The sequence below is a fragment of the Phytophthora cinnamomi genome (genome assembly GCF_018691715.1).
Source record: "Phytophthora cinnamomi strain GKB4 chromosome Unknown Contig21, whole genome shotgun sequence".
In the NCBI taxonomy this organism is placed as follows: Eukaryota; Oomycota; class Peronosporomycetes; order Peronosporales; family Peronosporaceae; genus Phytophthora; species Phytophthora cinnamomi.
In genome coordinates this window covers 3170815-3240815 of record NW_027150954.1, presented here as the reverse complement: position 1 = coordinate 3240815, position 70001 = coordinate 3170815, and the positions used below count along the sequence as shown (strand labels likewise).

General features: G+C 53.8%; 10 protein-coding genes across 10 annotated transcripts in view; 6 read left to right on the top strand and 4 right to left on the bottom strand.

Moving 5' to 3' along the window:
• Nucleotides 1-5659: 5659 nt before the first annotated feature.
• On the top strand, nucleotides 5660-19174 carry IUM83_03863 (reverse transcriptase; the record flags this gene model as incomplete). Its single annotated transcript, XM_067927896.1, has 3 exons — nucleotides 5660-5816; nucleotides 18750-18989; nucleotides 19140-19174. The coding sequence occupies 3 exons, from the start codon at nucleotides 5660-5662 to the stop codon at nucleotides 19172-19174; spliced, it is 432 nt and encodes a 143-aa protein (XP_067795266.1).
• A 21975-nt stretch (nucleotides 19175-41149) lies between these two features.
• Nucleotides 41150-41979, bottom strand: IUM83_03862 (uncharacterized protein; the record flags this gene model as incomplete). Its single annotated transcript, XM_067927895.1, has 2 exons — nucleotides 41150-41882; nucleotides 41957-41979. The coding sequence occupies 2 exons, from the start codon at nucleotides 41977-41979 to the stop codon at nucleotides 41150-41152; spliced, it is 756 nt and encodes a 251-aa protein (XP_067795278.1).
• Nucleotides 41980-43731: 1752 nt separating this feature from the next.
• Nucleotides 43732-44817, top strand: IUM83_03861 (Pre-mRNA-processing factor 19 2; the record flags this gene model as incomplete). Its single annotated transcript, XM_067927894.1, has 1 exon — nucleotides 43732-44817. One exon carries the CDS (start codon nucleotides 43732-43734, stop codon nucleotides 44815-44817), a length of 1086 nt encoding a protein of 361 aa, XP_067795406.1.
• A 74-nt stretch (nucleotides 44818-44891) lies between these two features.
• Nucleotides 44892-45308, top strand: IUM83_03860 (Pre-mRNA-processing factor 19 2; the record flags this gene model as incomplete). Its single annotated transcript, XM_067927893.1, has 1 exon — nucleotides 44892-45308. One exon carries the CDS (start codon nucleotides 44892-44894, stop codon nucleotides 45306-45308), a length of 417 nt encoding a protein of 138 aa, XP_067795265.1.
• Nucleotides 45309-45631: 323 nt separating this feature from the next.
• IUM83_03859 (Meiosis-specific nuclear structural protein 1) lies at nucleotides 45632-47083 on the bottom strand (the record flags this gene model as incomplete). Its single annotated transcript, XM_067927892.1, has 1 exon — nucleotides 45632-47083. One exon carries the CDS (start codon nucleotides 47081-47083, stop codon nucleotides 45632-45634), a length of 1452 nt encoding a protein of 483 aa, XP_067795181.1.
• Nucleotides 47084-47244: 161 nt separating this feature from the next.
• IUM83_03858 (uncharacterized protein) lies at nucleotides 47245-48545 on the bottom strand (the record flags this gene model as incomplete). Its single annotated transcript, XM_067927891.1, has 5 exons — nucleotides 47245-47516; nucleotides 47590-47671; nucleotides 47736-47972; nucleotides 48049-48335; nucleotides 48404-48545. 5 exons carry the CDS (start codon nucleotides 48543-48545, stop codon nucleotides 47245-47247), a joined length of 1020 nt encoding a protein of 339 aa, XP_067795180.1.
• A 7728-nt stretch (nucleotides 48546-56273) lies between these two features.
• On the bottom strand, nucleotides 56274-57692 carry IUM83_03857 (polygalacturonase; the record flags this gene model as incomplete). Its single annotated transcript, XM_067927890.1, has 1 exon — nucleotides 56274-57692. The coding sequence occupies one exon, from the start codon at nucleotides 57690-57692 to the stop codon at nucleotides 56274-56276; it is 1419 nt and encodes a 472-aa protein (XP_067795176.1).
• Nucleotides 57693-59621: 1929 nt separating this feature from the next.
• On the top strand, nucleotides 59622-61040 carry IUM83_03856 (polygalacturonase; the record flags this gene model as incomplete). Its single annotated transcript, XM_067927889.1, has 1 exon — nucleotides 59622-61040. One exon carries the CDS (start codon nucleotides 59622-59624, stop codon nucleotides 61038-61040), a length of 1419 nt encoding a protein of 472 aa, XP_067795175.1.
• Nucleotides 61041-63668: 2628 nt separating this feature from the next.
• Nucleotides 63669-65033, top strand: IUM83_03855 (endopolygalacturonase 2; the record flags this gene model as incomplete). The annotated part of the gene is made up of 1 exon (XM_067927888.1): nucleotides 63669-65033. One exon carries the CDS (start codon nucleotides 63669-63671, stop codon nucleotides 65031-65033), a length of 1365 nt encoding a protein of 454 aa, XP_067795174.1.
• A 4152-nt stretch (nucleotides 65034-69185) lies between these two features.
• Nucleotides 69186-70001, top strand: part of IUM83_03854 (endopolygalacturonase 2) — a gene marked incomplete at both ends in the record, with an annotated part of 1068 nt that continues 252 nt past the window's right edge. Inside the window, one exon of the mRNA XM_067927887.1 lies at nucleotides 69186-70001. This exon is cut by the window's right edge and continues 252 nt beyond it. Coding sequence (XP_067795173.1) covers nucleotides 69186-70001 — 816 coding nt within the window.

The following is a 70001-nucleotide window of genomic DNA, read 5'->3' as shown; positions in this document are numbered from 1 at the left end:
GGCTATCGCCGCTTCTCCAATGACTGTTGACAGTCGTTGGAGGGCTTCCCACTCTGAGTCAGACAGGTGGGGGCAGTCAGCGCGTGCAACATGCGTTGCAGGCGTATTGGAGCTCTCCACGGGCACCTCCGTGCTCGTGTGGTTCTCGGCTCCGCGTTCGTACACCTCGTACGATCGTCAAGCAGTCGGTTGTTGGACAAAGTGCTACCAGGTGTAGTGGGTCTAACTTGACTCACTACTTTAGCTTACACGTTGCGCTACGTGTATGAGGAAGCGCAAGTACTTAGTAAGAACTTAGGTTAATTATATTTGAATACACAAATATAATTTAAATCAGATAAGACTCCAAGTGACTTAGAATAGGTAAAATGAGAACTGTATTGTTTGTAAATTGATCTTCCTCCTAAATCTGCTAAAACTGTTTATCATCTATGAAAGGGATTGGCAGCGGCTGGCTGTCAGAGCCCCGCTAATATGCACGTCTCTAATTGGTAGAAAGATGCTGCTTTCTACCAATAGGATCTTTGGGTAGGTGTGGACCACTCATTGTGGTGGCCCACTTCAATGTATCCATTGGTGTAACTTACACCAAGGTGAGGAAGTATCTAAACTTTTAACAGATAACCTATCTGTTAAATTCACAAGTGGCTTGCAGCCACTTGTGCGTGTAACCCCGTTACAAGTATGGATGAATAACATCATCTCTCCGACCTCACTGATCTTTTGTATGGCGTTTTTATCGTGAATATTGACCAATGATTTGCATTGATTCTGTTTCCACCAATCCACTCGAGACATAGCTCGTATTTTTTACCAATAAAAGCTCAGTATCAGAGAGAGGTTGGAACCCCCTTAACTCCGACGTATCGGGTCGGAAGCAAGCCTCAGATATGTATATCTGTATAGAGAAGGCCGCCCAGCCACATATCATTTAGATATCACCTCCCTCTCCGACCCATTACGATGAGCCTCAACGATCTCAAGCCTGCCAACACCAAGCGCGCTCGACCGCTCTAAAGGCGGTCGAGCGCTTCCTCTCGAGCGAAGGGACCAGCCTCGAGCACGTTGGCGCCATGATCTTTGCCGAACCGAGCCGCGCAAGCGCCATCATCCTGACGATAATGGACAAGTTTGGCGTTTATCTTGCTTTCCACGCTGGCTCGAAGGGGCAGTATCTGTCACGGCCCTCCGTGGCACAGTACTACCGACAGGTGAAGTGCTGGCTGCTCGATGAATATCCCGTCCCAGGTGGTGCTGCTGCAAGGCAGCTGCTAAGTATGGGTCGCACTCTGGAGCAGCACTGTATTAAGCGCGAAAGCGGTGGTTTCGTGAAGAAGGCGGTGGTATGCACCAAGACCGACTTGCAAGAGATGGTGGGATACCTGTATTCAACAGCTAGCTGCGCAGATGACCACCAAGATGCAGCATTGCTATGCTTGCTCTGGTACCTGTTTGGCCGCGCTTCGGACTTGACCTTCGTCCGCAAACAGCAGCTCTCCATCGGTGCTGGAGGGGGTTTCTTCATCCGCTTCATTCGGATGAAGACGTCTGATGAGCAAGCGCTGTCGCTTTTCCCCGACGCTGCCTTCCGGTCGTGTCCGTTGCTGGCTCTTGCGCTTGCGCTGGCATCTCAGGAAGCTCCATCGACTGCGCTGTTGAGCCATCTTCCAGCGCTAACGGCCCACGTGCCAGTTGAGCTGACTGCCTCTGACCCCCTCCTGCAGATGCTCGAGGGCTGCGACGACCAAACTCCTTCAAGTGCACCAGCTCAGTCGAATTCATCCAGGTCACCATCACCTCTTGGGATCCACGCTCAAGTTAATCGTCTCCTCGATCTAGTTGCGGGTCCAGCTGGAGTGGAAGAACCGCTGAGCTCGCACTCCTTTCGCCGAGGAGGTGCTCAGCATGCAAACGCTTGCTCGGACTTGACAGCGCAGTGGATCTTCGACCGCGGAGCCTGGAACATGACTACGACAAACAAGGCATTTGCATACGTCTTCAATACACCGAAGGAGGACCACCAAGTTGCGAAGGTGCTCAGTGGTATGGCACCAAAGCAAACCTCTGTACTGCCGTCGCTGGAAGCCTTCGACTCGACTACGCAAGATCAGATCCATGAAGTCAGCCATAAAATATTCAGTGCAAGCCACTCACTGGGAAATCCGGCCTTCAACATCAGCGCTGCTGTGCGAGAAGTGCTGACTGCGACGCTGATCCTTCACTATCCGTCGCTGTTAAAGATTAACTCGCGTGGTAAAGTAGTCGCGAAGATTGAGCACTACGCCGAGGAATCCGGAGTGACGACGACCAACCTGCTCACTTGGTCACAACAGCTCGCAAGATCATCAAACCAAGCAAACGGAGTCACTGAAGACATGATCGAAGGAAGTAAAGGAGCGAAAGCTGCATTCGATCATCAAACGGCCTTGATTGAACGATTAATCGAGCTAAATCGACAATTGGAAGCACGCGTAAACTCGTTAGAATCTGCAAACAACAGTAGAAAAGACGATATAATCGCACGACGAGGTGAGCAAGAATCGAAGCGACTGCGAGAAGAAGAAGAAACAAACGTACCCCAGAAGCGCAGACGCCGTTCGAAGCTGCAACCGCTAACCGACACCTGGTTTGCGTGGTATGCAGGAGATCCGCGCGGCTGGAGATGCAACGACAAGCACAAAAAATCAGACGCCAAGCAGCTTGTGGCCTTCTTGAAGTTCTTTATCGAAGTTGGATACGTGCTCGACGAATCATCACCCAGCTACAAGGACGATGTTCGTCAGCTTGGAGAGTTAGCATCACGCAAGGTCATGACGTTCTTGCGGTTGAGAAACGTACCCTCATCAGGATCCTGCGCTGTGCTGAAAGCGCTTCGGCAGCTGCATTGCGAAGGAAGCCTGAACGTTCTCATCGGAGACTATCGGAAGCGCCTTGCCATCGGAAGAGTTGTAGATCCTGCACCAGTACACCATCAAAAACACTCAAACAAGTCCCATAGTCCAACAGAATAGTACAGTCATTGTTCCTCGTGTTAGTTGTTCTTGCTTCCGTTGACGTCGCTTGCGTGGAGGTCCATCCTTCATTCAATCATAGAAATTTTACCGATGGGTGGAATCGAACCACCTTCATCCCTTTCGGGAGCTCTTCCATTGAGCTACATCGGTGGGGGTTAGACAACAACATCGCAGGGTACTTTACACTGGAGTGCTCGACGGGGAATTAACGACCACAGTTCTTCGTGGAAGCGACAACCCTCTTAGGTGCACCGATGCGCTGCACAACCCCCTCAATTCACCCTCCCGGGTGGTCAATCGAGCATTGAGTGCGCAGGGCAAACGGCGCAGTCAAACTTACGCGTGCACCACTCATTTGTTAGGTTATTTACGCGCGTAATTACCTGCTGTCATCCTATTTACGAAAACTTTCCCAAATTAGTTGTTCGATATAAAGTTCTGTGATATGGTCGGATTCTGGTCGGAGTTGCATTCACGGTCGGAGACGTGATGATATGGAGTAATATCCACCCACTACTCGTTTTTGCAACTCTAAGCAGATCGAATAACACCGATTTTATCCAATGAACACCATGATTTCGATCAATTATAGCCAATGGCATTCCCCTTAAATGGGATACCACTTGGTTTCAGAATATTTGTCCTCGTGCTTCGGGATTCGTCAATATTTGCCTAAAACCACTACGATTGGTCTTAATAGAACGCAGGCGCTCTGACGGTTTGAATGGTGGGTAGACCTTCATAGAGCTCTCAAAATTGACAGCGTGATGGCCTCAAAGGAGCTGTTGCACCCGAATCGTCCACAGATGTCGCCCAGCCTTCCCCTCGTACCTCAAATCTCAGCTATGAATGTCAAACGAATCAGGAGAGAGCTTTCAGTGATGGAGCGTCGACAGGTAATTAGCTCTGTCCTCGTGCGTTCAAACGGAGGTAAACCGCGTCGAAAAGCGGTGCGTGAAGTGACCAGCAGCTTTGGCGTTCACAAGGGGACGATTGCGAGGCTGTGGAAGCGCGCCAAGGCGAATACAGAGCTTTTTGGGGTGTACGAGGCGCCGTCTTTGAAGCATCGATGTGGCAGGAAGACCCGTGACTTGGCTGCTGCCCTTGAACGCCTCCGGAACGTCAGCCCCCATGAACGAACAACGCTTCGCTCGGCGGCAACGGCTTCGGGCGTGCCGACTACGACACTGTTCCGTCGTCTCAAGGCGGGCAAGTTGCGCTCGTGCACAAACGTGACCCACCCAGTGCTCACAGCCGACAACATGCAGGCCAGAGTGACGTTCTGCCCGATCACGTTGCTCACATGGCAAAAGCGAGGCTTCGCCGGGAGGGAAGACTTCCTTTATGCATCCCCTGCTCTGACCATACAGTCTCGGTTATACGAACAGTAGCTAGCGTAAACACAACTGGCCATAGTTAAACCAAGTATATTTGGCGACAAGTTGAGGGGTGACAAGTATTCTGAAACGGAGTGGTACACTTTTCCTACCATTCCAACCATATTTGATTGGAATTTTGACAGAATATTTTGAATGTCATACAAATACCTATACAAATACATATTCCAAAAATATCCTTCAGTTTCCAACCCAGTTGGTCGTTACAGAGTTTGGTGTTAGAGCGACAACAGGAAGCAAACGGGCATGCTGATTGCATCCCTCGCTCCTGCTAACAGCAAGAAGGCCAGGGCGACGGCGATAAACTCGTTCACGACGTTCCTGGCCGCGGAGAGCATGACACTTGACGCCGCCCACCAACTTATTGACGAGGATAAGACAGGTAAGGTGTTGCGTGTTATACTCGACAAGTATGCATATTCGTTAGCCACTTCAGCCAATAAGGTAAAGACGACGAATACTTGTCTAGCATACTATGAAAACGTAAAGAATTGGCTAGTCGACAAATACCCATTGCAGGGAACGTTAGTTAAATCTCAGCTCCAAAAAATTCTATCTGGGCTGGGTAAGTATTGCAGCAACCGAGAGGAGGCTGGTGACGAGAAAAAAGCACCACCGTGCTCGAAACAAGACTTAGCAGCTATGGTGCATCTACTGTACTCGACAGCTTCTACGGAGAGTGAAAATCTCGACGCGGCACTCGTCGTCATGATGTGGTACCTATATGGCCGCAGCTCCGATGCAGAGACGATGGAGAAACGGCAATTATCCATTTTACCTGGCAAGTATAGTTTGGCTTTGATGTCACAGTGACTGAGACTAACAATGCATTCACGTATATTAGGTGGTGTTTTATGTATCCGATTTAAAAGGGTTAAGACAGCCTTGCTGCAAGGAATATCCTTGTTCAAGGATCCCACCAATTTCTTGACATGCCCGCTCAACGCTTTAGCTGCGGCACTGGTAATGCAGAAGTCGCCAAGTCAACGCATGTTTCCCCAATTCATCAAAAAGAAACATAGTTCAGATGATATTCGAAATGTACAGGAACTCACACTTATTGAACTTTTAGAAGTTGACGACGATATATCTTCTGTGGAGGACACTCAAGCACCTTCATCAAAACGTGTCCCTGGTGCACAAGCATACGTGAACAGATTGCTAGTTAGAGTTAAAGAGATAGCGGATTTGCGAAGGATTAGAATGACCCCTGATCTTACATCGCATTCGTTCCGGCGTGGAGGAGCTATGCACGCCAATGACGGCAGTCTAGCAGAGAACTGGATAATTGAGTGTGGCGGCTGGCAGCTGGACCGCGTGAACAAGGCGTTCGGCTACATGTTCGGCACGACTCAGGCGGACCAGAAGGTCTCCCGCGTCTTAAGCGGGTGGAAGCCGAAAGACGGTGCGCGGCTACCACCGCTAACAGCCTTAGACGCGCCAGTGCTTGCTCGCGCTCGAAAGTTACAGCAGTTGTTGTTCTCGAACACCCTGGCTTTGCAGACACAAAACTCAACCTCGATGCAGGTGTCGCGGATGTTCTTACCGCAACGCTCTTGATGCACTACCCCGACATGCTGCGACTCTGTGACAGCAGCCCATTCATCACAAAGATACGGGAAATATTAGCAGCACTGGGTATTGGCGAGTCGGAGTTGCTTGCTTGGAGTCTTACGATTAGCCGGGCCTTCCAAGTCCCTCCCGCTGCTGTACCTGTCATGGCTGACAGCCTTCGCCTGCGCTAATGGACCTCCTCAAACGCCAGTCCGAGCAGATAGATGTCTTGATTCTACAAAACAAACGGCTCGACGAGAGGATGTTAGCAGTAGAAGCGCAGCTACATATCCTTACCAATGGTACAACATCATCTGAAACGACGTGCGATGGGGTGACGGACGCAGTAACCGAGCAACAGTCTGCTCTTGAAGCCAAGGCCCCACGCTCGACAAAGAAAGGTGCTCAGTCGCTGTCAGCAATCTGGTTTGAATGGTTCACGGTAGAACCTCGCGTGTATGCTTCGCGATCTGTCAAAAAGACAGCATTGTACGAGTACCGACATATTACCAGGTACCTGATGTTTTTCTTACATTTGGTCTTCAAGCTTGACACTTCGTCACCTGCTTACAAAGCGAGGTGTTAGAGCTTGGGGACACAGCGCAGCAGAACACTCTTGCCTTCTTGAAGACACACGGCTCCTCAGCGGTCGCAGCAGGCACAGCACTGAAGGCGCTCCGGCAGATGCAGAAACTTGGAAAGCTGGACAGCCATATCGCACAGTTCCACGAGCGTGCTGAGCGTGGCGATGTAGTCGATCCTACGCCACCTGCAGCTCTACCAGCATTCATTCGACTGAAGCCCGCGCGAGGTTAACCTGAAACTACAGTACACAACATAACATACTGCCACAGACAAAGTTAAAGCACCCTTATAGCATAACACACTTCGCTCATCAAGGGACACCAGCTTAAAGTAAACCACAACACCACAGTCTGCAACGAAGCTCTTCGTATATTGAATTGCACTTGATAGCTACTATATTACAAATAACACTGCCACAACCATGAAGTTAGAAGAGGAAATTCACCAGTTAATTGAGCATAATATCTACCAGCATCTCGCGTCCACGCTAGGATCGGTGCAACCTGCGCCATCTTCAGCATAATCTTTGCATCTTCGTCGTATCGCGCGAAGTCGTGGCGCTACATGCTATAGCCATCTTGTCTTGCCCGACGCGTTGCCAGCACTTCCTCGCAATTGCCTCGTCGGACATCAACGCTCGTTGCGCGCTTGAAGACCAGCAGCTGCATCACGGTAGGCACGGCATGGTAAGCATCACCATGACGAGCGCCAGTATCCCGCAAATGTCCTTCTCCTCCGAGCGAGTGCCGCTCACATGGAAGCACTACCGATACAGTAGACGTCGGGCTTCACCGGCCAGGACACTTGGCGACGCAATGAGGCCGCGGACGACAAGCCGCTGTCGCACCGACTCCGTGACCTCCACCCTCGTCGCTGCTTCCTTGCTATCGCTGCCCTCCTTGCCTTTCACCGCCACGGGGTCGTTGCCCGTCACGGCTGCCGTTTTCGCCGCCGTTGTCGTCTGAAGGGGGATTTATTTGTGGTCCCACCAGCCGTCGCAACCCACTGTGTACCAGTGTTTTGGTACACAAAGTACCGGTTCGGGTTGGACGCTGGTCAGACCCGTTGGAATTTTGACGGTATGGTACAGAGGAGAACGTTAGGAGAGTTTATTGAAAATATCTGCTGCTAAAAATCAAGTAGCGAAGAGCCGACGCACTGCCGCTTGGTAGCCTCGTCTTCCCACTACAGTACTTAGGGTGGGTTTCTTATCTTCATCCGCAGGATCCTGGGACGGTCGAGAGTCGTGCGCGCGCGCATTTCCGATCAGGCGATTTCGACTAGACCGGGGTGGGCGACATCATCGCCCCGTATCTTGATATTCGTCGAGCAGGGTAAATTTTCAAAACGGACAAGCACGCGGAACAACGGAGGAGCGGCGGCGACACACACGCCTTTGAGCCCCAAGGTGCAGCGTAGTGCACGCCGAGCGGAGCTCCTTCGCTTTGAACGTGCTGAGGAACGCGCGTAGGTCTTCCTCACTCTTTTCCAGGTCGTCGCCTTGGAGCACAGCAAGGATCGGGTCTTCATGATCCTGCCCAAACACGGTTTCCCTGAATGTCTAAATTTCACTCTCCCTCTGCGAGGGCGAGGCGGTCGGTGGGCGTGTCATCCCTACGTCCGTCTGCAAAAAAGCCGTGGGCCGAGCTCGAGGCCTTGGGACTTCGTCCCACCCGTCCCAAAATACTCGACGCTGATTGGCGGAATTCTTTGTGGGACGACATAAGAAACCCGGCCTTACAGTAATTAGTCTGGCCCAGACTAAAATTGAACATCGATTTTTTTCACTCATAACAATTAGTATGTCTTCAAGAGGGACATACTAATTTTGAACATAGACTAATTTTGAATATCTATATAGTAAGTGAGGAAAAAAATAGCGATGTTGACCATGTACCATCAACACCCAGCACACAGAGCAACACACTTAGTAGCCCCCAAACATATAGTCAGTGAACTATCCACAAGTGCCCCAAAATAAAATACTGTAGGAACCCGCTTTCTTCTCGTTAGAACGCAATTTTACAGAGTGGCGACTCTGGACCCATGTATTTTGTTATCTTCTTTGTCCTACATAGTCCAACCTGCCCAAGTTCGTACTGGAACGGAGGCGGATAGACATGGGCCACCTCGTGGGAAGCCCTTTCAGAGGGATCATCTGAATCCCTCTGGCGTAAGTGGTAGTGGGAGACTTTGGCCACCTAGGCGCTGGTTGTCCCCGTCTGCTGCCGCGTCCAACAAAGACTGAATAGACACAATAATTGGGAAGAAAGAAAGAAATGGGTACTTGTCGCAAAAGCGTCGTCACGCTTTGGTATATGGTAGCACTTGATCAGAGGAAGTAGTAGCTGAAGCACTCTGGCAAGATGCCGTCGCCGTAGCAATCAGTATTTGGTTGTTCTTGAACGGATAAATTGAGATCTGATTGAGTTTTAGTCGTGCTTCGCTTTATAGTTCTCACTACTGCACTCCATGACTCTCTTCCTTATCATCTAACATGTGACTTGAACTGCAACTTCAGTTTGATCTTGAGCGGCGCACAGCCAAGTGTGGATCACAGCTGCCGTGTTCATCCGCTAGAAATGGTCGTGTTCAGCATGAGGTTCTCGTCCTCATAACTGTCTCGATTTGACTCGTAGCAGTTTCGATAATCTCGTGACAGTACTAATTTTGGACAGTAAATAGAAAGGGGTACCAATTTGGGAAGTAATAAAGACATAATTGTGTATCGCCTGCTCATTTAGCGACACATATCTACCCCACATCTAAAAGAGAAAGAAACGTCAGTCCTCGGCGCGGTTGCGCCTCAACATCTATGTCAAATAATCATCATGTGCGGGGTCATGAACCATACCACTTCACCAAGACGAGCCCAGTTCAGACAGACTAATTATGAATATTTGTGCCCAGACTAAATATTAACATCCGGATTTCTGTAACACATGAATTAGTCTGGTCCCGACTAATTTTGAAGACAGACTAATTTTGAGCCCAGACTAATTACTGTAGGCACTGTAGCGTGTAAGCCGGTCGAGGACTTGGGCGGCGGTGGTCGGCAACATTCTGCTGGAATGTTGAGAAATGAAGTTCAAGCAGGCTGGTCTTGGGCCTCCAGTGGCTCATCAGTAACTGGGTGGTACTTTGCGATTGTTATACACGTTTTAGATAAGGCTGTCTCATAACAGATAACTACAGGAAAATATGGATAAACCATCTCCCATTATATTTTTCTGAGCTTGGCCCATGTAAGTCAGCTGCATACAAAATGAACGAGTTCGATGTGAAAATACCGCGTCTTATACTAATTGTGGCAGTTAATCCATAGACGGGAGATGATCTCGCCCTGCAGAATTGTCTCGTAAACAGCATCGGTATCCATGATACACTCCCATAATTTTCGAATACCCCTGCTTTTTACCCTGTGGTCGAATCATAACTCAATATTTGTTTGCTTTCGGGGCCATCTCCATCTCCAACTGCGTAGCGAACACGCTCTTACAGTAATTAGTCTGACCCATACTAAAATTGAACATCGATTTTTTACTCACAATAATTAGTCTGTCTTCAAATGAAGTGCGGCTCGGAAGAGTTGAGCTGGCCAAAGCCCCCACCGGCAGAGCCGGGTAACACGAGCCTTTGCGTCCTCTGTCATTTGCTGAGCCAGGGGTCTGGAGATCGTGTCGTTCATTCCTGTATACACTTCGAACGCATCTGAGGACCATCGCCCGAAGAGCTTTATCGTGAGCTGGTCGATACCGGCCGCAAACATTGCCGTTGCCCCACTGCTTCGGATGGAGTGGGCGCCGAACCGTGTTGGATCTGCTCCGATTGCACTTGATTGCGTCGCCCCATGTTTTTGCAGTGAGCACGTTTCCGGGGCTGGTAGAACAGAGCGCTGTGTTGGTTTCGAAGCGCTGAGAGATCTCAACGAGCTCACATGAGGATAGTACCGGGTAGAGTCACGACGAACCGGACATGTGCAGTGTGCGTGTGGTTCCTGCGCAGGCTGGGTCAGGTTTTCTTCCCCGAAAGTGAACAGAGACGGCCGCAGCTGTGTTGAGGGACTGTGTTGGGACACTTTGGCTGGTACTGAACTTGATGTCGTTTGTGCGGATGATGGTAGTTTTCCACGCGAAGTGAGTGCGGTGTTGAAGCAAGGCGGAATGAGCAAGCGGACGAAGCTGGGGAAAAGATTTTTTGAAGCAGAATGAAGACATTACGACCAAGTCCTCAAATTGAAGACCCAACATCTAGTTGTGTAGAAAATGGGTAGGTGGGCTGGCCAATGCCGATCCTGGACCAGGAATCTTGACCCCCCTTCCTGTCGTGGTTCATTTGGAGTTACGTCGACGCGGGAATCAAGCCCTCACGACCGCGCCGCCGTACAAGTGCTGTGGGCGTTTCACCAGCGTGCGTCCAGCACCACGTCTGCCATATCGGCGTAGTTGTAGGAATTCAACCCACCCACCATCCCTGATAGGGGTTGCCACTCGGCACCTTGCCTCTCAACCACGGCAAGGCATCTTCATGCCATTGACCTTAACCAAATGAACCACATTGACCCCTAATCTGATTGAATGCTGCAAAGTATGGTTTGGTTCTTTTCCCGTCGGCGAGATACTCAGATCGTCTGAGTAAAAAGAAAAAAGCCAACGACCACAGCCCCCCAGAGTACGCGGTCGTGGGTTTATGTAAAATTGCATCTCGCGCGGATTTCGCGGAGGTTTGCAAGCGTGACCGGTTGTTTCTGTTTGGAGGGTGGCGACATCCGTTGCATCCCACGCATGGCCAGCTTGTGTCCGGCACAGAGGCTAACTGTGTAGCCGCGTTCGAGCATATGATGCCATGAGATGTGGCTAATCGCGGACAGAACGGTCTTCGTCGATAGTGGTTTGCCTGTCGATGTTGTAGTTGAGTGCCAGTAGTGGACGGCGAACAGTGCAAGTTGGAGAAAATGTTGTTGGACTTCTGTCGGCAGCCACCTGCCGTATCCGTGCGAGAGACACCATGCTGTCCAACGTTTCCAAGTGGCTGCATATTTCGGTCTTGATGCAGTGGCCAATACTTGTGATTGAAGTTGGTCAAGAAGGTCATGTAGAGTTTCCGCAGTATCCGGGGGACAGGAATCTGTTGCCATGCATGAGATAAGTTAGACCATCATTGGCTATGAGGTGGTGTCCACGCGCGTGACCCAGCGTCGGCCATAAAGTTGATCGCCCCAGGAAGGTGGCTACATTTCATATGAAACCCGAAAATGGCTTCAGCCAGCCCGATTGCGCGATTAACCTCTTGTGCCATCGGATTTGAGCTTGATAGTTTGTTGGCTCATGATATCGTGGACGTGTCGTCCGACTACGCTCTTATCAAAACCGCCAGTGTAGTCGTCCTCGAGGCCGAAGTCAGCCCAAAAATCCAAGGAGCTAGTGCGAGGCAGAGCTGCTCTCGGACGTTGATATTGAAGCCCGCACACCCTGTTGATGTGCGTATCAGCTGACGTTCATGGCCGTCGATTCGGATCTGAATGTACTGTTTGGCGGCAGGATCCAGCACGACCAGACCCAGATGGCTTGCGTCCATGTACAGATGTACGTCGGCCGGATGACCCTTCGTAAATATGGCACGAGGCAATTTTTGAAGTTGGCCATCACTCAAAATTGCATCGAATCGTATTAAGTCTTGACGAATGTTGTTATCGACAGGTATTTTGCCGTATCGTGGAGTTCGCACGCACGCAGCTTGTAGACGCTGGTAGAAAGGTATTACCTCCCGTAAACACGAACACACATGCCGTAAGCTACCGAGAAGCTGCTGAAGCTGGGTGCGTGTTCTAAATTGTCGATGTTGCATCAAGTAGATCCTTCCGAGCGCTTTGACTATCTAATCTCCTGGAATCGAGACGGCGCACTCTGGGGTGTCGAATTCTAGGCCAAGAACTTGGAGATGTGTTTCCCAACTGGAGAATTTTTCTTCGTTGATTGAATTGGGACCAAGGACCGCCATCGTAGCGAGGCGTACTGCTTCATTTGCCAAGAGTAGTCGATTACCTATGTGGGGTTCAACGAGCACGTGGTCGTCTACACACTCGTAGGCAAAGAAATGTTCGTGATCGTCGGAACTTGGGTCCATTGATACTGGTGATTCGCTGCTAACTAGCCACCAAACGCGCCACCAACCGCGCCGAAGTAAGCCGTGGATCTTGTCCAGCCAAATGGCGCAGACATATCAATTATCAGGACGCCTAGATATGGTATCGTGGCAGCCATTCAACGGACGTGGCCACTGGCGAGCATGAACTGTCGGAATGCGCCTTTGACATCTCCTTTCATGATTTTTGTCACAGTTCCTTTGTGGTCTGCACGCCAGAATTCTTCGAGCGATTGTTGATACATGCTCGTAGACGACATCCGGGGAATAATCGGTGTTCGATACGTCATTAGTTGAACGGCCTTGGGGGAAGGAGAGGTCATGAATTAGACGAATGTCCTTCTGTGGACCACAGTCTTGCTTCAAAACCGCGCCAAGAGGACTGAACCGAATGTCCGACCACTATTTTAGTACGGCGATGTCCATCACTAGATATTGGCCAGCATCTTGTCCCTTGCGAATCGATTTAACTACGTCATTGAGATGGCGTAATGCTGAGCCGTGATGTTTCAGCGGTCGCGTTTGATGCGGTGCATCTGCTCGCCATAGAGGTTGAATTCCTTCGCGAACGATCGTAACAAGAAGTTCTTTGTGCTTGTAACCATCGAACAGTTTGTTGAGACGAGAGGGATGCATAGCCTTGTTGGGGCGGGGGTCTTGCGTGAATGACCTCGAACGATCTCAACGATGTCTTGCAGGCTCATACCGTGATCGATGGCCATTGCGGTCACCACTCGTTGTTTTTCAGAATTGAGCTGCCATTGTCGCTCGCTGTTGCGGTGAGTGACATTTTTAGGTGGTGCGATGCCTAACTGACTACAAAATTCTTTGATGTCGTTGGCGCGACAGGCGTCACTGACTGAAAGGCGTTGATTTAAGTGATGGCGCACTCCGGTTGACAGTCTCCACGGTGCGGGTTTCCGATCACTGCGTACTGTCCGACTATTAATTTCCGCGCCAACCACGTTGTCCGGGCCTGCATCGCCGCATTGGCCAGGCGGATGCTGGGACTTGTAGTCTCCTTTCTTGATCGAACCGACGTGTCCTGAATGACACCTTCTCTGGCTATAATGAGGCTTGAGTTGCTTCATGGCCATCCTGCTAGGATACGCTGCATCTAGCTGCTGATTTTGTGGCCTGAGCAGTGACTCAACCGAAGCCATGTCCACCATATTGGTGTGGACTACGTCACACTACAGAGTTTGTTGGCTGTACAGTGACTCGAATGAAGTCGTGTCCACCCTTCTAGAGTGACCTGCGCCCTTGCTCTGCTCTTGGTGATCATGTTGCGAGTTAACCAGGTGCTTTGTAGCTAAAGCAGAACGGCCCGCAGGAAAACAGCACGTGGCTGTAATGGTACTGATACAGGGAAGAGTGAAGGCGGGTCCAATGACTCACCCAAATACTCACGGTCCGAGCTGTCTTTTCCCGGAGGTGATGACCTCCGTTCCCTGGGCCCCGTCAGTTGTAGTTGCTGTGAACTCCGCCAAACTTCTTTCGGAGAAGGCTGCGCAGCTGATTTGGTAGCCTCTGGGAAGAAAGGTGATCTGTTGGCGAAGATGCACACGTTTGGGTCAGTAGACGGACAGCCTCGCTTTGGACAGGAACTTTAGACATGCTTCTTTTCCATCTTGCTGGGGAAGCGGAGGATACGTGTCGTTTGAATCTTTGCGGGCATTAGTGCGTTGTGAACACGGCTGCCATGATGATGCGCACGCCATGTTTGTTGGGTCACTGGGCACATGACGAGCCGGACTGAGTTGGTTCCTCTGTTCAGCCAAGAGCAGGCCGTGGAGTTCGACGCTGTTAGGCGTGAAACTGGGAGCTATCGAGCGTCTTGATGACGAATCTGTGTGGGCATCAAAGGCCACCGCACTCCGATATCTTTCAAGCTGGGCATCAATCCACAGAACTCATGTGAGTAGCGTGCTGCTTGGTCACCGTTGACGCGCCTTAAGCTCCGCGACAAAACTATAAAGAGTAGTCGCCAAATACTGAGACGCGGAGTCACAGCGCGCAGAGCAGTACGTCTGAAAGCCATTAGCTCCTGCGAGGATGTCTTCCCATGACGACGGTTCTGGGGCCGGCATAAATTTTGCGGAAACTGAAAAATCACTCATGTTGATGAAGGACTCTCGCTGCCGTCGAAGACGGAGCAGTTGGTCAACATGAGTGTAGTGAAGAAACGAGAGTCCCCGACTTCCAAACGGAATATCATACGCTCGCGTAGCCACGCCAGGGTAGGTCCGCAACTCGGTGCTGGACACCAAAGATTCCACGAACTCGACAGGGGACTTACCTGTGTGAGCCCAGCTGTTATCATCTCGTGGGCTCGTCGTTGTTCAGCGGAAGAATTGAAGCTATATTTGCCCCGTTTTGTCGATGACATTGCCGGTTCAGTTGTGGCAGGTCGTTTTGCTGCACGCGAAGCAAGATGATATGGGAGCAAGTGAGGCTTGTGCGTGCGGATCACGTCGCGTATCTCGATTTCGGTCATGGGCTCCTCAGGCAGTTGAACTGTATTTGTCTCGTTTGCAGAAGCTTGTCTAGGGCGATACGTAGAGAGTGCTTCTCTCTGCTCATGATGCTGTGAGTGCTGCAGCCGGTTGCTGACTCAAGCCCGTGGTGGGCGCGAACTGGTATGAGGTGGTGAAAGCATACTTCTGGCAAGAAGCGCCTCCTCATCGGCCGCTTCAACATCATCGCCTACCTCGAGAACGTCAAAGAAGGTCGACGAATTGGCCTGGTTTGAGCCGCGGGTCCTTGTCGGTGGGTCGGACGGATTTACGCTGGGTCGTCGTACTTCGGGACTTAAAACATCACTGAAGGACGACCCGAACGATTCCGACAAGTGTATAGGTACCGGTTTTTTGCCGTGCACATAGTACACGTAGTCTACAACGTGATGTACCCAGAGGAATGCGTGTTTTCCGGTCTGAGAATCGGCCCACTTGCAAACACGGTCGGATCCGGGGGACACCTCAGGTAGAATTCCTTGGACGAGCTGAGCTATTGTGAGCTGCTGTTGTGGCACATCGGACGTAGCGAGCTTCAGGAGCCTGTCCATGATAGCCTCATGAATACGGCTAAGTTGGTCATACGTCCAGCTGTCGAATTGGAATTGATGACACCCCATTACCATTGCCACCGCAGGATATACAGCGTCACAAACGGCATTGGCCCTTGTTCAATCGGACCATTCATGGTGTTGAGTATTAAACGGCTACCCGAGTAGTCCGTTACTTGACCGTAGCAGAACTGGTCTTCGCCCTTTACGCACACAGCTTGTCTAAGCCACGCTCTCAGCCTCTCTCCTCCAGCATCCGAGTCTGGCACTTTCCGTGCTAGAGCCTTCGAACTCGACAACTTCACAGTTTTTGTGTCATTGTCGACTTCGATAACGGCGGTTGCGGAGGTCCCTCTTGAGCTTTTGACCATGGCATACGCTGGAGAGGTGAGGGCACCTTCGACATCTTCGGGAAATAGCAGAAGAAAGGAGCCACGGGGGAGAATCGAAGCAGCCATGGTGCGGCTGGGGTGTGTAGGTGAGAGTAGACGCTTGATCTAGTTTTTGCTGACTGCTTGGCAAGTGGAAAACTCTGAAATGACTGCCCTACCTACTTTTTGCCACTCCTCTCGTGGGAGAGAGTTCGAGGCTGGTAATCTTTCTGCTTGAACTTGCGTACCGATCCCGGAAAATCGCCTTCCTTCGCATACCATCAGGAAGCCGACTGTTCCGTCACGCGGTCCGCGGTCTTCATGTCCCGTCGTTTTGGGGCCGGAGACCCACAGAGTCCACGGCGGCGACGCCGGCCTTTGATGCCGGGGTGAAGAAGCTCGTCCCCTGTGTCCGCCCGAGGATCACGGCGCCCAACTGCTTCGATGTAACGGGGTTACACGAAAGTTACCCGATGGCTACAGAGTGTGGGATACACAGGAGTTGTGGGGTCCACATTTTAACCTAAATCAGTAGGAACATCAGTAGGTGGTTTTGTAGCCAATGGATATGCAAGAGACTAGGGCTCACTATGCTAGATAGTGAACGTCATACAAGACAAAGAGAAATACATTCAGTTTGGGATTTACACTTGAGGGTCTTGTGTTGACTCTTGGAGTCCGTAAGGTGTACGGACTCGTACGTCGTTCTGGTATTGGAACGACCGCTATCCCTAACCAAGACTTGGTGAGTCTAACCCGTCTTCCTCTGACGCGAAGCTACAGCAGCCCCACTGCACTTGGTAGTACTTGTATTCAGTCCGACACCTGAGTCTGGAAGACTGACCCTCTGCGAGGATGGAGCAGTTCGCTCATTTGTCCCCGAACCAGCAGGAAGCGCTTAAAAAGCTTATGTCCTTGCTCGGCCCGGAGGGCGTGACGCAACTTGCGCAGCAAGGCTCCGACGCGGTGAACGCGCATCTCGAGGCATTCTCAAGTTATGAGAATGCTCTGTTTGCGCGTGCGGTCACGTTTCCTGGCTACTCGACATAGTAAAAAGGAATTGGTGGACTATGTCCAGGAGTTGAGGACCCTTATTGCAGGCATGTCTAATAATCCTTTACCTGAGGCAGTCACCGTAACGGTGTTTATGGAGGGTTTCCGCACTGGCGTTGCCAGGACGGAGGTATTCCGTGTGCATCCCACCTCCCTTGAGGAGGCTGTGAACATCGCGTTGAACGCTGAGTTCAATTTTAAGTCGTCACGACTTTGGTGGAATAAGTCGTACGCTAACTCGTCGAGTGGCCCGGAACCCATGGACCTCAGCTATGCTGAAGACGAGGAAGCTGAGCTTCGGGCTGCTGAGCAGCGGCGGGGTATCCGCAGATGCTTCATCTGTGGTGACACCCGTCACCTGCGAGTCGGCTGTCCGCTGCGCAACCAGCGTCAGGCTTCGACAAGCCATAGCTCCGCTTCGAGCCAGACTCCTGGTTCGTCTCGGAATGCTAGTCGTCCAGGCGACTGTGAAGGGCTTTCAGAAGCCATGGACGATTTTGATCGATTCGGGAGCGTCGGGTAACTACGCCCGGCGCTCCATGATGAAAGGAAGTCAGCTGTATGCTGAGGCGCTGGCAGCGCGTGTTGGTGACATTGTCACTGTTCTTCTTGCGACGGGCACTCGTGTCACGGTGCCCAACGTCCCGGTGGACCTGGGCGTGAAGTGTTTGGATTTCGATAGCGTGGAACGCTGTCTGGTCTTGTACCTGGATTCGAGGTATGACCTCATTCTTGGCATGGCGTGGCTAGAACGCCACGAGCCTTGGATAGATTGGCGGTCCACGACCCTTGGTCCTACGCACTTCTCTCCTGGTGGAGCATTGGCGAGTCATGAACCCACCTCTGCTCGGAAGCAGAAGCGCTTTTGGCGCGAGCACGGGACCGAGGCGGTCGATGTGCTAGATGTCGGAGTTTCCGAGTTGGTGAACACTGAGTGTGTTGAGATGGAGTGTTCCGAGCGTGCCTCGGTCATGTACGTGGAGCGGCACGAATTCCGCTGAGCGATGAAAGCCCGGAGGGCGAGACACCTCTGCGTGCTACTGAAAGCACGGTCGGTGCGATGCCGAGGAGCCAGGGGCGATGCCGGGCTGAGGGATGTGGAGCGGCACAAATTCCGCTGAGCGGGAGCGCGCCTGAGGGCGGCGCCTCGCTGCGTGCCAGCGTTTGCGGGGTCGGCATGATACCGAAGAACCGCTGAGTGGCACATAGTCCACTGAGTGGAGGCTGTTGATCGAGTAGCACTTCGCTGGGTGTCGGTCGAGACACCGGAGCTCTTTCGGAGCTGAATGAGGTGGCAACGCCTGGCGCCGGTAGAGGCGCGAATTTGAAGTTTCTTCGCGACGGACCACGTCGGCGAAGAGGAGGCAGCGGCGCCGTGCGCTGGCTGCGAGGCGCAAGGTGTTTGAACTCGCACGAGTCGAGAATGGCGTGTCGAGCGGGGGTGCTCCACGAGAGAGCGAGCAGCTGTACACACTCGTGAACGGAGTGACGGGTGACGTCGACAGGAATATCCGTCTCGACGCGTTGGCCTCACTCTTGGAGCTGAACGAAATATCCTTGGCAGAGTTCGGCGAGGCCCTGAGGGCCGGCGAATTAGCCGAGGTGGTCGTGATACGACCGGATAAGGAACTGAACTCGTCATCGCTTCTTGATGAAGCTGTCCTCGAGGACACCAAGAAGGCGCTGAATGCGCGTAGCGGGTCCGCTATCCTGAAGGACTCTTCTGATCCTTTTTACCCTGTGGTACAGGAGTACGAGAACGTGGTGTCCAAGGAGCCGCCCTCGGGGCTACCTCCGGATCGAGGTGTGAGAATGGTCAGGTGTCTTTCCTTCTTCGCAGAATATAACTTCGAGGTGAAGTACAGCATGGCAGGCAGAATGTCGTCGTCGACGCGCTGTCGCGCAGGCCGGACTATGAGCTCTGTAGTGGGTCTAACTTGACTCACTACTTTAGCTTACACGTTGCGCAACGTGTATGAGGAAGCGTAAGTACTTAGTAAGAACTTAGGTTAATTATATTTGAATACACAAACATAAGTTAAGTAAGAAAGGATTCCAAGTGACTTAGATTAGGTAAAATGAGAACTGTATTGTTTGTAAATTGATCTTCCTCCTAAATCTGCTAAAACTGTTTATCATCTATGAAAGGGGTTGGCAGCGGCTGGCTGTCAGAGCCCCGCTAATATGCATGTCTCTGATTGGTAGAAAGATGCTGCTTTCTACCAATAGGATCTTTGGGTAGGTGTGGACCACTCATTGTGGTGGCCCACTTCAATGTATCCATTGGTGTGACTTACATCAAGGTGAGGAAGTATCTAAAAAAACATTTAACAGATATCCTATCTGTTAAATTCACAAGTGGCTTGTAGCCACTTGTACGTGTAACCCCGTTACACCATCCCCCCCTTAAGGTTAGACGCGCGGGGTCTCCGCACGTCAATCTTCGGAATTGACCATTCGTCAATTCTCCGCGTTTGGAGAAGAAATCCGCGCTCATTCAACGATGAGCGCGCCTCAGAAGAAGTCCACAAAGTCGATGGGGAGTCATCTCTCCATCGACGACTACTTCGAACGCCAGAAGGCGAAGTATGGCGACGTCGTCGACTTCGACGACGACGATGAAGACATGGAGGACGAGGAGGACTCGTCCTCAAAGCGCAAAGACTCAGTGTCGAGCGAATCGCTCGACCCTCATGCCAAGAACATTCGCCCGCGTGAAGGGGGCGAATCGGACGCTTCGAGTTCGAAGCGTTCGCGAACTGAGAGTGATACCCCACTCGCTTCCGCTGGGGCTCTCAGTACTCCGCGCGCTGCTGCTGCAGTGCGTGATCCCAAAGCGCTGGGCTCTCCGCGTGCTGCGCCGGCAGCGCGCGATCCGTGGATGCCGTCCGCGTCCGAGATCTCGGACCGGTATGGGAACTCGGTACCTCCGAATGAGGTGCCGCTGTACGTATGCAGCGCCATCAAAGATGACGCCGTGGCTGCCGAGCTGCACTTTGATGCGGAGACGCGTCAAAGGCGCGATTATTACATCGGACTCTTTCATGAGCTCCGATGGTTTCAAAGCAAGAAGACCTCTTCTCGCAGCAAAGTGCCCGAGTGGCAGGCACTTTGTCAAAGTTGGAACGCTTTTGTTGAGAACTTCAACAAGAAGCCGAATGCTTACCGTGATCGGATTAAGCAAGCGCGTGATCGCTTCGAGACGTACTCGAAGCGTGGAAAGTTGGAGCAACTCCACGTTGCTGCTGAGGAGGCTAATGTGCCGTGCGCTGTGCCCGAGGGCTTTCAGTGCACGAAGTGCTTTCCAGGCGCGGTCCGCTTGAGCGACCACGACCTGAACGGGTACACGTCGTTCCGTGTGCCCGAGAGTCTCAAAGAGCTCCGTGCTAAGTTCTTAGCACGTGAGGGTTCGGGCGCTGGCGATGATCGCAGCGCTCGTATTACTTCCGCTGCGCCAGCGCGTATTGCTCCTCGTACGCCCTCACCATTTCCGGAACGTCCTCAAGCAAGACGTTCCGCGGCTCCCATGTATCTTGATGGGGAGGAAATCCTCTCCAACGAATACGAAAACGAGCCCCTTGAGGGTTCGTTTTCGGGATATTAAGGTCAACAATCCGCCCAACAATCCAGCGGGTTGAGCCGCGGGCGTCACGGATCGGCGGTGGCGGGGGTGGGAACACGCCCCGGGTATGATCAGCCCCGGGCTGATCAGTATGCGCCTCTCCACGACCGGGTGACCGTCGTGGAGCGTTTGCAGGGTGCTGAGTTCGCCGCCCTGAAGCAGGAGCTGGCGAACCAGAAGGCCCAAGTCGCGGCGGTCTCGCAGACCGCCTCGAATATCCAGGTCGAGTTGGGGACCCAGATGAAGGGGTTGCTCCAGCGCGTCCGCGCGCTGGAGGAGAGGCTGCTCGTCGCCGAGGCTTCGGGTCAGCCGATCTAGATGGCTCGTGCTGCAGGTATGACCTTAGCCGTCCGACGTAAAAGGTCGGATGGAGGCGCATGCTAGACGGTATGTCTAGCGTGTAAGCATTGCCGTGTCCTGCCAACACTGTGAACGACCCGATGAAGCGCGGAGCAAGCTTGCTTGCCCCGAAGTCCGAAACTGCATGTTTAGGCAGGTTTTGAGTAGCTAACAAAACCAATGAACTAACTTTGAATTCATTTGTGTTGCCTCTGCCCACGTTGTCTGCGTTCAGCTTCTGTTTGTCAACAGAAGCTGCTATTGCATCTTGGACAAACCGAATTACGGCTTGTCTTTTGGTGATGAAGTTGATTGCATCCGAGCTGAAGTCATTCAGCTCGCTCTCCGCTAGAGGCCCGGCCTCTGCGTGGTTCTTCGCGGTGTCTGCGCCCTGCGCAGACTCATGTGGTTTGTCCATTGTTGCAGCTGACACTGTGCAAGTGTCAGCGGTTTTCTGCGGCTGCTGTATTGCACTCGTAGATCCTCCCCGACTTAAAGTGGGAGCCATCACTCCGAGTAAACTCGGTAGACGTGGATGCCGCATGGCATTCACGTAGAACGGTGTATTCCCGGTCGAGGCATGCACTGAGTTGTTGATGGCAAACTCTGCCATCGATAAGCACTCGCTCCAGTATTGGAACGAGTGAGCGTAGCTCTTCAACATATCGACGAGCACGCGATTCACGCGCTCGGTTTGGCCGTCCGTCTGCGGATGATCCGCGGTCGACATTGACAGCTGGCTCCCAAGACGTGTAAACACTTCTTGCCTCAGGTGCGCTGTGAAGCGCGGGTCTCTGTCCGACACGATGTCGGTCGGCATGCCATGGTGTTTGAACACCATGTCGACGAACAGACGGGCCGTCTGCTTCGCGGTCACTTCTGCCGGCACCGCAGCAAGATGTACCATCTTGCTGAAGCGGTCGACGAAGACCACAACACCGGTATTCCCTCCGCTGTCCGGGGGAAGACCAAATATGAAGTCCAAAGACATGGACTTCCAACACTCCGACGGAGTCGGTAGTGATTGTAACGGAGCCTGTGCGAATGGCGCAGGCTTTTCGCGTTGGCATACCTCGCAAGCACGGATGTACTTGCGCACCCACTTATACTGGTGGTGCCAGTAGAAGTTGCGCGTGAGAAGGACGTATGTCTTCTCACGTCCGAGATGTCCCGCAGTCGGGGCATCATGGTATTCGTACATGATCCTGAGTCGCAGGTCATGGTCATTCGGTACAACAACGCGGTCCGCGTTGTCGTCGACCGCATTATAGAGGAGCAGTCCGTCGTGCACACGAAAGTGGTGTGTACGCGCTCGAAGGTGCTTGGGCAGCTTCTGACGGGACTTGTCAGAAGGCGCTGTGCCATAGGCCAGCAAGAGCTTCGCGTCCGCGTCGTGCGCGTACGCGGCCCTCACATCATCCAACAGGGACGATGTGGGTTTCCTCGATCGCATGACGTCAATGGCATTGACGTCAGCAGCTTCCGCGTAGTCCGGCCGACGTGATGACGCGTCGGCCACCACATTCAATCTTCCGGGTTTGTATTCGACCCGGAAGTTATACTCCGCAAAGAATGAGAGCCATCTCGCCATTCTCTGTGAAATGTGTGGTGATTTCACTGCAGTGCGCAGTGATGCATGGTCGGTGTAGACCACAAATGGTCTACTTCCAAGCAAATACACTCGGAACTTTGCGAGTGCGTACTTCATGGCAAGGAGTTGCTTGACATGCACCGGATAATTGCGCTCAGCTGGCTTCAGCTGACGCGAATGGTAGTAGACGACACGATCACGGCCCTCGTGATCGTGCTGCATCAACGCGCATCCGATCGCAAAATCGGATGCGTCACACACTACGTGAAATGGGCGATCTTGGTCAGCCACTGCCAAGATCGGTGCCTCAGTCAAGCCCCGCTTGACTGCATCGAATGCCTTTTGGCAATCGGGTGTCCAATTCCACACAGCTTCCTTCTTAAGAAGCTGTGACAGCGGGCGGATCTTGCCCGCGTAATCCTCCACGTACTTGCACAAGTACGTGGCCAAGCCAAGGAACTGCCTCAGTTCCTTGACACTTGAAGGCGTTGGCCATTCGTTGATCACTCTGACCTTTTCCGGGTCAGGGCGAACACCATTCTTCCCTACGAGACACCCGAGGACGGGTATCTCGCTTGCCCCGAAGATACACTTCTTCAGGTACGCGTAGAGCTTATGCTTTCGCATAAGCTCAAGTAGTTTCCGGAGATGCACCCTGTGCATCTCTACGTCGGTCTTTCCGTCCACAGCCCGGCTGTGGATGAATACATCATCGAAGTAGCTCGGTGCGAAGTCGCGCACCGAGCGCAACAAGTGCGTCATGCACCTGTTGAAGGTCGCAGTGGCGTTCTTGAGTCCCTGCGGCATTACTAGCCACTCCCAGAGCATGCCACTTGGCGTGCTCACTGCCGTGAGAGGGATATCGCTCTCTTTAGGATCTGATAAAATCCATCTCGCAAGTCGAGAGCACTGTAAACGGTGCTCCCGGTCATCGAATCGATGATAACATCTTTTCGTGGTATCGGCGTCTGCGCCGGTACTGTCGCATCGTTCAGCTTGTTGTAGGCATGAACGATGCGCCATCCGCCCTGTGGCTTCTTGACACAGAACGTCGGAGCACTGTGCGGGGACTTTGATTCCCGCACTTGTCCTGCTTTACGACGACTTTCAAAGAAGTCGTCGATCGCTATCACTTGCTCTCGCGGCAGTGGCCACTGCCGCGTGACACAGTACTTCGTGCCCGGCACGAGATCAATCTCGTGCTGAATGCCCTTATCCTGCGGAAGCTCCGCAGGAATGTCTTCCGGGAGTACGTCTTTGTACTCCCTCAACAATTCGTAATAGGGACTCGACTTCAGCGAGTCCCAACCTTGTTCCTCGAAGCGCCCTCGCTTCGTCTTCGCACTGAGAGTGTCTTCACTCTCAGTGGTACTTCCCATGAAGAGCTGCCTCAGCTCTTCGCTCTCGCTCTCCGTTCTTTCGCTGTTCGAAAGAACGCAGACCTGCTCGATGCGTCCATCGTGCAAGTCGCGCGTGAAGCGATTCCAGCTCATGGCTGGAAGCGAAGTCAACTCCGACGCCGTCGTCGGAGGACTAGCGAGTTCCATGTCACGATACTGGAATCCAGTATCGGTGCGCGTCAAGACGCTTAGCGTCTTGACATTCGGCGTCACCGCCGCAGTCTGCCCAGCAGACTGCTCTTGTTGCGTCTCGGTCCCGGACCGAGACTTGCGCAGCGTTCTCCGCATACGCCGTCTTCTTGTTGTGCGGAGCCCGGCTCCGCACAGTTGTTCTTCTGGTCCAGGCCCGGCCGTGTGCAGTTGTTCGCCGGCGGACCCTGTCCGCGGGCGCGCGGTATCTAGCACGGCTTGACCGCATGTTCCTTCGTGCAGCCCGGGTGCACGGAAATGTGTCCCTTCGCCGGCAGACCCTGTCTGTGGGCGCGCGATATCAAGCCCGGCTTGATCGCATGGCGCTTCGTCGTGCAGCCCGGCTGCACGACAGCATGCAAATTGCGTCAGTGCGGTACGTTTGCAACCGTCCGCACTGTTTGCAGCGTCAACTCCCGGAGTTGAGACGCCTTCGTCACCTCGACGCCATTCATTGGCGGAGCCCCTCATGACCGAGGGTGCGTCGGGAGCCGACGCGTCGTTGTCGACCTGACCTCTTCGGGTCAGGGACTGTCCCTTACACGCTTGAACGTGGGTATTGGTTCCTGGAACCAATACATCTTTTTCTTCTGACGTCGGCAATGCTACCGACGTTGGTCTCACTTGTGCGCGCCCTCGCGCACTTCCTGGGCACTCCGGGACAGCAGCATAAAGCGCTGTCTCGACTGGTGAGTCGCGCGCACCTGCTAGTGCGTGCGCTGCGGCAACAGGGCCATCGCTCTCTGTTCCGCTGTTGCGACCGAAGCGCACGAGCGTGCGCTTCTTCCAGTCTATCACCGGATCATGCCGTGTAAGCCACGGCATGCCCATTACCACGTCGAACTTATCGTCCAGGTCCAGGACGATAAAGTGTTCGACAAACATTCGTTGTTTGTACGAGAAGCGCACGTTCACGACGCGCTTCTCAGTCTTCAAGATGGCACCTGTTGCCAGTCGTACCTCCAGAAGACTTCGAGGTACATTTACCTCCTCGAAGTCAAGTCTCGGCAGGCTTCGTAGTCGAACAAAGTTGTTCGACGCGCCTGAATCTACCAAAGCTCGAAGAGAGTCACTCGCTCTCTTCGAGTAAACCTTCAAGATGACTAGGTTCGGCCTGTCATCTTGCTTCTTGCAGCGAGAGCTAGTCTCACTGGGGGCTGCAGTCCTCAGTGTCGCGTGCCCGATATCGGCACGCGCGACTGCATTACCAGTAGGGCGCCCCGCGCCTACTGGATGTTCGCGTTTTTTGTTGGTCCGCGGCGATGCCTAGCATCGCCACGACGACCACCTCCAGGGGGCATGGGAGCTGTGCACTCCTGTGCAAAGTGACCGATCCTTCCGCAACGGAAGCATCGCACGTTACCTCCCTGCTGCTGGTAACCGACAGTTGTTGCATTCGAGAGGTCCATTGGTTCTGGACCTCCAGGCCTCGCTACCGGGCGCGGTTGCGGCCTCGGTACATTTGCATGCAGTTTAGCCTGCCGCAGGCTAAACTCTTCTTGCATGGCAAGAGTGATCGCAGCTTCGAGAGTACTCGGGTACTCTCGGAAGAGATAGGTCTTCACGGGCCCGTCTCTAAGTCCTTTCATGAACGTGACGACCTGGGTCGCCTCGCCAATCGGGTTAGTCACGATATTTGATACCAAATATCGTGCGCGCTGCGCGTAAGCATGGACGTCATGCTTACCCTGCTGAAGGTCGAGGAACTCCGCCCTCGACCGGAACTCTTTTTGCGGGGGCTCAAACGCTTGTCTGAGCTCCTCTTTGAATACTTCGTACGTGCTGAAGCACGTAGGATCGGAGAGTCGGCGTCCATACGCCCAACTCCTTGCGCGTCCGCCAAGGCAGGACATGGCGAACGCGACCTTCGACAGCGGGTCGACGATGCGTCGAGCCGCTATGGCTGTGTCGAGTTCGACAAGCCATCGGAGGAGAGGCTCGCCCTCTCTTCCCACGTAATTGCTTACGCTCAACTTTAATGGTTGAGCACGCGGTGTCGTCCCTGACGACGCCGTCACTGAGGAAGCAGCATCACGCTGCTTCTTCATGATGAATCCTAGAGCAACACCATGTTGCTCCGTCGGCGATAGCGTACGCAGTATCGTAGCTATCACCGCCTCCCCAATGACTGTTGACGGTCGTTGGAGGGCTTCCCACTCTGAGTCAGACAGGTGGGGGCAGTCAGCGCGTGCAACATGCGTTGCAGGCGTATTGGAGCTCTCCACGGGCACCTCCGTGCTCGTGTGGTTCTCGGCTCCGCGTTCGTACACCTCGTACGATCGTCAAGCAGTCGGTTGTTGGACGGACTACAAAGTGCTACCAGGTGTAGTGGGTCTAACTTGACTCACTACTTTAGCTTACACGTTGCGCTACGTGTATGAGGAAGCGCAAGTACTTAGTAAGAACTTAGGTTAATTATATTTGAATACACAAATATAATTTAAATCAGATAAGACTCCAAGTGACTTTGAATAGGTAAAATGAGAACTGTATTGTTTGTAAATTGATCTTCCTCCTAAATCTGCTAAAACTGTTTATCATCTATGAAAGGGGTTGGCAGCGGCTGGCTGTCAGAGCCCCGCTAATATGCATGTCTCTGATTGGTAGAAAGATGCTGCTTTCTACCAATAGGATCTTTGGGTAGGTGTGGACCACTCATTGTGGTGGCCCACCTCAATGTATCCATTGGTGTGACTTACATCAAGGTGAGGAAGTATCTAAAAAACATTTAACAGATATCCTATCTGTTAAATTCACAAGTGGCTTGTAGCCACTTGTACGTGTAACTCCGTTACACAACGAGTCTTAGCTAGGGATAGCGGTCGTTCCAATACCAGAACGACGTATGAGTCCGTACACCTTACGGACTCCAAGAGTCAACACAAGACCCTCAAGTGTAAATCCCAAACTGAATGTATTTCTCTTTGTCTTGTATGACGTTCACTATCTAGCATAGTGAGCCCTTGTATCTTGCATATCCATTGGCTATAAAACCACCTACTGATGTTCCTACTGATTTAGGTTAAAATGTGGACCCACAACTCCTGTGTGTCCCACACTCTGTAGCCATCGGGTAACCTTCGTGTAACCCCGTTAAAACCACCCCCACCAAACCGTGGACACGTAGTGTCCACGCTTAACGGTATCAATCGTGTGATCTTGTTCCATCGAGAACCTTTCTCGAGCTGGTCAATCCACATCGCGTGGACGACCCAGAGAACCTTCTCGGCGCTGAGCGCCAACGCATGACTCGCAATCACAACGCGTTTTGGTCGTTTGACCACAGACAGCAGCAGCGGCGCACCTCGTCCACGCCAAGGCACAGCCCACTTCGATCCACAGCACCCCGTGCTAGCGATCGCCCACCGGCGCCTTCCACTTCGGTGCCGGCACCACAGACGCCTAACAGGCTCTCGGTGCCCCAGTATTTCGCGGCGTATCGCCTCAGGCACGGCTCGCTTCGCGAGAGGGCTAACTCACTTCGAGCGATGGCCCAACCGCCTATGCGGACCAACGACGAGTTCCTGGCGAGCTTTGAAGAAGGTCAAATCGACTACGAGGAGTCCCACACGGGATCCCCGCATCGAGAGGGTGGGTCACCCGCTTCGCCTAGCTCGCCGAGCTGTGGCGGCGCTTCTCGTGCGCCATCGCCGCAAGGGGGGGGGGGGGGCATCCGCAACAATTCGCTCTCCGAGCCACATCGCTACGCATCCAGCGCAGTCTCCGAACCGTCGTGGCGACGAGCGCTCAGCGCAAGAACAACATGACTCCGAACCCATTCCCGGATCGTCTGTTCGGTCTGGCCGAACTGCGGGAGCTTACTGAGCCTCGGTACTCGCCACTCCGTGGCCTCGGAGGCCCCACGGAGAGTTCTGCTCTTACCAACGACTTGGACGAAGCTCAGGTCGAGCGCCTCATGGCGCAGATGAACCTGCCACCGCGCTCTCAGCGCCCTGAGCTTCGGCCGTTGCTCACGACCGGGCGCGCGGATTATAACTTCCAAACCCCGCGACCAGGTCGAGGCCGCGCGTCAAGCTGCGACGCAGAACCTGGTGTTGTACGTCATTGGGTCGCCGGCCCGTACGCCGGACGAGGTCGCATTGCGGACTTCGCTCCGCGAGTGGCTGCTCACTCCCCAGGTCACTACGGTGGCGGAGTATCGCGAACGTCTGCGACGCCAGGGCCTGCGCCAGTCCGTGCCGCAGATGCGAACGTACCCCGTAGCGCTTAACCCGAGGACCCCACGGTGTACGAAGCTCAGTTCGAGCTCTGAGCTGAGGGCAGCCGTCATCTGCCGTCGATGGAAGCTCTCCGAGCAAGCTTCAGTGAAGTAGATGTTCGCGTTGAACGCCGACTCCGCTTCGAGTACGCGAAGCTCCGCGCCTAGCGCTACCTGCCTGCTGGCTTCCAGTCTCATTCGCGGGTAGGTGCAACGCACCACGCTCCTTTGAGCACTCCAGCTTCTCCTCATCGCGAGGGGGGGGGGGGGGGGGGGGGGTAGCTGTGGCTCAGAGTCAGCCCTGGAGCATTGTAGCTGACCCAGCAGCTTCCCAAGCCTTGCCGGGAAGTGCGGTACGGCCGGCGTGCCGGCCTTGAGCCCTCGGGGCGCTGATGATCAAGCTGATCAAAAGCGTCCACGACGTCTGGGCAGTCTTGGCGGAGGGGTACCTCAACCTCCCATGAGTTTTCCGAATCCGGGTACCCTCGCCACTTTACCAGATAATGGTTTTGACCCCTCCATCGCCGCTTCGCCAGGAGGCGCTCTACATGATAGTGGAGGTTCCCCTAGGTATGGAACCGCTTCCGTGGTCTTGAGCAGGTTGCTCGTGATAAGGGGGACTGGATTCAGTTCCTTCGCTCCCGGGAGCATCAGCAAGCTGAGCGGGTTGCAGCGCTGGAGCGCCAGGTGGCCGAGCTCCGCGGTCAGGTCGACCTTCTTGCCCGAATGCAGGGCGCGCCTCCGGCGACTCCTGTGCCGGTGGCACTCTCGTCGACGACACTTCCGACCGTGTCGACGACATCGTCGGCCTTGACGCCTGCGACTGCATCCTCGACCTCGTCGACCTCGGCGCCTGTGACTGCGCCCTCGACCTCGTCGACCGCAACGCCCGCGGCGCCTCCATCCGCGCCTGCGCCGGATCACGGTACGGCTTGAGCAAGCCCACGTAGAAGACGGGATGCGTCCGCATCTTCTTCGGAAGATTGAGCGTGTACGCTAGGCCTCTCTTGTCCACGACCTTGAAAGGTCCGATGAAGCGCGGGCGCAACTTCATCTTGAAGACGGCTGACACTGCGTGTGTAGGTAGGTTCTTTGCATTTAGCAACACCAGGTCCCCGACCTCATAACTGTCCACATTGCCTCTGCCTCTGGCGTCCGCATTTTCCTTTTGCTTGTCTTGGCTTTCTGCCATTGCGTCACGCACGTGCCGTAAGACACTTAGACGCGCTGACAGAAAATCGTCAACCTGTTTACGAACAGTAGCCGGGCTGACTTCAGCAAGCCGATCGGCTAAGTCGGCCATCTCTCCCCCACCAAGCCCGGAGCCACAGCGTGGCGGTGTTAAAGGGACACGGGGATGGGCCAGACTGTTAACGTAAAACAGCGCACAGCCTGTGGAGGTGTAACGAGGTTACACGTACAAGTGGCTACAAGCCACTTGTGAATTTAACAGATAGGATATCTGTTAAATGTTTTTTAGATACTTCCTCACCTTGATGTAAGTCACACCAATGGATACATTGAGGTGGGCCACCACAATGAGTGGTCCACACCTACCCAAAGATCCTATTGGTAGAAAGCAGCATCTTTCTACCAATCAGAGACATGCATATTAGCGGGGCTCTGACAGCCAGCCGCTGCCAACCCCTTTCATAGATGATAAACAGTTTTAGCAGATTTAGGAGGAAGATCAATTTACAAACAATACAGTTCTCATTTTACCTATTCAAAGTCACTTGGAGTCTTATCTGATTTAAATTATATTTGTGTATTCAAATATAATTAACCTAAGTTCTTACTAAGTACTTGCGCTTCCTCATACACGTAGCGCAACGTGTAAGCTAAAGTAGTGAGTCAAGTTAGACCCACTACACCTGGTAGCACTTTGTAGTCCGTCCAACAACCGACTGCTTGACGATCGTACGAGGTGTACGAACGCGGAGCCGAGAACCACACGAGCACGGAGGTGCCCGTGGAGAGCTCCAATACGCCTGCAACGCATGTTGCACGCGCTGACTGCCCCCACCTGTCTGACTCAGAGTGGGAAGCCCTCCAACGACTGTCAACAGTCATTGGAGAAGCGGCGATAGCTACGATACTGCGTACGCTATCGCCGACGGAGCAACATGGTGTTGCTCTAGGATTCATCATGAAGAAGCAGCGTGATGCTGCTTCCTCAGTGACGGCGTCGTCAGGGACGACACCGCGTGCTCAACCATTAAAGTTGAGCGTAACCAATTACGTGGGAAGAGAGGGCGAGCCTCTCCTCCGATGGCTTGTCGAACTCGACACAGCCATAGCGGCTCGACGCATCGTCGACCCGCTGTCGAAGGTCGCGTTCGCCATGTCCTGCCTTGGCGGACGCGCAAGGAGTTGGGCGTATGGACGCCGACTCTCCGATCCTACGTGCTTCAGCACGTACGAAGTATTCAAAGAGGAGCTCAGACAAGCGTTTGAGCCCCCGCAAAAAGAGTTCCGGTCGAGGGCGGAGTTCCTCGACCTTCAGCAGGGTAAGCATGACGTCCATGCTTACGCGCAGCGCGCACGATATTTGGTATCAAATATCGTGACTAACCCGATTGGCGAGGCGACCCAGGTCGTCACGTTCATGAAAGGACTTAGAGACGGGCCCGTGAAGACCTATCTCTTCCGAGAGTACCCGAGTACTCTCGAAGCTGCGATCACTCTTGCCATGCAAGAAGAGTTTAGCCTGCGGCAGGCTAAACTGCATGCAAATGTACCGAGGCCGCAACCGCGCCCGGTAGCGAGGCCTGGAGGTCCAGAACCAATGGACCTCTCGAATGCAACAACTGCTGGTTATCAGCAGCAGGGAGGTAACGTGCGATGCTTCCGTTGCGAAAGGATCGGTCACTTTGCACGGGAGTGCACAGCTCCCATGCCCCCTGGAGGTGGCCGTCGTGGCGATGCTAGGCATCGCCGCGGACCAACAAAAAACGCGAACATCCAGTAGGCGCGGGGCGCCCTACTGGTAATGCAGTCGCGCGTGCCGATATCGGGCACGCGACACTGAGGACTGCAGCCCCCAGTGAGACCAGCTCTCACTGTAAGAAACAAGATGACAGGCCGAACCTAGTCATCTTGAAGGTTTACTCGAAGAGAGCGAGTGACTCTCTTCGAGCTTTGGTAGATTCAGGCGCGTCGAACAACTTTGTTCGACTACGAAGCCTGCCGAGACTTGACTTCGAGGAGGTAAATGTACCTCGAAGTCTTCTGGAGGTACGACTGGCAACAGGTGCCATCGTGAAGACCGAGAAGCGCGTCGTGAACGTGCGCTTCTCGTACAAACAACGAATGTTTGTCGAACACTTTATCGTCCTGGACCTGGACGATAAGTTCGACGTGGTAATGGGCATGCCGTGGCTTACACGGCATGATCCGGTGATAGACTGGAAGAAGCGCACGCTCGTGCGCTTCGGTCGCAACAGCGGAACAGAGAGCGATGGCCCTGTTGCCGCAGCGCACGCACTAGCAGGTGCGCGCGACTCACCAGTCGAGACAGCGCTTTATGCTGCTGTCCCGGAGTGCCCAGGAAGTGCGCGAGGGCGCGCACAAGTGAGACCAACGTCGGCAATGCTGCCGACGTCAGAAGAAAAAGATGTATTGGTTCCAGGAACCAATACCCACGTTCAAGCGTGTAAGGGACAGTCCCTGACCCGAAGAGGTCAGGTCGACAACGACGCGTCGGCTCCCGACGCACCCTCGGTCATGAGGGGCTCCGCCAATGAATGGCGTCGAGGTGACGAAGGCGTGTCAACTCCGGGAGTTGACGCTGCAAACAGTGCGGACGGTTGCAAACGTACCGCACTGACGCAATTTGCATGCTGTCGTGCAGCCGGGCTGCACGACGAAGCGCCATGCGATCAAGCCGGGCTTGATATCGCGCGCCCGCAGACAGGGTCCGCCGGCGAACAACTGCACACGGCCGGGCCTGGACCAGAAGAACAACTGTGCGGAGCCGGGCTCCGCACAACAAGAAGACGGCGTATGCGGAGAACGCTGTGCAAGTCTCGGTCCGGGACCGAGACGCAACAAGAGCAGTCTGCTGGGCAGACTGCGGCGGTGACGCCGAATGTCAAGACGCTAAGCGTCTTGACGCGCACCGATACTGGATTCCAGTATCGTGACATGGAACTCGCTAGTCCTCCGACGACGGCGTCGGAGTTGACTTCGCTTCCAGCCATGAGCTGGAATCGCTTCACGCGCGACTTGCACGATGGACGCATCGAGCAGGTCTGCGTTCTTTCGAACAGCGAAAGAACGGAGAGCGAGAGCGAAGAGCTGAGACAGCTCTTCATGGGAAGTACCACTGAGAGTGAAGACACTCTCAGTGCGAAGACGAAGCGAGGGCGCTTCGAGGAACAAGGTTGGGACTCGTTAAAGTCGAGTACCTATTACGAATTGTTGAGGGAGTACAAAGACGTACTCCCGGAAGAGATTCCTGTGGAACTTCCGCAGGATAAGGGCATTCAGCACGAGATTGATCTCGTGCCAGGCACGAAGTACTGTGTCACGCGGCAGTGGCCACTGCCGCGAGAGCAAGTAAAAGCAATCGACGGCTTCTTTGAAAGTCGTCGTAAAGCAGGACAAGTGCGGGAGTCAAAGTCCCCACACAGTGCTCCGGCGTTCTGTGCCAAAAAGCCACAGGGCGGATGGCGCATCGTTCATGCGTATAACAAGCTGAGCGATGCGACGGTACCGGCGCAGACGCCAATACCGCGAAAAGATGTTATCATCGATTCGATGACCGGGAGCACCGTTTACAGTGCTCTCGACTTGCGAGATGGATTTTATCAGATCCTAATGCGTGAGAGCGATATCCCTCTCACGGCAGTGAGCACGCCAAGTGGCATGCTCTGGGAGTGGCTAGTAATGCCGCAGGGACTCAAGAACGCCACTGCGACCTTCAACAGGTGCATGACGCACTTGTTGCGCTCGGTGCGCGATTTCGCACCGAGCTACTTCGATGATGTATTCATCCACAGCCGGGCTGTGAACGGGAAGACCGACGTAGAGATGCACAGGGTGCATCTCCGGAAACTACTTGAGCTTATGCGAAAGCATAAGCTCTACGCGTACCTGAAGAAGTGTATCTTCGGGGCGAGCGAGATACCCGTCCTCGGGTGTCTCGTAGGAAAGAATGGTGTTCACCCTGACCCGGAAAAGGTCAGAGTGATAAATGAATGGCCAACGCCTTCAAGTGTCAAGGAATTGAGGCAGTTCCTTGGCTTGGCCACGTACTTGTGCAAGTACGTGGAGGATTACGCGGGCAAGATCCGCCCGCTGTCACAGCTTCTTAAGAAGGAAGCTGTGTGGAATTGGACAACCGATTGCCAAAAGGCATTCGATGCAGTGACACATAGCGGCCCCAGATTTTCGCTGACGACGAACCGTCACTGGTTTGACTTGGAGTCTATATTGAGTTGTGATTGGTGGAGAGAGAGGATGCGGCACGGCCGTACCCGTGTGACATGAGTGCCGACAGGGATGGGGTGTGTTCTTGTGGAAGGAATCCAGCGCCTGACCGCAGATGGGCCCAACCGGCTGGAAGTGTGAAATCCTGGGCGTGCACACCCAGGATTCAACAAGTGCATTCAGTCCAGCCACCGGACTTTCCCTTACGACGAGTGCCTAAAGGCTGGCGGAAAGTGTCTCTGGAGAATGTATCCCAGAGTACACCTCGTCTTGCTGTGGTCCAGAGCGACAAACTGGATCAAGTACCAAGAAACACCCACTACCACCACCATGACCACGCGCTGGAAGCCGTACAAGTTGATGTTTGTGGAGATACACGCTAGTCTGTGATGAAGAAGGGTTTGCACCAAGAGTGCACCACGGAAACCCAAGATTCACTTGTGTGAAGACAAGTGACCCAGGATTTCAAGATGGAATCCTGGAATTAGACCGTGAATCCAGACGCCCTATACTAAAACCAAGTATCTCCCAAGCCGACATCCAAGATTCACCAAGTTACGCCAAGATTCCAAGAATCACCCAAGATACCAAGTGGAATCCTGAGTGTGAATGCGAAGCAAGTTTGGAGCCAGTTTGAGGCCAGTTTGCAATCAAGTGATGTGTGGCTTGAAGAACAGTCGAGAATCCACTAAGACCTGTCGACTCGACTTTTTCGAAGAGAAGAGGGAGAGTGCTCACACTATACTGTAACCAAGACAACGGACTCGCTGTATGGTGAAACCAAGTCATTTGTTAACCCACGACGAAGGTGCGACGACCAAGTCGTCACTAGTCAGGACCTCTGAACCCAAGGTATACTAAAGCCAAGATATTCGACCCGAAGCATAATGAACCGAAGACATTTGCCCGAAGAAGAGTGCAGAAGAGAGAAGTGATAGTGTAGTCGATAACCAAAACTGTAGTGGGCCTACTTTGGCTCACTACTTTAGCTTACACGTTGCGCTACGTGTGTGAGGAAGCGTAGGAGTTTATTAATAATTTGAATTAATTATACTTGAGTCCACAAGTATAATATAAATCACATAAAACACCGAGTACGTAGTTTAAGGTAAAATGAGAACTGTATTGTTTGTAAATTGATCTTCCTCTAAAATCTGCTAAAAACTGTTTATCATCTACGAAAGGGTTGGCAGCGGCTGGCTGTCAGAGCCCCGCTAATATGCATGTCTCTGATTGGTAGAAAGATGCTGCTTTCTACCAATAGAATCTTTTGGGTATGTGTGGACCACTCACTGTGGTGGTCCACTTCAATGTATCCATTGGTGTGTCTTACACCAATGTGAGGAAGTATCTAAAACCTTTAACAGATATTTATCTGTTAAACCATAAGCGGCAATTGCCATGCACAAGTGACAGTTGTCACTTGTGACCGTTGTCATGCACAAGTGACTGTTGTCACTTGTGTGTGTAACCCCGTTACAAAAACAGAGTTCAATTTTCCCTGTAACGCGCAAGTGACTTCGGCCAAGCCTGCCGACGGAAATCCGGAGGACCCGAGACTACCACCGCGGGACATTGAGGGCACATCGACTACAAGGACGAGTCGTCTGTGTGAGCTCCACCTACTCTAAGTCCAGTTAGGTGGTGACCAGAGACGCCTTGTGCTTCCTGAGGTGATCCATCTATTTCATACCCTAGTTGGGTCACTTGCCGTGCTCGTGGTAGCCCATTTCATGTTCCCGATTGTGTTCTGGAGTGCTAAGTAGTCGCCTCCAGGATATTGTATTGACTGCTGCGTGTGACGGGAAGGTTAACTGATAGTGGTTGTATTTTCCCTCTTAATTGAGGGTGGTGCGCGTATTGGCGAGTATTCAGGCGAGCTAGGCGCCTGGATATCAGACTCGAGTGAGCCTAGTGTGTGAGTGACCCACCGTCCGAGGGTCCAAAAGAATAAGTGACGGCTAGTTGTAGTGTTGTATACTCTGTATTTGTTGGTTATCGGGCTAGAGGGCACTTGGGTAAGGTGCCTTCTGAGTTCCAAGCTTCACCCAGAGTGGAAGTGACATCCTGGATCCTGAATTCGTGATATTCTGGGTTCGGGTGATCTGAAATTCTGGGTTGCCTTCAGCATCGAGGACGCGTTCTGGATTAGACGTGCACCTTAGCGCTTCTTCAAAGGCTACATTTACAACTCCGGTGAAGTGCCGTTCCGTCGAAGATAAACGAGCCGACAGGGATTACGCAAGGTACTCACGCCAAACAAGGGAGGGTGAAATTCAGGGTTTGCCTTGCGGTACTCTGGGTTTTATTCTTCTTCTGTTGACTCCCAGTATTTTTCTGGGCTACGCTATACACAACCCCCTGGGCGATCAAGGTTTCATCGGCCTCGCCTCAGCAGTCAAGCGGGGCTTGACTGAGGTACCGATCTTGGCAGTGGCTGACCAAGATCGCCCATTTCACGTCGTATGTGACGCGTCCGACTTCGCGATCGGATGCGCGTTGATGCAGCACGATCACGAGGGCCGTGATCGTGTCGTCTACTACCATTCGCGTCAGCTGAAGCCAGCTGAGCGCAATTATCCTGTACATGACAAGGAACTCCTTGCCATGAAGTACGCACTCGCAAAGTTCCGAGTGTATTTGCTTGGAAGTAGACCATTTGTGGTCTACACCGACCATGCATCACTGCGCACTGCAGTGAAATCACCACACATTTCACAGAGAATGGCGAGATGGCTCTCATTCTTTGTGGAGTATAACTTCCGGGTCGAATACAAACCCGGAAGATTGAATGTGGTGGCCGACGCGTCATCACGTCGGCCGGACTACGCGGAAGCTGCTGACGTCAATGCCATTGACGTCATGCGATCGAGGAAACCCACATCGTCCCTGTTGGATGATGTGAGGGCCGCGTACGCGCACGACGCGGACGCGAAGCTCTTGCTGGCCTATGGCACAGCGCCTTCTGACAAGTCCCGTCAGAAGCTGCCCAAGCACCTTCGAGCGCGTACACACCACTTTCGTGTGCACGACGGACTGCTCCTCTATAATGCGGTCGACGACAACGCGGACCGCGTTGTTGTACCGAATGACCATGACCTGCGACTCAGGATCATGTACGAATACCATGATGCCCCGACTGCGGGACATCTCGGACGTGAGAAGACATACGTCCTTCTCACGCGCAACTTCTACTGGCACCACCAGTATAAGTGGGTGCGCAAGTACATCCGTGCTTGCGAGGTATGCCAACGCGAAAAGCCTGCGCCATTCGCACAGGCTCCGTTACAATCACTACCGACTCCGTCGGAGTGTTGGAAGTCCATGTCTTTGGACTTCATATTTGGTCTTCCCCCGGACAGCGAAGTGAATACCGGTGTTGTGGTCTTCGTCGACCGCTTCAGCAAGATGGTACATCTTGCTGCGGTGCCGGCAGAAGTGACCGCGAAGCAGACGGCCCGTCTGTTCGTCGACATGGTGTTCAAACACCATGGCATGCCGACCGACATCGTGTCGGACAGAGACCCGCGCTTCACAGCGCACCTGAGGCAAGAAGTGTTTACACGTCTTGGGAGCCAGCTGTCAATGTCGACCGCGGATCATCCGCAGACGGACGGCCAAACCGAGCGCGTGAATCGCGTGCTCGTCGATATGTTGAAGAGCTACGCTCACTCGTTCCAATACTGGAGCGAGTGCTTATCGATGGCAGAGTTTGCCATCAACAACTCAGTGCATGCCTCGACCGGGAATACACCGTTCTACGTGAATGCCATGCGGCATCCACGTCTACCGAGTTTACTCGGAGTGATGGCTCCCACTTTAAGTCGGGGAGGATCTACGAGTGCAATACAGCAGCCGCAGAAAACCGCTGACACTTGCACAGTGTCAGCTGCAACAATGGACAAACCACATGAGTCTGCGCAGGGCGCAGACACCGCGAAGAACCACGCAGAGGCCGGGCCTCTATGGAGAGCGAGCTGAATGACTTCAGCTCGGATGCAATCAACTTCATCACCAAAAGACAAGCCGTAATTCGGTTTGTCCAAGATGCAATAGCAGCTTCTGTTGACAAACAGAAGCTGAACGCAGACAACGTGGGCAGAGGCAACACAAATGAATTCAAAGTTAGTTCATTGGTTTTGTTAGCTACTCAAAACCTGCCTAAACATGCAGTTTCGGACTTCGGGGCAAGCAAGCTTGCTCCGCGCTTCATCGGGTCGTTCACAGTGTTGGCAGGACACGGCAATGCTTACACGCTAGACATACCGTCTAGCATGCGCCTCCATCCGACCTTTTACGTCGGACGGCTAAGGTCATACCTGCAGCACGAGCCATCTAGATCGGCTGACCCGAAGCCTCGGCGACGAGCAGCCTCTCCTCCAGCGCGCGGACGCGCTGGAGCAACCCCTTCATCTGGGTCCCCAACTCGACCTGGATATTCGAGGCGGTCTGCGAGACCGCCGCGACTTGGGCCTTCTGGTTCGCCAGCTCCTGCTTCAGGGCGGCGAACTCAGCACCCTGCAAACGCTCCACGACGGTCACCCGGTCGTGGAGAGGCGCATACTGATCAGCCCGGGGCTGATCATACCCGGGGGCGTGTTCCCACCCCCCGCCACCGCCGATCCGTGACGCCCGCGGCTCAACCCGCTGGATTGTTGGGCGGATTGTTGACCTTAATATCCCGAAAACGAACCCTCAAGGGGCTCGTTTTCGTATTCGTTGGAGAGGATTTCCTCCCCATCAAGATACATGGGAGCCGCGGAACGTCTTGCTTGAGGACGTTCCGGAAATGGTGAGGGCGTACGAGGAGCAATACGCGCTGGCGCAGCGGAAGTAATACGAGCGCTGCGATCATCGCCAGCGCCCGAACCCTCACGTGCTAAGAACTTAGCACGGAGCTCTTTGAGACTCTCGGGCACACGGAACGACGTGTACCCGTTCAGGTCGTGGTCGCTCAAGCGGACCGCGCCTGAAAGCACTTCGTGCACTGAAAGCCCTCGGGCACAGCGCACGGCACATTAAGCCTCCTCAGCAGCAACGTGGAGTTGCTCTAACTTTCCACGCATCGAGTACGTCTCGAAGCGATCACGCGCTTGCTTAATCCGATCACGGTAAGCATTCGGCTTCTTGTTGAAGTTCTCAACAAAAGCGTTCCAACTTTGACAAAGTGCCTGCCACTCGGGCACTTTGCTGCGAGAAGAGGTCTTCTTGCTTTGAAACCATCGGAGCTCATGAAAGAGTCCGATGTAGTAATCGCGCCTTTGATGCGTCTCCGCATCAAAGTGCAGCTCGGCAGCCACGGCGTCATCTTTGATGGCGCTGCATACGTACAGCGGCACCTCATTCGGAGGTACCGAGTTCCCATACCGGTCCGAGATCTCGGACGCGGACGGCATCCACGGATCGCGCGCTGCCGGCGCAGCACGCGGAGAGCCCAGCGCTTTGGGATCACGCACTGCAGCAGCAGCGCGCGGAGTACTGAGAGCCCCAGCGGAAGCGAGTGGGGTATCACTCTCAGTTCGCGAACGCTTCGAACTCGAAGCGTCCGATTCGCCCCCTTCACGCGGGCGAATGTTCTTGGCATGAGGGTCGAGCGATTCGCTCGACACTGAGTCTTTGCGCTTTGAGGACGAGTCCTCCTCGTCCTCCATGTCTTCATCGTCGTCGTCGAAGTCGACGACGTCGCCATACTTCGCCTTCTGGCGTTCGAAGTAGTCGTCGATGGAGAGATGACTCCCCATCGACTTTGTGGACTTCTTCTGAGGCGCGCTCATCGTTGAATGAGCGCGGATTTCTTCTCCAAACGCGGAGAATTGACGAATGGTCAATTCCGAAGATTGACGTGCGGAGACCCCGCGCGTCTAACCTTATAGGGGGGATGGTGTAACGGTTACACGTACAAGTGGCTACAAGCCACTTGTGAATTTAACAGATAGGATATCTGTTAAATGTTTTTTTAGATACTTCCTCACCTTGATGTAAGTCACACCAATGGATACATTGAAGTGGGCCACCACAATGAGTGGTCCACACCTACCCAAAGATCCTATTGGTAGAAAGCAGCATCTTTCTACCAATCAGAGACATGCATATTAGCGGGGCTCTGACAGCCAGCCGCTGCCAACCCCTTTCATAGATGATAAACAGTTTTAGCAGATTTAGGAGGAAGATCAATTTACAAACAATACAGTTCTCATTTTACCTAATCTAAGTCACTTGGAATCCTTTCTTACTTAACTTATGTTTGTGTATTCAAATATAATTAACCTAAGTTCTTACTAAGTACTTGCGCTTCCTCATACACGTAGCGCAACGTGTAAGCTAAAGTAGTGAGTCAAGTTAGACCCAACTACACGTTGAGTCTAACCCGTCTTCCTCTGACGCAAAGCTACGGCCCCGCTGCAGAGGAGACCAGTGCTGGTTCCTCGATAAACGCATAAGCTGATGCAGCTTCGGATGGAATGGGCTGGTGCAGAAAAGGTACAGCGTCCGCTCAACGAAGAGTGTGCGAGACAGGAAACGAAACGTTCGTGTGTGGAGTGTAGAGCAGCTGTGTGGGTACATTGATGTCTCCCGCTGGTTTGTGGAGGTTGGCGAGAAAACATATCCATCGGTAGTGAAACTTGCACGTGATTGGCTAAGACGGGGCTGCTCGGCTGCGTTTCAAGAGTGCGTTTTCTCAACCAGCTCCTTTATGATGAGTCCACTGCGAACGAGAACAGACAATGAGCGAGCACAACGGCAACTAATTCTGCGCCACAATGGCCTCGGCTAAGACGAATGGAACGAAAGCTCTGGTAGCCGCCGACATGGGTACATTAGTAGTACAATAGTAGTGATAATAGTACTTAAACTGTCCAAAATGCTAACAGTCTTAGTAGAACATATCTTCAGGTGTATGATAGTAGTAGTAGTATCACTGCTATCCGAAATTCCCACTACTACCAAACCCTGATGGTGATGCTTCCCTGGAACCTGGCATAATGTCACTAATTTTTGTCAACAGCGCCCATGCGTATCATGAAATACCACCAGACATATATAAGATCGGCAATTGCCGATTTGTACGAAAATAAGCTAAAGTGGGCAAATCGCATAGTTTGGAAGGGGCATTGGTGGGCATTATACAAAGTACAAGATATCCAGGCGAAGCCTCGCGACAGACCGTGATCTAATCGAGCGGAATGCTATCTAGTTCCTCAAACTGCTTGGTGTGAAGAGCGCCCTCGAGAGAAAAATCCGTCAGTCGACTCTTGTACGACGGCTTCACCCACTTAAGTAGCGAGAAATCGCTCTCTACGGTAGATGTTCCCGGAAATATGGTGGCTAAACCACCTGCAAACCGCTTCAACGCAGGATATTGAGCATCCAGCGAGTCCCAGCAGTTTGCAAAGTCGAGCTTGACGTTTTGCTCCACCTTCGCGCGGAACTCAGTGCTGGAAGCGTACATTTGCCGCATTGCTGAGTGTTCCTGCTCGATTCGGAAAGACATCCCAATGCTTAAGTTGTCAACGATCAGGTGAAACTGGACTGGGTTCACGATGTTCAGCACATAATGAGTGTTGGCAACATTGCAGCACAGGGGGGAGCGAATGCGATCCCACGAGATATCATCCACGTCGTCTCCGACGAGGAAACTGTCGATAATGCCCTCCACAATAGTCCGGTCAACTTCGATGACCAGTGGAGCTTGGTTCTCATTCAGGTACAGGTGCATACTGGAGCGATGTAGAGACCGGTCGTCAAAGAACGTTTTGCACTCGGCTTCAGTCAGAAGCTGGTACTGCTTCCACTTGTTGGGATGCTGATTGTAGTGGTGTTTTCGATAGTGCTCAGGACGAAAGGGGCGGCGGAAGTACTTGATGTTTGTCGTCTTCTTGCGCTTAGCGCCTACCTTTTCTTCCCTGTCGAAGACGGCGCAAAAACGGCAAAGAACGCTGAGCACGTTGTTCCCATTTGATGGTTCTCGCTCGCTAACCTGGAGCCCAAACTCGAGCTCATGGGCACTCTGAAAAGGAGTCGACCTTTGCTTCGACTTAGGCTTGGGTGTTTGCTGTATCGCGTCGTACAGAGAGATATCGGTTCTTGCTGTCGATCTCTCCCCCATTGTGCTGCCGCCAGTGCAGAAGGCGTTCTCGCGGTGCTTTGGCGGCGCCTCACAGCACTTGTAACCCCCCTCCTTATACTGGGCAATTTCTAAAATTAGGAAGTGGCACTGTTGCCCATTTTAGCGACGAATGCCCATTCTATATATGCCTGAATACCACGTATTTATCAATTACGTACCCAGTAATAAATTACAAAACCAGTAATGTATTTAACGCAATGCGTCACAGAGAGTGCGTGGAAAAGTAGTTTTTTAGGAGGAACGCATTGTTGCTTTATCCACTTCGGTTCTACTCGTGCTACGTTAGTTCTTCTTACCTCGCAACACCAGGAATTTATTGGAGTTCGGGTCATGCATTCGTGTGGTGCGATCTAACTCAAGCATCCCCTCGACATACAGTACATTAATTTAATTAATCTGGCAGTCCCATCCCGAGGTGAATCTTCGGGAGTGCATGCATGTATCAAATGGTGCAGTCCTGTCGTCTTGCTGTTCCATCGGCACTTGCAAATTGACGCACTACCACTCAAGTTCAATCTTTGTTCGCACGGCATGCATTTTGACCGACTTATACTGATACTTGCAACGGCGTTCGTTGCCAGTGCGATCAGAGCTGAACAAACCCCAGTCGCTAGGACAATTTCAATGACCACTTTGATGGCGATCCCGCCTGATATTCTGCCGGTCAGTAGCGATGGACGGTTGCTGCGGGCAGCAGGCTCTGTATCTCCTAACACGGAAGCGAGAGGTTTATTTTCGTCCATCAAAATGTGGGCGAAAGTCAATCTATGGTCTGTGATCGAGCAGTCCGACGACTATGTCAAAGCTGCATTGGGGCTAAAGGGGTTGAAGAATCGGTATTGAAGGCGCAACCCAACTGCAAGTACATAAAACGGTTTCGGTATAAGGCTGAAGGGCGCATATTGGACTACTGGTTTGAAGAAGGATACTCCGCTCAAAGAATCTGGAGCCACTACAACTTGGAAAACGTCCCGGAAGCTCAACTCGCGACTAATGCCAACTTCAAGACCTATTATCGCTATGTGGAGAAGTACGACAGCGCGATATACAACCACAAGAACAACATTTTCGAGCCCCCGATCTACTACGATGGCACACCGGGGGAGCTGAACGTGAAGGTGCGTTTATGGGCAAAAAAACATAGACCGAAATGGTATGTCGAGGAGATGCTTGAGTTAGATCGCGCCACACAAATGGATGACCCGCTCTACAAGAAGTTCCTGGAGTTGCGACGTAAGAAGAACTGACGTGGCATGAGGAGAACCGAAGTAGATAAAGCAACAACGCGTTCCACACACACGCGCGCGCGCGCGCCTCCAGGCAGCCATGGGATTCAGCTACATGTAGATCAAGAATTGTGGCAGTTTTCATAGCGCCAAGACGTGGCTTGGCACCTACGAGAATGACCGGCTGTGCCAAAGCACAACTCGATCAACTCATTCTCCGCGCTTAGACAACAGCTTTCGACTTTTGCCACACACAAAAGCTTCAGGGTAGTTCTGCGACCATTTTCTTTTGCAAAAAAAAAAAAAAAAAAAACATTTGGTCGCCAGCCAATCAGCTTGCGTAAAACCACTTGGCGGGTGCTGTGGCCACCTATCCAGCAAACGCCCCGCCCTTCGCCCATGATGCTGTGCGCTCTGAGCGGCCAGGTGCCCGTGGAGCCGGTGGTGTCGCTCAAGTCGGGGCTCGTGTTCGAGCGCCGCCTGCTGCTCAAGTACCTGGAGCAGAACCAGCGGCGCTGCCCCGTGACGGGCGCCGAGCTGGACGCCGAGCAGGACCTGCTGCCGCTGCGCGCGGCGCCCTCGGGCTCCAAGGCCTCCGCCTCCGCCTCCTCCCCCGCCGCGCCCGAGGCGGCCAGCGTGCCGCAGCTGCTGGCCGCCTTCCAGAACGAGTGGGACGCCGTCATGCTCGAGACCTTCACGCTCAAGCGCCACCTGGAGCAGACGCGCCAGGAGCTGAGCCACGCGCTGTACCAGCACGACGCCGCCTGCCGCGTCATCGCGCGCCTCAACACCGAGAACGCGGCGCTCAAGGAGCGCGCCGCGCAGCTGTCCGCGGGCGGGCCGGCCGACGTGGACATGGCCGCGGCCGCGCCGGACGGCGCCGCGCTGGCGCCCGAGGTGCTGGCCAACGTCGAGGCCAAGCAGAAGGAGCTGGCCAGGCGCCGCAAGGACTTCAAGAAGAAGGACGGCCCGCAGCGCGCGGCGCTGCTCGCTGGCCTGGACGGCTGGACGGCCGCCTCCAGCCACACGCTGCACGACTCGGACAAGCCCGGCGTCACGTGCGTGGCCGTGGACGCCAAGCGCCCCGCGCTCGTGGCCACGGGCGGCCTGGACAAGCACGCCAAGGTCTTCGACACGGACAAGCAGCAGCTCGTGGCCACGCTCGCGGGCCACGCCAAGAAGCTCAGCCACGTCGAGTTCCACCCGAGCGCCGACATGGTGCTCACGGCTTCGCACGACAAGACGGTCAAGCTCTGGACCCCGCAGAGCGACGGCTACGGCGTGGGCTACACGCTCGACGGCTTCGACGACGCCGTCGCCAGCTCCTCCATCCACCCGACGGGGAACTACGTGCTCTCCGGCTCGCTCGACGCGACGTGGGCTATCCACGACGTGCGCCGCGGCCAACTGCTCTCGCGCTACACGCTCAACGGCGAGCTGGCCATGCCCCAAGCTTCGGCCGGCAAGCCCAAGAAGGCGGCTTAACGAAGGCGCGCTGCGCGCGTTTCCACCCGGACGGCGGCATCTTCGGCACGGCAGCCAAGAGCAAATTGGTGCAGATGTGGGCGGTCAACTCGTTGTCCAACGTGGTCACGTTCGAGGGCCACGCTGCGCCAGTTAGTGCATTGGGATTCTCCGAGAACGGCTACCACCTAGCGTCGGGAAGCGAGGACGGCGTGGTGAAGCTCTGGGATCTGCGCAAGGCCACCAGCTTCTTCGAGCTTGACTTGAAGAAAGAGCAGCCTCAACTCAAGCTGGGGGCCATCCACTCGATCAGCTTCGATGCGAGCGGCTCTCATCTTGCTGTGGCCAGCGCACAGGCCGTGCAGGTGCTGAAGGAAGTAAGCAAGAACCACTGGGAGGCTGTCAAGACGTTCAACGATCACAAGGCTGTCGTCACGGGCGTCCAATTCGCGCCCGACTCGAGCTTCCTCGCTTCCACGTCCATGGACCGCTCGCTTAAGATCTACAGATAATCGAGCAGTACGAGGATGCAGCCAGCCATGTAGGTGGCCGACCCGACGTTCTTCAATCGCAGTAGCTACACCAAGACGACGCCATGGACCACAACGCCACCGTCATGAGACTATCGCGAAGAGTCAGGTGAGATAAACCCTTCTCTTAGCTGTGTGGCTAACTAAAGTTCCTGTGAAAGCATTTCGGCCATGTAGCTGCTCACCAGGTATCAAAGGAGAAAAAATACACGTTGGCTTTGGCTGAATGCAAGGTTTCAAGCAGCAGACCTGCAGCAACTCGTCTGGAGCAAACGGTGGGTTGTCATTAAAGCAGAATGAATTTATCAACGGAAGATTGAGCCACTGGAAGACGACGATGAAGATGGCCGCAGCGCGCGCGGCAGGTATCCCTGCAACACGTCGGCGTGCTCGCGGAGAAGCCGCTGCTTGGCCGCCTCCACGACCTGGCGCCGGTAGTTTTCGTCCTGCTCCTGTCGCTCGCGCTCGCGGCGTTCGCGCTGCAGCTCGGCGTACACCATTTCCTGCTTGAGCGCGCGGTGGCGGGCGATCTCCTCCACGAACTGTTCGCGCTGCTTGCGGCGGAACGCGGCCAGCTCCATGTCGCGGCGCTCCTCGGAGCGGAACCTCTCCTTGAGCATCTCGTTGAAGGCCTCTTCGTCGGCGCGCTGGCGGGCCAGCAGCTCCTGCTTGAGCAGCATCTGCATCTCGTTGCTGCGCATCATCTCCTCCTTGGCGAGCAGCTTGGCGGCGACCTTCTCCTCCTCCTGCGCGCGCTTCTTCTGGAGCAGCTCCTCCTCCCACAGCTCGTCGCGCAGGCGCTCGATCTCCTCCTCGTCGCGCATCTTGGCCTGGATCTCGGCCTCCACGGCGCGGAACATGGCGTCCTCCTGCGCCTTCCTGACCTCCGACGCGGCCTTGACGTCGGCCTCGCGCGCCTCCACGCGGCGCCGGTACTCGGCGATGGCCTCGTCCTCGCGGCGCGCAGCTTGGACGCGCTCCTGCCTGAGCCGCTCGCGCTCCTGGTGGGCCTGGTCGATCATCTCGCGGGTCTGCTCGCGGGCCTTGTCCCTGCGCGCGAGCTCGGAGGCGTCCTCCTCCTCGACCTGCTGCATGAGCTGCTCGATCTTGAGCCGCTCCAAGTCCGCCTCCACCTGGGCCTCGCGGCGCAGCTCGTGGCGCTGCAGCATCTGCGCCTGCAGCACGTGCTTGCCCTGCTCGGCCTCGACGCGCTTGCGCAGCTCGTGGTTGTGCATGTCCACGAGCGCGCGCTGGCGGTCGTACTCCATCTGCTGCTCGATGGCCGCCTCGCGCTGCCGGTCCAGCGCCGCCAGCGTCTCGCGCTCGAGCTGCTGCGTCGCGCGCTCCTTGTTCATGTAGGCCGTCTTGAGGAACACCTCGAGCTCGCGCAGCTCCTCGCTGGCCTCGCAGATGCGCTGCACCTCGCGCTGCTGCTGCTCCTGGGCCTTCTTGCCCACCTCGAGCGCGCGCGCCAGCGCCTCGTTCTGCTGCCGCTCGCGCGCCGCGCGCTGCCGCTCGCTGAGTTGGCGGGCGTGGGCCTCCTCCAGCATGCGCTCGGCCGAGAGCTGCGCGGCGAGGTTGGTGCGGCGCCGAGACGCCACGTTGGCGTCCGACTGGTTCTGCAGCGCCTGCAGCTGGTTGCCCTGCGCGAACTTGTGCAGCGCCGAGTGCTCCAGCTCCTGCCGCCGGCGCTCGAGCTGGATCTTGTCCACGTTGCGCGTCGTCATGCGCGTGCTCACCGGGTACGGGAACGCCATGGCGGAGGAATCGTTTCGGTAATGGAGCGGGCACCTCGGCGACGCGGCCAGCGGTTACGACGACTACGTGTATTTTCATCCGGCCAGCTTGTCTGGTCACGCACTAGCCTAGCTGCTTCTCGCTGGCCATCGCAGCTCGAGAACTGTTGCCCGCCGTGACGTCACGGCGGACTCGAGTGCTTGGACGGCTCACTGACGGTGGATTGACTCCGCCGCGTGCCGGTGCTATTCCGGCGAGACCTCCGCGGACTGCGCTTAGGCGGCGCGGACGCGCTGTGCTGGTAGTAGACGATCGCGGCCGCCGTGCGGTCCTTGTCTTTCATGGTCTCCTCCTCCTTGTTGTCGGCGAAGAAGCTGAGCGTGTAGCCGATCAGCGTCAGCATGCAGCCGAGCTGCGCGAGCGCGCGCACCTGGTGCACCGCGATGTCTTTCTCTGCGATAGCGACAAGAAACACGAGGCTGAGTCGAAGGAGAACTTTCAAGACAGGCCGCCGCAGCGAACTCACCGTAGTCCCAGAGCTTCGTGTACACGTCGTCGAGCCGCATGGTCTCGCTGCAGTAAGTCTCCCCGAGCTTCAGAGCAATGCACTGCGGCACAGCAACACAGGAGGTTGAGCACACTTTACAGCCTCGCAACAGCCTGCTTTCGTACCTCTTTGATGGTGAGGTGCGCGGCCTCCGAGTCGTTGTACAGCACCGGCAGGTACACGATCACGCACATGGTGAAGAGCGCCACGCACGACAGCTCGATGAGGAAGCCGCGCTTGACGGCCTGCAGCTCGCCCAGCTTGATGCGCGAGACGCTGCGCGGCCCGTACCGGTCGGTGATGAACACCCCCGCGTCCATCTCGGCGCGCTTGACGAGGAAGATCCTGTAGTTCAAGTACGTCTGCAGAGCACCAGCACGCAGCTCAGCGTCAGCAACAAGGGGGAAGGGCACCAAGTCGCTCGCAGCAACGCCGTACATTGGAGAACATGGCCACGGACTCGCAGAGCAGGAAGCCGAAGGCCGCGTTGTTGTGCAGCGTGGGCGAGGCATCGAAGGACGCGAAGACCGGCAGCCCGAAGGCGCCCACGACGCCGAAGAGGCAGCCCACGTACGACAGCGAGCACACGAGCCGCGAGACCTGGCCGCTCTGCAGGCTCTGCTGCAGGACGCGCTGCTTGTACTCGTGGTTGAAGCTCCACGTGAGCCCCAGCAGCACGGCCACGACGTTGAGCCCGAAGAAGAGCACGTACGAGCCGGGCGGGTCTGCCACGTTAGCGAGCAAGTGAGGTGTTCGTATCATGCCAGCAGGTGGCAGCTATGGGCGGCCGTACCGCGCCCGAGATCCGACACGAACGGCCAGGCCAGGCCGCCCACGTACACGCGGTTGGCTCTGCTGATGGCGAACGCGACGAGCACCGTCAGCAGCGCCGTGGCGGCCGTGGCCAGCGCGGCGAACGCACGCAGGCGGCTCATGGTGGCGATGGCGCGACGAGTATTGCGTCGAGACCACGCCCTTTCAAGATCCGGTACCGCTGTGTTGGTACATTCAAGCGCGATACAAAACGTCAAGCGACAAGTTGAAGTTGGCACTGTATGTGCTGTTTTTGCGTACGTGTTTTTTTTTCTTCTGTTGGCGCTCCGCCGTAGCTTCCACATTAGCTACAAATTCGCTGCTCAAGACCACTACATGTACTTTGTCACTCGAACCTGTTCTTATGAATGAAAAAGAACCTGCACAAAGTCACACAAAGGTCCCACCAACATTAGTTCAGGTATTATGTACCCAACTACCGTATACTGTTTTCCAACTCCAGCAAATAAGTTATTTTAGAGAAGGTAGTCTATTGAACCTTAGTTAATAGCCTCCTGAAATTTTCTAAGTTGTTTGATCAGCACTTGCTCTGTCTACCATAGTGCTCGATCTGGAGGTGGATCCGGAGGTCCCCAATGGCTACAAAGCAATCCAGACTGAGCTGTAGCCGAAACCCATCTATCCTATCTAGTTGCCGGCCTGTTGCGTTAAAGCGCAAAGGATGAGAGAAGAGGGGATCGTCGATCCCCTCTTCCCTCATCCTTCCTCTGCAGTGATACGGTGAAGCCAGCATACGGAATGATATAAACAGACAATTGCAACTACAGTTCCGCCATCCACAATCAATGATCACTTCACAAAGCGTACGCGCTCTGAATGTTCACCTTGCATTCTCCTCTTTCTTCAGCACCAATAGGTACACATAACACGCTGTTAAACGCCACTGACTGGACTACAGCACTGTACAGCACCAGGAAACCTGGTAAGGTTCTCAAGTGGGGAGGGGGCTACTTAAGTAGAAGTATTATACATGGATCCACACCATCGTATTCACTCGGTTGTCGGTGAGTCTGTAGATAAAGGTGTCGCAGACTGTGGGTTTGTGAAGCTTGCTGGTATTAGCTCTCAGTTTTACTACTGTCGAGCCAACTCCACATCGATTCGACATCGAGTGTATAAACGGCAAATGACTAACGCGAATGTTGAAGCTAACACTGGACATTGCTCGGCTCACCCGTGCAGTTACCAATGTTCGTGGCATTCACCGCAATGTTGGTGAAGAACCAGTTCGACACCACGCTAGGGTTCGCCACGATGTTGTACAGGTTTGTGGCCGTGCCGAAGAGACCGTCAATCTTGATGTTGGTGATCTTCACCAAGCTGGAAGGAATGCCCGAGTATCCGCCCTTGGTCTTGTTGTAGTCCGAATGCATGACAATGGCGTGCTTGACGTTGACCAGCTTGTTGTTGGTGTAAGTGATGTTGTTCACAAGGCCCTTCAATCCAATGATGGTCTTGATACGAAGGCCGTTGGCGCTATTGGCGATGATGTTGTTCTTCACCAAGAGACCAGACACAGTGCTGTTGATGTTCTCTTCCTTGGCTCCCAGAGAACCGATGGAGATACCGTGCGAGCCGTTGCAGTAGTTGTTGCTGAAGATCGTGTTGACGCTGGATTGCATGGCGAGGCAGTCGTCCTGGTTGTAGATGCGGTTGCCCGTGATGGTGATGCCGTCATTTCTGCTCAGGTCGAAACCGTCCGTGTTCTTGGCCAAGCCGCTGCCGGCACGGGAGTCAATCGTGAGTCCGGAGATGGTTGTGGAGTTCGAGCTAAGAATGCTGAAAGTGCGGAACGGCATGTTTTTAATGGTGAAGCCCGAGAGCGTCGAGTTGACCACCTTGCTCAGGCGGAAGAACACTGGGCGCGTGATGTTCTGGCCTTGCGGCCAGTACCACGAACCTTCGCCGTCCAGCGTACCAGGGCCAGTGACCGAGAGGTTGTTGCCCTTCAGCTTCACAAGCGGACCCTCCCATTTCTAGGTGGTAAAGGTACGATTAAGTTAGTATTGGCGTGATAAAACACAATGGATTGCATGCAGCACGCTTACCTTCGTGCCGAAAGTCGTGGTTCCCTGGAACTTGATGCTGGCGCCGTCCGTGACGTTGGTGAGATCCAGCATCACTCCCGCAGGGACAGAAAGCGAATCGATAACGATAGAGCTGCAGTGGGTAACGTTGGTGCCTTCGACGTAAGTGCCAGTCAACGTGCAGGAGTCGTCCGCTTCGTCCGTCTGGTTCGGTGAGTCTTGAGAAGTCCGGCTAGAGTCGTCCTGCTGCACTTGCTCCGCTTGATTCGGATCCTCGTCCGCCTTGCTGGCGTCGTTCTGCTGCACTTGCTCCGCTTGGTTCGGGTCCTCGTCCGTCTTGCTAGCGTCGTTCTGCTGCACTTGCTCCGCTTGGTTCGGATCCTCGTCCGCCTTGCTAGCGTCGTTCTGCTGCACTTGCTCCGCTTGGTTCGGATCCTCGTCCGCCTTGCTAGCGTCGTTCTGCTGCACTTGCTCCGCTTGGTTCGGGTCCTCGTCAGTCCTGCTAGCGTCGTTCTGCTGCTCTTGGTCAGCGTCATTCTGCTCCACTTGGTCCGCCTGGTTCGGAGAGGTGTAGGGAGACACCTCGCCGACTTGACTCTCCTGAGACTCAAGGCTGACTCCAGTCTGAGTGACCAGGTCAAGCCCGTTGGCGGCGGCAACGAATACGGCGAGCGCAGCAAAAGTAGATACGAAAAGCTTCATAGTTGCTGGTATCGGAGGGCTCGTGTGAGCAGGGGGGTGCAAATTGCGGAATGAGCCCTTGATAAGTCGTTTGGTGTGAGCCCGCCACGGTACTTAACCCTTTTTAAAAGTAAAGGCAGATGCATCACGCAGCAGATCATTGATTATCTCTCGGTGATAGCGGACAAAGTGCACTCAACATGCACCTGTACATGTATTAAAAAGCATTAAACGCGAACACACGCTGCTGTGGACCGTCACTGAGACGTCCACACCCCTGTGGTCGACAATCTGGGCCAGCGCCACTCTCTTGCGTTCCACATGGCGCAATGCTGCACGGCAAATCGCGCGGAGTTAGTGGCTTGAGAGTGAGCGAGCGAGAGAGATGTATGCACACAGGTGGGATAGCCCGCTTGCTTCCGACTGTCCGACCTTTGGGATCCGAAGCAAATATGTAGATATGCCTGTCACTATAATAGTCGTGCAAACGAGAATTGTTGCAAGGCCTTTAATGTGGTACGTACTTGTTCTTTGTTGTAGCTAATTGCGACCATTTTGTATACCGAACTACAAGTCAAGTTGATTTAATCAACCCAAGAGGGAATTCTTCAAGGCACACAGCATGAGTGAACAGCTAAAATATACAGTAGACGATCTCCTACACATATGCATTTCGCGATCCGTCTGACTCTGCAAATTTTGCAGTGCAAACTATCCATTTGCAAGTCCACTTCAATCCGACAACGTTTGTTTAGTTTGAGATCAATGGTCTCGAACCGTGCACATGCAGACGACCCCTTTTCTCAGAATTGCATCACCTCGTCTGCCCGAGCGGTCATGGTGCAGTAAGGCCCTGGTCTAAGTATAATACACTGTAAAACTGTGCTGAGAATTGCTCAAGGGATTGGGTAAGGCCGGAAAGACTTTATAGTCCAAGTACAGTAGACGAGTTCCGAAATTGGTTCCCAAACACCAATGTGGTCAGAACGAGTTCTGGGCGTGTAATAGCAGTACACACACTGCGAGCCAGTGAGAGGCTCGTACATGTAGTGGTCCTGCAAGCCACATACAAGTGAGCTCCATCACACAGAGACCAATGTCTACCTCCCTGCGCAGTCCTACAGCAAGGGGGCTTCTCTCGCAGCGAAATGCATCTGTAGTGATGCGGGTAGAATTAATAGCATATGACCACACCAAAACGCCAAAACCGAAGTGCTGTATGCAATTTTAGCCAATGAAAATACAACTTCGTTCGGAACGGATCTCAGAATTTTTACTTACACCAGGGCCTCAGCGCTTGCTCTGTCTTCTTGAGCCATAACGCTGGGTCTGGAGGTGGGTCCGGAGTTACAAAAGGCGGCAGCGTACGGCCAGCGTGCCATTGTTGTTGAGCGGTATGGTCACGTCTACGAACTGCGCGAGTCCGAGTCACTAAGACGAGCAAGTCACCACTTACATGTAAATGGCGTCGCGTTCGGTAGTTGAGTGGCTGAGGACTGAGTGCACCTCTAACCCGCTAAATGACACTGTAGAACATTATTTCTGTTGCGACATAAGGATACATAACGTATTAGAATGGAGAGATCATGTTTGACATCTGGGAGTTCCGCAAACGCTTCCAGCGGATCGAGCAAAACGGTGAATGCTTCGTTCCAGTGGAAAGTCGATCCCGCTGTTTTCAAATCGAGGTTTTGTGGAACAGGCCCCTAGCAATTGTATGTAATACTAAATAGTAGTACACTCTACCAGTTACCTATCGTCTTGCACGGGGGCCATGAAACTCGCCACCGCTGCCAGCAAGGTAGAAGAGACATCTATTTTATTTCCGACTTAAACACACTAAAGACTCGTGCTGGGTCTTTTATGGATGGACGTGTAGTGGTTAGCACTGCACATTGATCGGCTCGCCCGTGCAGTTGCCAAGGTTCGTTGCGTTCACCGCGATGTTGGTGAACGACCAGCTCGATACTGCGTCCGGATTGGCCACAATGTCGTAAAGGTTCGTGGCAGAACCTGACAGACCGTCGATCTTAATTTTGGTGATGTTCGCCATACTATCGGGAATTCCCGAGTATCCGCCCTTGGTTCTGTTGTAGTCCGAGTGCATCACGATGGCATTTTTGACGTTGACAACCTTGTTATCGATGTAGGTGATGTCGCTGACCAATCCAGTCAAACCAGTAATGGTCTTGATACGAAGACCGTTGTCGCTGTTGATGATAACATTGTCCTTCACCAACAGGCCCGTAACGGTGTCGGAGTCGTCTACCTTCTCGCCACCAAGTGAACCAATGGAGATACCGTGACCACCGCTACAGTAGTTGCGGCTGAAGATCGTGTTGGTGCTGCACTGCATGGCGAGACAATCATCCTGGTTGTAGATGTGGTTGCCCTTGATGGTGATATGGTCGTTTCTGCTTAAGTCAAAGCCATCCGTGTTCTTGGCAACGCCATTGCCGGCCGTGGAATTCAATGTGAGACCGGTGAGCGTCGTGTAGTTGGAGTTGCCGATGCTGAAAGTGCGGAATGGGGAATTGATGAGTTTGAAGCCCGAGAGTGTCGAGTTGCTCACCCTGTTCAATTTGAAGAAGACCGGCTTGGTGACCTTCTGGCCCTGAGGCCAGTACCAGGCACCTTGGCCATCCAGCGTACCCGGGCCAGTGACAGTGAGGTCTGTTCCCTTCAGCTTCAGAAGCGGCCCATCCCACAGCTACAACGAGCAACCCAACAGCAGCTTGAGTCAGATTATACCGAAAACTGAGCCCCCAAAACATCTACTTCCTACCTTTTGGCCAAAAGTCGTTCGACCTCGGAACTTGATGTGGGCGCCAGTGGTCACGTTGGACAGGTCAAGCGTAACACCGGCCGGGACAGCGAGCGAGTTGATCACAATAGTGTCGCAATGCGAGACGTTGGTGCCGGGAATATAGTTGCCAGACAGCGTGCAAGAGTCGTCCTGCTGTACTTGATCTGCCTGGTTCGGCGAGTCTTCACCGGCCTGGCTCGGCGAGTAGGGGACACTTGACCGACTTGGCTCGATTGGGACTCCTGGGTCACATCGCTCTGGGTGACCAAATCCAATCCGTTGGTGGCAACAACAAGAAGGGCGAGGACAGCGAAAGAGTGGGCGAAGATCTTCATCGCTGACACGGAGGAGGTATTGGTATGTTCACTTGGAAGCGAATTGAAGAGTGAGACGGGTAATTTTGAGAACATACACCTCAGGAGAACTACATGTACATGTGCATGTAACGCACAGTATTTGTAGCATTGTATTCATTGTATTCATTCATTCTACATCCAAGAGCCCGGCGGTAGACACATCACTGCTCGTTTTCCCATGACTCCACAGTGTGACCAAAGAGGTGTGGAGCCCACACCTCTTTGGTCGCCGGCGCTCGCTATAGGCTGGACGATGTACATGTATGTAGTCTCTGAATTAACATTCATGTGCTCGAGCCACACTTGCCTGCTTCCCACATGGCCGACAGCAAATCGTGCAACATCACATTAAACTAGTGGCCTGAAAGTCCTTCCACAGGCTCAAAAGGATACAGCAACAACTCAACGGTCCAAAACTTGAAGCTTGGCCTGTCTCAACAGATCGTTGCCGCTGTAGGAGCCGTGAACACTGAAATTGTCTGCCAACGTACGGCGATCGTGGCCCACGATCGCCGTACGTTGGCAGACAACTTCGTGGGTGCTGTACCCACAACTGGTTTGGCACATAAATCGTAGAAAGGGTAATAAAGTAGCCTCGTTGCTCCGAGCAGCTTGCTCGAGCCTACCGGTAGTACAAAGGGCCTAGAAAAGATCCTTTACCTACTGAAACGCGCACTGGCAAAAGCAAATCTCTGATGACGGCCAGGCCAGGATCGCTGCGGAGTTCAAATCCTAAATTTTCTCCTTGAGGTCCCATATGACTGTCAGGCGCGTGGAAGCCCCACGGCTGTCGAGGCGTATCGTGAGTACGTAACGTCGTAGGCCGTGTTCGATTTGTGCAGATAATAACTGGATTGGAGTGTAACCAGCTGCTTCAGCTGCAAAATAGCAATTTAACCGTAAACGTGAAAGTCGAACACAAATACATATGTATGTATGCACAAAGTCAGCCTGTGCGAGGGTTGGCTCGCCCGCCGCTACCAGACGATTCTGCATTCCTTTGTGACGGTTGAGGGGTGAGGTGAATTACTTGAGCTTGTATAGAAAGGTATTAATCGGAGTATTGGCCTGTTGAGCAGGTATTTCTTACCTAGGGATTACTACCGAGGGGATCGTTTGTACGTGTAGCTGGATATTGGGGTATGAACGGTGAAAATGGACGAAGCGGACGCTCTCGGGCGTGGCACGTATCGTCCAGGCTGCAGAGCTCCTCGAAGGAGAATTCAATGGTACCCCCACAAGGGTGAGAACTAGGTTTAGTCTGGCTGCATACGCAGCTGACCGTAGTACAACATTAAGCGAGAGCAATCTTCTTGCACGAAAACATGGTTTTCTACTTGCTACGATGCTTGCAGCGTAACTAGAAGAATATACACGCAATATAAAGCACTCACTGTCAGGGAAAAGGAGTGTGTGTGGTGGGGAGGTGGGGGGGGGGGGGGGGCAAAACGACCCTGCCTGGGTTGTCCGATATATATACGACGAGTGCATTACACGTTTCTCAGATATGACTGTAGTATACGGTTGTATTATACATTGTGAGCTCATGTCATCCCGCGATGGACCGAAGGCCCGACGCCAATTGCCGAGTATCCAACATGACGCCTATCTCTATCTACGGTCTCTATCACGGCGAAAGAGCTAAAGTTGTACTAAGTAATACTATTGAACCACAGTTAGGTGGACACTGCAAAATCCGTCCCGCAGTCGTCCATCCACTTTTACAGTAATAGTGGGTCACCAGCGCCTAACACACCGCAAACCATTTGAACACAGCAAACATCTATTAATCGAGAGGATTCTAACAGCAGCTACTCGCTTCGTAGCAGCTTCGCGACATCTACCAATAAACTCAAAGTAAAGGAAAGCCAACACAGCCCGCAGCACTTTTCTTGCTCGTGCACCGCCGCGCACGCTTTCCGCGCTACACGCAACCGCGACGACGGTCTAGACTTCCACCTAGCACGTGATGGAGCTCGGCTGGCCACTGCACGAACCCTTGCTGGACGCGCTCACGGTGACGCCCGAGAACGTCCACCCTGACACCGCCTTGGGGTTCGCCACGATGTCGTACAGGTTGGTGGCTGTGCCGGACAGACCCGAGATGGTCACGCCCTGGATGCTCACGTCACTGGTGGCCGAGCCCGTGTAGCCGCCCTTGGACTTGCTGTAGTCCGAGTGGATGACGATGGCGTTCTTCACGTTCGTCAGCTTGTTGTTGGTGTACTTGGCGTTGGACACGAGACCCTTGAGGCCGATGATGGTCTTGATGCGGATGCCGTTCACGCTGTTGACGATGGTGTTGCCGCTGACCGTGAGTCCTGACACCGTGTCGGACTGGTCGACGGTGTCTCCGCCCAGGGAGCCGATGGAGACACCGTGTCCACCACTGCAGTAGTTGTTGCTGAAGACGGTGTTGGTGCTGGACTGCATGGCCAGGCAGTCGTCCTGGTTGTAGATCTTGTTGCCCGTGATGGTGACACCGTCGTTCCTGCTGAGGTCGAATCCGTCCGTGTTCTTTGCCGTGCCGTCGCCGGCGCTGGAGTCGAGCGTGAGTCCGCTGATGGTGGTCTTCTGCGAGTTGAGGACGCTGAAGGTGCGGAAGGGTGAGTTCTTGAGTGTGAAGCCTGAGAGCGTGGAGCCCGTGACGCCGTGCAGGCGGAAGAACACAGGGCGACTGATGGAGGTGCCCTGCTTCCAGTACCAAGCACCCTGGCCGTCCAGAGTGCCGGATCCCTTGACGGTCAGGTTGTCTCCGCCGAGCAGCACGAGTGGCCCCTCCCACGTCTTCGTGCCGAAGGTGGTGGTGCCCGTAAACTCGATGGTGGCGCCGCTCTTGGTCTTGGTCAGGTCGAGCGTGACGCCAGCAGGGACCGTCAGCGATCCGATAGTGACGGAGCTGCAAGAGGAGATATCAGTGCCGGCCTTGTAGGTGCCGGTGAGGTTGCAGGCGCTACCGCCGCTGGTGGGTTTGGCGATAGATCCTGCGTTGGTCGAGCTGCCGCTACCCCCAGTGGGGGCAGTGCTGCTACCACTGCTGCTCAGCTGTTGCTGTTGCTGTTGCTGTTGTTGTTGTTGCTGTTGCTGGGGCTCCGGAGTCGTGCTACCACTACCACTTAATTGTTGTTGTTGTTGTTGCTGCTGCTGGGGCTCCGGAGTCGCGTGTTGAGAGTGGTGGTGGCTGGTCTCGGTGGTGTTGCTACCACTACCACTTAATTGTTGTTGTTGTTGCTGCTGCTGCTGCTGTTGCTGCTCACTATCTTGCTGGGAGTGGTGGTGGCTGCTCTTGCCCTCGGCTGCCATGCGCAGCATGGGCGAACCATCAACAGTGGCGGCAAAGATCGCAAAGGCAGCGAGCGCGGTGGGAAGAAGCTTCATGTTGGCAGCCGGCGCGTCGGGAGGTGGGAGCAGTGGTATTTGCGGTGGAGGTTGAGCCGGAGGTGTTCGGGCCGATGTAAATTGCGGAATGAACTTAGATGTGAAGAGACTCGACCCAGGTCTAGTACAACGGAGACAACCACAGCAGGCAGCTGCCGAGCTGCAATCAACGGCTCCGTTGTGTCCGCAAGAGCATCGCACGTGGTACATCTGTCGTTCGAACAGCGCTAGAAAACACCAGCATGTTGCCACTAGCGGCGGTTCATTGAAGCGAGCGTCGGCGTTCGGCGCCCGGCACAACTCGATTCCGCAGAGTGACCAGTGTCCATGTGGACCGAGCCGTCCCTGGCGACAGTGCCAAGTCTCGGCACTATCTTGGCCCGAGGCTGGTAAATAGGTCTTGGCATGCAGTTGGCGTTCGTTCGTAGATCGCAGCCAGGGTTTCGTCCAAACATATGCCATCGTAGAGGTGACTCTAGTAGCTCACGAAATAGCGGGAAACGAGTCTGCATTTTTTCGCGACGTGCTGATCGCCTTAATTAAGATTGTCATTTTGCGGTGTGCCGGGGCCACATTCATGGGCACATACCCAGTAGGTTCATTGAAGGGCTGGTACGTGTGAATAGGCTCCGAGTGCCCGGTACGACGTACTTCTCTCGCTTCGAGGAACAATTAGTTGCGCACGCATGACGACCTGGACAACGAGCATTAGTATGTTGGACTCTGAATAAGCAACGGGTTTACTGGTTGTCGTCATGCGGGATTCTTCCCTAGCAGATGAGTTAGTTCGTCTCTAGAGCTCTTCCGTTTAACCCGATGCAAGTACGAAGCCCACCCCCCGACAAGTGGTGCGTGAACTGAGACGGTGCCCGTGTGTTGACGTCAAGGAATACCACGCACAGCCTGAATGTCGGATGCCGTCTGTCTTCGGGGAGTCCTGTAGTGAGTGAATGTTGAGCGAGTGCTGTTGCCGCCCCCACGACGAAGAGCAGCTCAACTCGGACCTGCTGCAAGGCTACGTGTATTGACCAGAGAAATTGATCCCATCGCAGACGATGGTCTGCCGTTAATCCCTGCTGTATTTTAGACACCGTCGACTAATGACAATGCTACCGCACATACCTTCGCACATACAGGGCAGGTAGCAGATCACTCGTGATGATCGTGTATGTATAATACTTCGAAGTACATAACTCCTCATGGATCCGTTAGTTCGGTATAGATTTGCAGATTCTTCAAACCAGGAAATAAGAGTACAAATAATCATTTTATGAACACAGAGGTCGCTGGAATGCCTCGTAAATATACTATGCATGTATATCTATTTCACTACACCTTTGCTACAATACGAAATCTCTCCATCAGAAAACCTAAACTACAGTAGGTGGCTGTGTCGGCGACCAGCACGTCGCGAAAAATGCAGACTCGTTTCCCGCGATTTCGTGAGCCACTAAAGTCACCTCTACGATGGCATATGTTTGGACGAAACCCTGGCTGCGATCTACGAACGAACGCCAACTGCATGCCAAGACCTATTTACCAGCCTCGGGCCAAGATAGTGCCGAGACTTGGCACTGTCGCCAGGGACGGCTCGGTCCACATGGACACTGGTCACTCTGCGGAATCGAGTTGTGCCGGGCGCCGAACGCCGACGCTCGCTTCAATGAACCGCCGCTAGTGGCAACATGCTGGTGTTTTCTAGCGCTGTTCGAACGACAGATGTACCACGTGCGATGCTCTTGCGGACACAACGGAGCCGTTGATTGCAGCTCGGCAGCTGCCTGCTGTGGTTGTCTCCGTTGTACTAGACCTGGGTCGAGTCTCTTCACATCTAAGTTCATTCCGCAATTTACATCGGCCCGAACACCTCCGGCTCAACCTCCACCGCAAATACCACTGCTCCCACCTCCCGACGCGCCGGCTGCCAACATGAAGCTTCTTCCCACCGCGCTCGCTGCCTTTGCGATCTTTGCCGCCACTGTTGATGGTTCGCCCATGCTGCGCATGGCAGCCGAGGGCAAGAGCAGCCACCACCACTCCCAGCAAGATAGTGAGCAGCAACAGCAGCAGCAGCAGCAACAACAACAACAATTAAGTGGTAGTGGTAGCAACACCACCGAGACCAGCCACCACCACTCTCAACACGCGACTCCGGAGCCCCAGCAGCAGCAACAACAACAACAACAATTAAGTGGTAGTGGTAGCACGACTCCGGAGCCCCAGCAACAGCAACAACAACAACAGCAACAGCAACAGCAACAGCTGAGCAGCAGTGGTAGCAGCACTGCCCCCACTGGGGGTAGCGGCAGCTCGACCAACGCAGGATCTATCGCCAAACCCACCAGCGGCGGTAGCGCCTGCAACCTCACCGGCACCTACAAGGCCGGCACTGATATCTCCTCTTGCAGCTCCGTCACTATCGGATCGCTGACGGTCCCTGCTGGCGTCACGCTCGACCTGACCAAGACCAAGAGCGGCGCCACCATCGAGTTTACGGGCACCACCACCTTCGGCACGAAGACGTGGGAGGGGCCACTCGTGCTGCTCGGCGGAGACAACCTGACCGTCAAGGGATCCGGCACTCTGGACGGCCAGGGTGCTTGGTACTGGAAGCAGGGCACCTCCATCAGTCGCCCTGTGTTCTTCCGCCTGCACGGCGTCACGGGCTCCACGCTCTCAGGCTTCACACTCAAGAACTCACCCTTCCGCACCTTCAGCGTCCTCAACTCGCAGAAGACCACCATCAGCGGACTCACGCTCGACTCCAGCGCCGGCGACGGCACGGCAAAGAACACGGACGGATTCGACCTCAGCAGGAACGACGGTGTCACCATCACGGGCAACAAGATCTACAACCAGGACGACTGCCTGGCCATGCAGTCCAGCACCAACACCGTCTTCAGCAACAACTACTGCAGTGGTGGACACGGTGTCTCCATCGGCTCCCTGGGCGGAGACACCGTCGACCAGTCCGACACGGTGTCAGGACTCACGGTCAGCGGCAACACCATCGTCAACAGCGTGAACGGCATCCGCATCAAGACCATCATCGGCCTCAAGGGTCTCGTGTCCAACGCCAAATACACCAACAACAAGCTGACGAACGTGAAGAACGCCATCGTCATCCACTCGGACTACAGCAAGTCCAAGGGCGGCTACACGGGCTCGGCCACCAGTGACGTGAGCATCCAGGGCGTGACCATCTCGGGTCTGTCCGGCACAGCCACCAACCTGTACGACATCGTGGCGAACCCCAAGGCGGTGTCAGGGTGGACGTTCTCGGGCGTCACCGTGAGCGCGTCCAGCAAGGGTTCGTGCAGTGGCCAGCCGAGCTCCATCACGTGCTAGGTGGAAGTCTAGACCGTCGTCGCGGTTGCGTGTAGCGCGGAAAGCGTGCGCGGCGGTGCACGAGCAAGAAAAGTGCTGCGGGCTGTGTTGGCTTTCCTTTACTTTGAGTTTATTGGTAGATGTCGCGAAGCTGCTACGAAGCGAGTAGCTGCTGTTAGAATCCTCTCGATTAATAGATGTTTGCTGTGTTCAAATGGTTTGCGGTGTGTTAGGCGCTGGTGACCCACTATTACTGTAAAAGTGGATGGACGACTGCGGGACGGATTTTGCAGTGTCCACCTAACTGTGGGTTCAATAGTATTACAACTATAGCATGTGCGAAATCTTTCGCCGTGATAGAGACCGTAGATAGAGATATGTAGGCGTCATGTTGGATACTCGGCAATTGGTAGCGGGCCTTCGGGATGACATGAGCTCTGGATACACCATTTCAAGGATAGATTGAGAGAATTCCAAATCAGCCAAAAATCAAAAGAGGCGCTGATGAGGTTTCCGGGGGGGGGTCTGATCATCATAGAGTGGGAAAGTAAATGGCTCTGGACATAATATTCAATCTCGAAGGTGATAAGATGATAGGAATATGCGGGATTGCCAAATGGTTCTGGCGGTTCTCAATATGAAGCACGTCTTCTCTCAATTTGACCCTGAAAATGGTGTAATACAATCGTATATAGTTGCCAGACAGCATGCAGATGTCACAGTGCTGAACTAAGTTCCCTTGACTTGGCGGAGACACCTGCCCTACTTGGCTCGCCGGAGACTGCTGGCTTACGTCGCTCTGGGTGGCTACATCGTTTCCGTAAGCAATGGCCACAAGAAGGCGAGGAAAATGAGCGGATGTGTGAACAGCTTCATGTGTGGAAGGAGATGGTCGTGATCCACTCCCTCAGACGTGAATCAAAGAATGAGAGAAATATGAAAACGTAATGCGAAGTTCTGGGGTGAAACACACAGGCCAATAGGACTTGAATCTCTGCAGTGGTCTAGAAGAGTGGCTCTTCGTAGGCTCGATGGCTTCAGCTAGTGGCCCTAGAGGCTCAAAAGGATAGCATTGAAGTTTGCCACGATCTGACGCAACAGTCGTCGTTTGCTCGGCAATGCCGACGATGGTTTCCACCCGATTGCGTGGCGATTTGTATGAATTTACGTGTCCACGAACTTGAGCCGTTATGCAGAGGTGTCATCAGAGTTCGTGATACGTGCATATCGATTTGCTCGCCAGTACACTGTGCACTCGCATACATACCGGTAAGGCTTACAGTATTAATACAGTTCTTGGAGTGCTGTGCTCTGGTAACTATTACCCTTATGCTATCGCTCCAAAGTTGTCGATCTTTTCCGAGCGAATGCGATCGTTGACAAATTGTCGACAGCATCTTTCGGATCGTATTATTCTCGAGTATGGACCGATCCAGATCATGTTCAAAATACTACCGTACTTTTACATAGGTTAATCGGGAGTTCCATTGTGGACGTGACTCGGGGTTTCCAACCGCATCCCCTCAAACCCCGTCACGACGACCTCAGGAAAGGAAATCATTCACTAGGAATGCTTTGGGGTGACTCACTTAGACGTCAAAGCGCCAGCTTCCAGCAGGCTCCGAAATAAATACCTAAATATTCGCCACCAGGACAAGTACCTGGGGCCTTCACCACGTTCAGATGTGCCCATTTCACACCGGACAACACGATACACAAGTTGATGAATCTAGAGTTTGCGTGTTGGTGCCGCCAACTTGGTGGTGACGTATGCTTCTCGAGAAACCGATGGGAGGATAGTTTTGAGTCAACTCAGGACATTTCGTTAGATTGCAGCGCATGGCTATCATTCTTGTCCGCTGGGATCGAACATCTTATGAGATGCGCATACCGGATCGACGACACGAAAGTATGGGGAGCTCGAACAGTACAGTAAAAGCGCGTCGGTCGTTGCGCGGGTTGTGCGGCGCGACTACTGCTAAGTTGTGTCATTTGCATGGCACCACGCTCGAAACGAGAGAGGCACACATGGTAACGCTTTGTCCAGACTAAAAGATATACTTCGAGGTAAGTTTGAAGTTCAAATTTACTGAGTATTATACCTCAACATTTGAACACTCAGAGGTGGAGGTAGCTTTCAATCAAATCCCTTCTTGAACAAGACTGGCGCCCCCAGCCGCGTATTGGAGGTAGATGTAATTCGGGGAAAACACTTGTTGTACTCAAAAGTTGACCTCTAGTATCTCTTCAGAAATATCTTTTCGCAAAAACGATGTGCAGCCAGCGCTGGCTGCTCCAACGATTCCTTTGATTTGCTCACTTGTGGCGCTTGATCAAGGCCTGATGGACAGGTACTGTACACGTACGGAAACGACGTGCAGACCATGGCGACCAACGGCAGCTGCTTCGAGTGCAGTGTGGGACCCCAGGTTTTTTTTATCCAGCCCTGCTACATGTACACCGGTCGAACAGCATGGCGAACTAATGGCCCTGGCTCAACTCGACGTTTACTAGGTGCCCCAAAGAGTCACTCGTTTATTGAGCTTGTTACAGCACTCGCTTGGTCAAGCTTGTCCAGTGTCCTCAGTTTCCAATTTGCCTCCAGTGGAGTACCAACCCTACGGGACCGAACAAGCAAGTGCCTCGACGATGAAGCTTATCTCCACCGCGCTTGCGGCCTTCGCACTCTTCGCCGTAACTGTCAACGGATCATCCATGCTGCGCATGGAAGCCGAGAGCAAGAACAAGACCAGCCACCACCACTCCCAGCACGCGGTGCAGACTCAGCAGCCGGATCAGCAGCAGACCCAGCAACAGGACCAGACCCAACAACAGGACCAGACCCAACAACAGGATCAGTCCCAACAACAGGACCAGACCCAACAACAAAACCAGACCCAGCAGCAGCAGCTGAGTAGCAGCGGTAGTACCAACACGGGCACTGCTAGCAGCAATGCTACCACCACTAGCAGTGGCAGCTCCACTAGTGCCGGCACTTCCACCAGCACCACCAGCGGCAGCTCCTGCAACCTCACCGGCACATACAAGGCCGGCACCGACATCTCGTCCTGTGCCTCCATCACCATTGGATCGCTGACGGTCCCTGCTGGTGTCACGCTCGACTTGAGCAAGGCCAAGAGCGGCGCCACTATCACCTTCACGGGCATCACCACCTTCGGTACGCAGAAGTGGGCTGGCCCGCTTGTTCTGCTCAGCGGAAGCGACCTGACCGTCAAGGGCTCTGGTACCCTGGACGGCCAGGGCGCCTGGTACTGGCAGCAGGGTCAGTCGATCACCCGCCCGGTCTTCTTCCGCCTTCAGAACGTCGCCAACTCGAAGCTCTCGGGTTTCACCCTCAAGAACTCGCCATTCCGCACGTTCAGCCTTGTCACGTGCCAGCAGACGACAATTACCGGTCTGCTGCTCGACTCTCGCGCTGGTGACGGCATCGCTAAGAACACGGACGGCTTCGACCTGACCAAGAACGACCACATCACCATCACGGGCAACAAGATCTACAACCAGGATGACTGCCTTGCCATGCAGTCGAGCACCAACACGGTCTTCAGCAACAACTACTGCTGTGGTGGTCACGGTGTCTCCATCGGCTCGCTTGGTGGTACCGCTGTCAACCAGGGTTCCACGGTGCAGGGCCTGACGGTTCAAAACAACACCATCGTCAATAGCGACAACGGTATTCGCATCAAGACCATCATCGGCATGCAGGGTCTTGTCTCGGACGTCAAGTACGTGCAGAACAAGCTGTCGAACGTGAAGAACGCCATCGTCATGCACTCGGACTACAGCAAGACCAAGGGCGGCTACACGGGCTCCCCCACCAGTGCGGTGACGATCCAGGGTGTGACTATCTCGGGACTGACCGGCTCGGCGACCAACCTGTACGATATCTGTGCGAACTCCAAGGTGGTGTCGGACTGGACGTTCTCGGGCATCGAAGTGAGCGCGTCCGCGACGGGCAAGGCGACCGGCCAGCCCAACAGCATTGATGTGTAGAATCAGAAGGCGTGATTTCGGTCTGGTGCTTAGATTGGTGTCCCAATGGCCGACATGAAGGCTGATGCGTATAGGGGCTTGTGTCAATGCAATAAATTGGATGTGTGCTTTTTTAACTCCGTTCCTCCCTTCGACTCGTCAGCTGACCGATTAGACTATAATAGCCCATGCGACTGACCCAAACTGTCTTGGAAATGTTGAGCTTCTACTCCAGTGGCTACGACTTTTCAGGAAGCTGATAACTAAAATTAAATAGACACCAGTGAGCATCATCAATGTAAAATAAGCAAGCAGTACCTGCCCGGATATGGTCGATAATATTCGCCTGTATATTGAGTCGTGAAGGGCAAAGCAACCCTTGTCGACCACACTGTAAGAGTGCGATTATCTGAAACGGTCACCCCGCAACTCCCCTCTCTGCCTGATTAAGCCTGTGTTGTAGCCGAAGCTACACTGTGTAGCCATTTCTGGGGCCTAGCCCACCAACATCGACACTACAGAAGATGTACAGCTGCGGCAAGTAAGGTTGGTTGCTCAACTGCATCAAGTACGGACTGTTATGCAGGTGTAGGCAATACGGACGGAGTGTACCATCGGAATGGTCACGTCCAAGAGCATGCATAGGACAAGGGTAGCTAGTCCAAGCTGACGAACTGCTCAATACATAAGTACATGTATTGACTTATCACTTCTACATTTCCTTCGGAAGCGATACAACAGCCTGTCACATGTAAAAGGCGTGTTTTCCGGAGGGGTGCCCACCCTGACATGTTCGAGCGAGCGGCGCAAGTGATGCGCAAAGCGCTTCACTCGGACCCAGTCTTACCAGCTCATACACCTTCAGTAGGGCACTCCAAGTATCTACTCTTTTTCGACGGAGGTTCCCGTGGTAATCCCGGACCTGGTGGCAGCGGAGCAGCTGTGGTCCGGGTCGGTGAAGGGTGGTGTGATTTTGAAATCTGCTGGGTTGCCAGCATGTCTTACGCGGCAACGTCGACGACGAACAACGTTGCGGAGAACATGGGGTTGCTAACAGGATTGCACGCCTGTTACAGATACAAATGGGTGCCACTTCACGTGGTAGGGGATAGCACGCTAATTTTACATCAACAGCAGAAGCGACGACCTCCAAGGCTAAACATCTTATCCCGCTGTACTGGCGAAGTCGAAGGGTTGCGGATCAACTTGCGGTGCTCACTTGGCAGCACCATTTACGCTCTTACAACAAAATGGCCGATGCGCTAGCCAACTTAGCGATGGACACACGACGTAGTATGCAATGCACACCCAATCGAGTCATCGGCTCCACCTCGCTTTGGAAGGATATTCACTCCTTTGCTGCTAGTGACGTAGGTCACTGGCTGGAGCGCAACAGTGATGAGAACTCTTCGGGGTTCGGAGCCTCCACACCTTAATGGTTGGGGGCGGCACTGAGTGTACCAACTCAGGGCATCGCAGTAGGGAGCTTGGTAAGAGACGAGCTCCGACTAGGTCATAGATGTCGTTAGCCAAGACGTTAAGTGACATCAATGTACCTCAATGGAAAAACAAAACAAAACAAAAGGCGTGTTTAGTCCGTGTGGTGCGGAGAACCTCGGAATAAATTTGCTGTTCGACCCTCCGCGGTAGAGATGAGCTTGCACAATCATTAGACTTGATTGGCAACAATGTACCTCAAATAAAAAGCAAAACCAACCCTACTTAAGTACTAGTATTTCTTAAAGAGGCTCTCGCTTGATGAACTTAAAGGGCGAATGCAATGCTAGCTTTTTTGTCAGCTTTTGAAACGCAGCCATTTAGTGCAGCTCGAGGCTATTCTCGCGTTATCTTTTAGTACGGAGTGTCCATCTGACTGCACGTCAAAATACTCTTGCAACTTTAAAGTTGGAGTATGGGTTATACCTACTTTATAGGTCAGGAGATGGAAATGAACAGTAACAAAGCTCAACGGAGGTGCGAGGACGAAGGAGACAATGGCCGATTTAGTCTTTAATGTTAGTAGATGTATTATGCTCTGCGGAGGTGCTCTAACACTGCACCAAAAATCTAGCATTAATTCAATATTGCAGATTTCATAATTACGGTCTGCCTGTGGAACACCTCATGTTTTTCACTTTTCGGATCATACTACCTCGAGTAGCACAATTCTACCTCCGACTGAATCATCGTTGATAACAGTGATACGCTTCACGCCAGTGTGTAGCTGACCATCATGGTGGGTAACGCCATGGTACGCATGAACACGCGTATCATGGCGCTGCCCTTGTCCGCGCTGAAGAAGACGCGAGCGTACGCCAGCGGAAACGCGCGGGGTGACACAACCCCGCTCTATGGGGGAATGTATGGGTGCGTCGCGCGCAGCTGGCACAGCCCGACTTTCCGCCTGGCGGAAACGCGGGCGGACCCCGGATGGGACTGAATCCACCAAGGAAATAATTTAATATTCATTGTAAAAAGATAATATCATAATTTATTAGATTCAATACCGGAAATATAATAATTTCAAAATAAATAATTATTTTATATAATTTGGATTTATATTTGGTAAAATATCGTCATCATGATTGTGTTGTATGTAGTAAGCCGACGGCACGAAAATCCGTAAGACGATTGAATAAAAAAAAGTGTTTCCAATTGGAAACCGTGCAAATGCAATTCAACACCATCGGTTGCGCGACTATTGTTATCGTAGGACGAGCATGCGTTGAAGCGGGGCTGCAGTGGCGCCCAGACAGATTCACAGTCTTTCAATCGGTGCCCATGCCAACAAAGCAATAGTAGCTGTGAACTACCGCAATAGGCTGTCTCAGTGAATACATGTCATGCCTGTTGAAAGAGTTAAGCACGTCACGTTGTAACGTTCACAACGTGTACACAATTCACTATTAGTGCCTTAGCTGCGCGATTCGAGGAAAACACTTGTTGCACCTAAAAATTGCTCTCCGGTTATTACGGTATTTTGTCCGAACGACCGGGGCTATTATATTAATACAGACGAGGGCGTGAATAAGGAACGCCTGATATATAACAACTTTCAAGTGGTATGAGCCAATTAGAGGGCATAAATTGCCATTGATGTGGACAAAATACTTGATTTAGTTAATTATGTCACTAATCTGTGTCTGGTCCACGTATAATCCGGCGAGGCGCCAACAAGATTTGATGGTGTCGGCGTCCAGCGCATTCCACGCGTTGCTGCACCACGTGACTGCGTCCGATGTCTCGATTACAAAGGGGTCCAGCTCGCAGCACAGTCTCCAGACTGCCTCTTCGCCGCAGTCTTGCAGTACACGCCGCTTGATCCACGCGATCACACCTTGGTCCATGGGTTGGATCGCAGGAGTCCAGGGCCACCATAGACGCCCGCGGCACCTTCTTGCGGTAGCGAAAGTCGACCGCAATGCGCTTGAGCGAGCTCTCGTTGTCCAGGATCCTCTTGACGGACGATTTGCCCGGCGCCTTGTCCAGCGCACACTTCTCCCGAGCCCATTCTCCTAGCGTCGCGAGGCTCCACGTTGGCTCGTGGGTGCGCATTGCACAGAGGGCTGCTTGGTGAGGCGCATTCTCCGTGCTTGCCGCTCCATCTTGTTCGTGACAAATCGAATTTCCCGCCCAGATTCAAAACCCAGAGACCCAGCTGGCAAATGGCGAAGGCCAATGTCAGTGCTTCAATCTCTTCCCTCTAGAATTGCATAACATTAGGTTTTGGAAGTTATAGGATGACACCCGTTCCTTATTCACGCCCTCGTCTGTAGTTGCTTTTAGGCGAGCCTACCCGCGTTTGGCCCCAAATCGTTTGGCTCGATCAACAAAACAATGCAATGGACACGTTGCACGTGCGATCGACTACCGGTAACCGGACATATTTTCAGGCACGAGAAGTGTCAAAGAGGGGTCCCCCGCTTCGTTGAGCCGGATCACACTGCCGACCAGCAAGCGGCATGCCCTGGCTCAATTGAACGTTCGTCCGGTGCTTCAACACGGCACCGAACTGCAGCCCGTCTTTGATAAAGCTTGTCCAGTGACCTCAGTTCCCAATTTGCCTCCAGTCGAGCACCGCCACCAACTCACACGGCCACATCGACGATGAAGCTTGTCTCCGCCGCGTTCGCTTCCTTTGCGCTCCTCGTCGCCACCGTCAACGGTTCGCCCATGCTGCGCATGGAAGCCGAAGGTGGAAAGGGCGGCCTCCCGAAGCAGGGCCAGCAACAGCAGAGTAGTAGCAGTTCGTGCAACCTCACCGGCACGTACGAGAAGGGCACGGATATCTCGTCCTGCAGCTCCGTCACCATCGGATCGCTGACGGTTCCTGCTGGCGTTACACTCGATCTGAGTAATGTCAAGGACGGCGCCACCATCCAGTTCACGGGTACGACCACCTTCGGCACACAAAAGTGGGTTGGGCCACTCGTGCTGCTCAGCGGAAACAGCCTCACGGTTAAGGGTTCCGGTACCCTGGACGGCCAGGGAGCCTGGTACTGGAAGCAGGGTGAGTCGATCACCCGCCCGGTCTTCTTCCGCCTTCAGAACGTCGTCGGTTCGACGCTCTCGGGTTTCACCCTCAAGAACTCACCATTCCGCACGTTCAGCCTTGTCACTTGCCAGCAGACGACGCTCAGTGGACTCTTGCTTGATTCGCGCGATGGCAACGGCATCGCCAAGAACACGGATGGCTTCGACCTGACCAAGAACGATCACATCACCATCACGGGCAACAAGATCTACAACCAGGACGACTGCCTCGCTATGCAGTCGAGCACCAACACGATCTTCAATAACAACTACTGCTGCGGTGGTCATGGTATCTCAATTGGCTCGCTGGGTGGCAACACCGTCGACGATTCCTCCACGGTGCAGGGTCTCACTGTCCAGGGCAACCACATTGAGAACAGCGACAACGGTCTCCGCATCAAGACTATCGTTGGAATGAAGGGTCTTGTCTCGAACGTCAAGTACGTGCAGAACCAG